Source organism: Coptis chinensis, chromosome 2 (assembly GCF_015680905.1).
Source record: "Coptis chinensis isolate HL-2020 chromosome 2, ASM1568090v1, whole genome shotgun sequence".
In the NCBI taxonomy this organism is placed as follows: domain Eukaryota; kingdom Viridiplantae; phylum Streptophyta; class Magnoliopsida; order Ranunculales; family Ranunculaceae; genus Coptis; species Coptis chinensis.
This window is the reverse complement of record NC_141457.1, coordinates 72836990-72892818: the sequence shown is the minus strand read 5'-3', so window position 1 is coordinate 72892818 and position 55829 is coordinate 72836990. Positions and strand designations below refer to the sequence as shown.

The following is a 55829-nucleotide window of genomic DNA, read 5'->3' as shown; positions in this document are numbered from 1 at the left end:
TATATATTTGATCAAATAAAAAAAAATGTAATTTGTAGAATTTCTTATTACAAATCATACAATTTTAGTGTCTATGATAAAACACCGATTTATTTCAATATATTTTAACACGCATCAAAACATAGTTAAAACAATTATACAAAAAATAACATCACAAAAATATATAATAAAAATGAAAAAAAAATAACGACAAAGCAATAATGACAAATATTTTTAAAATTGCTAAAAAAAAAGGTGATTTGTAAAAGTAATTTTTTATTACAAATCAAACACTTTTAGTGTTCCAATTCTTATATATTTGATCAAATAAAAAAAAATTGCTAAAAATATGTAATTTGTATAAACTAATTCCTTACTACAAATCATATTCCTTGTATCAATTTTAAAAAATGTCTCTAAAACGTGATAAAACACCTAATTTATTTTTCATAATATATCCTTAACATAACCTCAATAATTTGGATTATGATATATTTATTCCAAAAGGGTTTATTTTTCAAGTCTTTCAACGGTCTAAATGATGAACTTTATCGATTAGAAAGACTTGGGAAATGACTTTTGGAAATGAGACTACAAGTTGCTTTCAAGGTTCAATTCAAGTTCGTTGAATACTTGAATGTACCCTCGAAGAGAAAGAACCGAAGAGATTTTCAAATGGCACTTGACTTAAACGCGTACAATTTTCCGCAAGGGTCAATTCAAGTAGGCGTGACTTGTTACCCACAACAGTGAACATTCTTGGCCAACAAGTTTGCAATCACTTATAAGTAATAAGTACTCTCCACATTAAGTTCATCCCACAAGTAGTAGACATGCCAATTGGTAAGAATATGGTCATCAAATCACATCAACAAAAAACAATGGCGCCCGAATGTGCTTATTCTCTTCATAGTTCTTGCCCCATTCTAGATTTTATTTTAGGCTTCTTTGTTCAACTTTGTTCTCCTCATGAATTAGAGCCGAAATCAGATTTTGCGGATTCTGATGAAAATCATTTGGAAATCAAATGCTTGTCAGCTGCACAGAAGCATTTTCAACAAGTTCAACATATCCACATTGCTTGACTATATTTGAGCTTCGGTTATGCGAAAGAAAGTGAATGAGTGGTTCTCTGAAAAACTAATTTTGGAGCTTCTGAATTCTGATGCTGTAGCCTGTAAGACATTGGCTCATAAATTAGCTAAGTGAGGTTGGAATTATGGGTCTGTGGATGCATGTATCTACTGTTGCTTTTTTACCTGGGACTTAATAAAATGAATCGTTATAAAAAAAACTAAAAAATATGTAGGGCTTCTCAATTCCGATCCTGCACTTATCTGATCTGATAACGGAATATTCATAGTTCTACCTTTTGTTTATTTATACTGAAAGCTTCAAATCCAAACTATGCTCATGTTTAATTTGGTTTCACTTGTATTTACGTACATGTTAGGAATAAAAGTCATGCACCTCTGACCTAGTTACCTAAAAGCAAAGCAAGATCAGTTAGAAGACTCCATATATTATTAACCAACTAAATTAAAACTTGTACTAAGGACAAAAGGAAGAAACATTTTGGCAGGTTTCTCAGAGAAGAGACGGAGAAGCAGATTTACAAAAGACGAATTGGGGAATTACAGAGCACTTCCACCCTAATATAGTGTTAATTTTTCACATAAACTGTTTCCACATATTTAAATAGCACACCACTTAAATTCCAAAATGGGTACAAAATCAGGATAACTATAGTTCCACAATTCGAAACCAGCCTTCTGCCAAGCTAGGAAAAAATAGCTGAGGGTCTTGTACCCTTGCAAAAGGAAAGTTATCCTGCAAACTGAACTTCTCCAAAATTAGATGCGCCAAAAGGAGAGCCAACAGTCAACGCTACGTGACAACTTGACATGAGCCAAAATAAGTAAGGAGTATTCATGCAGAGGGGGAAAGGGGTCAAGTACCAGAATTATACACTTCGTACCTGCAACAGAAGGGCACAATTACAATATATTCCCAATTACACGTATTGCATGCACCAGAAAAAAATAGATTAAATGAGTGCACATACCCCATTCAGTCCGATAACTTGCTCCCAGCCCAAGCGAAGAAGCTATCTTGAGATCCGAACTCCTAAAAAACACAATTCAGTACTCCAAATATTAAAAACAGGTCGATAAGCAAATAACATCTGATGACAACTTCAACGTTCAGAGCTGAGAACTATTTTTAAAAGAAAAGGTTATGGTAACATACAAGCTGGCTAAGTCTGAAATCTGGAGGTGTATCAAATTCAATATTTGAAGGATCAAGCTGACCGGTTTTTGCAAACTCCTCTGGATCATGTTTAGGATATTCAGAACCTTGAACATAATCAGTTAGACAAGGTTCGAGTGTTTTTTCCTAGTATCACTTGGAAGATCACTAAGATCCAAGTTTTGGCACTCCTCCAAGTCCTCCTTAAACACTTCCACTCCTCCGATGAGAGAATAATCAGGTAGGTGATGCCTGTTCTTTCTTTCACCATCCGTTTCTTCATTTAAGGGCTGGCTCTGAAGTAGGTCATCGCATAGAGACAAGTCTTCGACAAGTTGCTGAGAATCTAACAGATATTGTGATATTGATTCACCTTCCGACCATTTCAAATTTTCAATACAATCGTCATTATCACCCAGCATGTGATTTTCCAGATCTTCTGATATTGGGTTATTATGATCCTCAAGCACCCCCTCCAATGGTACGTCATCATCTACATTCCCAGTTCCAAGATTCTTGAACTACAAAAGAGGAAGGCAGAATATCAGTATTACATTGAGAATAGAATATAAAAGAATTGGAGTGAATCATCTCTAATAAGAAAAAGACTCAAGACAACAGACAATTCTTGTACCTGAGAAGAGTTTACAATGTCCCCTAGCACACGTTCTTCTCCAGGATCAACATCAGAATGACGCCTTTCAGTACGAGGGGGTTCGGGAATAACAGATTTTGGAGTCAACGGATCTACTTTTGCAATAGTGGATTCTGTGATCTCACAAGAAACATCTTCTTCAACTTTATCACCAGGCTTTGCCTGCTGCTGATAAAATATTTTGGAAACGACATACTCTCCATCTTTTTCATCCTCTCCCGTGCCAAGGTGATACTGGTGCATCACCCAATTAGTTTTCTCAGGTTTCCGACTATTTGTCGTGCTCATGTACAGAACCATAATTTTCTTACATCCTCTTTGAACTCCATCCAATATCACAGGTTTTGTCCTGCCAGTTTTATGCCAACGGACATCACCCAAGTCGTCACCATGTATCTTCCGACGCTTTCGAGTCCCAGTGTTATAAGCCTTGATTGCTCTATGAAAGAAATGGGAAACACTTCCATCTTGCTTAACTCCTACAAGAGCGTACTTACCATTAGTTAATAGAATTATAAAAGCTCATTGGACTATAACAGAAGGAAAAAGAAAACAACCATGACTAGTACCAACCTGGCAGCTTTTGAGGATGGGTATAACAAATTCCATCTTCTTCATTGACTGTGGGAATGAACTCCTCAATAAAAGGATGGGGATTCACATTTCCAAAACCAACTTTAGCAAGTAAATGCCGAATTATCTCTTGGTCAGAAGGATCGAATTTCACACCGCAGGGTAATCCCGGCCAGTCTTGAGTAACCTGAAAAAAGGAAATTTCAAAGTGTTTAGACTCTGATACAATAAACTACATGTTGATGGGGGTAAAACTGTACAATAAATAGTCAAGCTGTGTATCAGAAGTAAAGATCAACTACAAACACCTCAACAATACACTCTAGCCGCTAAAGAGTACCAGATGTTTTCCAACAAACACTTGCAATTCTTTTAGCAGTAAGCATCAACTCACAGCTTTCTAGAAAACCCAAAGCACATGGGAATCTAAATGCTCACAGTACAACAGAATAGCATGTCCTTCTAGATAAGTTTATTCTTTATTGTTTCAAGTGAGAGCAGAAAGGCTTACAGATAGGATATAGCAAACGCTATTATTCTCCCCTTCCAACGATAATCAAATGTACACACTTCTTATTTACATAAACACACAAATGCAGTCTAACCTTATCTCTACAATCACACTTGTTTATATTTAAAATGGTGGATTGAATCTGTTATCCAAAGTCTGGGTTTTTCTCCCCAAACAAAAGTCAGAGCTAATGATTCATCTGATATGATCCAAATCACATGGTATCAAAGCACATTTTCAACAGAATATGTTATAACTTGTATCCATATTGAGGGGGGAAATTCTAATATATATTCTGCTTAAGTTTCAGTATCCATCTATTGAACTAGCTTTGTTGTCTATAAATTACAAACACAAAACAAAATAGGTTTGATACTTTTTTTGCCTAGTTCCTGACAGTAATCAATGAAGTAAATACAGTTTATCAATAAGACTTAGGTATATTCATCAGAGTAAAGGAGTCATACATCACTGTTGTCAATGACATGATTGCACTTGGGGCAAGCTCTTGCTGGGTTGCTCTTCCAGTTGACACATTTGGGATCACATTTTTCAGATGCACTCTTGATTTTTGTTGCAAATCTTTTGCTGTCCACCAGCCATGACGTGCTGCATGTTCGAATAAAACAATTATAATCAAATAGAAAAGAGTTGCATCTAATCACTTAAAATGTAATTCTTTCATAAACAACATTAAGATCAGACCCATGCATTTCATTCGCAAAGGAGGCAACTTATATGCAACCAATAGAGACACAGGATTTAGATATAAAGCTTTATTGATATAATACATTGACATGAACTTCACGTCTACTAGCAAAAACAAAGTATCCAGTGCATATGCATCAATGTCACAAGCTAAACTGAACTGTCAAATACACATCATATTAGTCCACAACATCAATAAAAGAGAAATATGCAACCAGAACTCAAATGCACTGATCAAATCTAGACGCATTAATGCTAGAAACACTTTAACCTTACAGAACAAACTGTGAAACACTCAAAACCAAACAAATCAAAACAACACTCACATCAAAAGTGCTAAAGAATCAATTTTTATTCAAACCCAATATAACTAAAATGCAGAACACACCAAATAACACCAATCAAAACAACACCCAAAGCTGGAAAACCTACTTAAAAAACAAATTTTATCATAATCAAAAGACATTAGTGCTTAAAGAAGACATTTTTATTCAGCCCCAAGTAATCAAAATATACAAAACCACAAAACATCAAGAAGAAAAATAGTACCTTGCCATCTAGAACTTACTAGGGTGCTCTTAAAGATTATTGGATCAAACCCACTTCATCTCTCTAGTAACAATGGTCTTTCTAAACTTCTTTTTTAAGTACTACTTCTTTTTCTCCTTTTATATTATATATATATATTCATATATTCATATTGATAGAACGGAAGATGGCAAGATGGTGGCAAGTCAACCGTAGACTTGTGTGGGCGTGTGGGACCTACTATGTTAACTTTGAAATTATTGGGTCCCGCCAAATAAATTGTTGATGGTGTCTTGATATTTGGTGTGATGAATGGTGTCAGTTTAATGTGCATAAGTGGGAAGTATACGATTATTATTTTGTACTAATTTGTCAGGTTTAATAGATTGCATGATCTTTCGATAGGACTGGAAAACTTAAATTGGATTTTATTTCATAAAAGACGTAAAATACTGTATTTATTATATGGGGGTGGAACATGGGTCGAGTTAGTCCAAGCCCGATGGACTAAAATTCAATTTTTATTGGTCTTAGGCTAACATATCATATCCGTAGTCTGAGCTTGGTTTAGTAACAAATCAAAACCCGACTCGATTTTGAGTCGGCCTTAGCCTCGTGTACATATACTGTTCTAAAAATCGGTCTAGGTGGTCTCTAGGCGCTAGGCGGTGCCTAACCAACTCGGCTAGGCCTAAGTCGTTTAAAAAATCGGTGGGCCGACTAGAGGTGTCTAGGCGGTCCAGTCATTTTTTTTAAATGATTAAATATCAAAAATTAAAAGTCCGTGTAAACTTAAAATTTGAATGAGTTTAAAAGACTAAAATCTAATGTAAATTATATGTTACTATAACAAAGAGTATGTTTTTATATGAAGTCGATATTTTTCAACTATTACGCATTTTTATAATAAGTATATTTGTATGTGTTTATTTTTTGAATTATGGTAAATGATTTTCTTCATTTCTTATAATATAGGTGTGTATTATATATATTAGACAAAAAAAAAAATCGCGCTTATCACTTTAAATTTCATCTAGTGCACTACTATAAGCCTGTAAGCCAGCGATCTCCCACCACTCGACTACCGCCTAGTATTTTTTAGAACACTGATATATATATGTATATATTTCAATCTTTCTATTCTTGTAAAAAATTGAAAATTTCTATTTTATTTTAGAGAGAACAATATAATCAATCATTTTCAAACAATCAAATTTCTTTGATTTTATTATATGATTTCAATTTCGATGTTTTTTACCCTCCTAATCATTAGTCCCAGGCTCGGGTTGAACATTGGAAACTCGAGTAGGGGCGTAGGGCTATTATTACATACGTGCAACGCAAGATAATTTGAAGAAAGTTGAATATATCAGACATGGCGAGATATGTTCGACATTTCAAGATAATTTCGCCTGTAAGCCAAGAACGAATTCTTGTCATTTTTGAGCAACGTAAAAAAGGATGCACAGAAACAGCCACCTGATCCAACAATAGCTTCGTCTGAATCTAATATAATTGAACTTGAGAGATCCTTTTCACACGACGTCACTCATCACTCTGTCAATAATCTCAGGTAACCGAAAAAAAACTCTACTACATCTTTGTTGGGTGTTTTATAGAAAATGAAAAGTTGGCCATTTAGTTAAACACAGAAATAATTATTAGTAAACATGAGTAGGTCATCTTCATTTAATTTAAGACAAGAACTGAATTCTAAGTTTGACCCGAAAGGTTTTAGAAGATGGGCAGTTGCATTTTGTATTATTAGATTTGATCTTGAACAAGGCCAAGTTATAGAAGACTGTTATCCACCTGGTTGTATTACTCAAGAACAAGAGCTTGAGATATCATTTACTTCATTTCCCGATTCCGTTTCGCAACACAAGAATCGCTCTAGTATTCATGATTGTATCTTCTTTTTTCGTTTACCAAACCGCAATGTAGAAACAAGTAGTGGATATAATAGTAATGGTAATGGATATATGTATGGTTATGTATTCAATAGGCAGAGACAAGATGAGAGGTTAAAGAGAGGTGGGGAACAGAAGTCTGTTGTTATATTGTCGCATAGTCCATTCTTGAGTGTGTTTAGACCTTTGTTACAAATATTGGGTCCTTTGTATTTCGACCTTGGGAAGAAAGCGCTTGAGCATATGGCTTTGTTTGTGTCCATGTGGCCTGCACCGGTACATGGTACTTTAGTGGAGCTTCCTATAGGAAATGCTACATTGAAAGTGAATCTCCCACCTGCTCATAGTTTGCCGTTAGAGGGTGGGGTATTGGCGGACGAGTCTGTTTCATCAATGGCACCATTACTTCCTACCAATCAGTCTATTCCGCAGGGTTTGTTTCATGATGCGGATATTTTTGGTACATTCAGAGGGATACTTCTGCAGCTATGGTTGTTGTGGGAGCTTTTGATTATTGGCGAACCTATTCTTATAATTGCACCAACGCCTCCCCAATGTTGTGAAGCTGTTGCTACCCTTGTAAGTTTGGTTGCTCCTCTTCTTTGTAGTGTTGATTTCCGGCCATATTTTACTATTCATGACCCGGATTTTCGCCGTTTAAATTCACTCAGCGAAAAAGATGTTTTTCCTCCAATGGTTCTAGGTGTAACAAACCTGTTTTTCCTCAAGTCCCTTCGGTGCATACCGCACATTGTTTCAGTTGGTAACCCTGCTCCTAATTCAAGCAGGCTCACCTTAACTCCCAAGTCGTCCTTTTCAGGCAAGACCTTTAGTAAGCTAGAGGGTTTTGGATTGCAGCAGTTGTCCTTAAAGAAGTTGTCTCCTTCAAATTTGTTGAATTCTGTAAAGTTGCGGAGAGATGGTCCCCTTTGTCTAATGACGGAACATAGGGAGGCTGTTTGGAGCACATATAGTGCAACAACCAAACCAGACACTGCTATCCTGAACAGGCTTATTGACGCAGGGATGTCCCCAAGGGTTGAGGAGTCAATGTCAGTTGTTAACAATGAGATCCTGCGGAGACATTTCTTGGAGCTAACAACAAACTTCCTTGCACCTTTCGGCCCATACTTGAGAGCTACTACGCCTTCTGAAGGAGCTTCGCCTTTCTTTGATCCTCCTCCTCTGCCTACATTTAATGCTGATGAATTTCTTGAGAGCTTATCAGCCCGGCGCTGGGAAGTTCTTATCTAAAAGGATGAGGGCGAATTGGCTGGACCTATATAGGTAAGACCTGCTAGCTGCTGATGCCTTTCAGTGTTTTGCTATTGTTTTCTTCTTTCTTTCGCATGTACCCTCTACTTAGGATCATTTATTTTGGTATTCTACCTCCCCAATAGCTTTGCATATTATAAGTTTATAACTAGTCTACTCTATATTGTCATTACAGTGACTATGGAACTGAATCACTTATTTGGTATGTCTTGGTCATTTTTATTCTCAGGCGCTTTTTGAAAGGACACAACTTTATGCCATGGTTCCAGAGAAGGCGCACTGTTGCTGAACAAGAACAACATAGACTATGGAGGCAGGCGAGGTTGAGGACTGAGATTCAACAATATCTTTTGAAAATGTCTGAATTGGAAATTGTTGATTCTTTCAATGTAATTGAAAAACATTTACTTGGAGAGATACAGGTAATATATTTTCTGCCTCTTCTGATTACTCTTCTCACTTGTCGACGAGTTTGAGTATTTGATGAAATACATAGTAGATCTGTTTGTAAAAGCCTTTTGAAGTTCTATAGATGGGAAGGCTGGCTTCAGTCAACAGTTTAAACAACACGACCCATTAAATTCTATATCACACAATTTTTTTTTAAAGTAGTACTGGTCTAAGGCATCAGTTTAAATGACACAACCCTTTGCATACTAAATTATAATCTTTTTTCTTAAAACTTTCCAGTTACAGCATTCTGGGCGCAGTAGTGCAGACTCTGTGGTTGCGTGCCAAAAGCTCAAGGGTGATTTGCAAGCAGTGTTCAAGGTGCTTCCCAAGGACATGCAACAGCTTCTACTTTTCAACCCACAAAGGGCATCCCTACTACAAGGTAGTTTGGAAGTGACTAAAGTCCCTGGGCATCCTTCCATTCTAGTTGAGGTTGTTTCTCCCCATTCACCAAGGTAAAGCCAGATAGTGTTACTTTGCCTCTGTTAAAGGCGAGTCCTTCCTCAATGCCAAAAGAAGACAGTACCTTATGACGGGATTGACTGGATTCTTTGATCACGGTGCTTTTGTGTTGGCGAGGTTCAAATGAGTTTGTTCTAATCCCTGTTTGGTCTCAAAGCTTCCATTGCAATTTCAACTAGCTGAGCCTCCTTGTATTCTTTCCCTGACCTTTATGTAGCAGGGAAAGTGAGATAGAAATCACTTTGGCAGAATATCCAATTACATTTCTCAACTTGTACACGAAAATTGTTTATTTATCCTTGCGAATACACTTCTTTATATTTGATTTCTGTCGAAAAGTATCTTGATCATACTTTCTGAGTGTCAGGCAGGGAGCATGATTCAGTATTTGGATAACTATTCTCTTTCTCTTGTTGATTTATGAATTGCTTTCTGGATATCAGTAAAAGCCCAAAACGGAGAGAACATGAAAACGTTCAGGAGTATTGCGTTCAGAATTCAGATAGCATAGTTCTGAACAATATTTTTTATGGAATTTGTTTAGTTCTGGAGAACTATTTTTTATGGAATTTGTTTCAAGCCAGTGTGCAAGTTGTAAATCTGTAACAGTTGTACCGAAAATCATTTATATTTCAATGATAGCAATAGTTTTGAAAGGGAAAGCAGTTTGCAAAAGTAAGCCTTGAGAAACAGGAAGATTATGGACAACAGAAACTCGCATTCACATCATGAATAAGTTGAGTCGTCATAACATGGGCTGAAACTTAATGGGGAATAGTTTACAGCATCGTCTAGGGACATTCCTGATTCCTACTTGCATTCTTTCATGCCAAATTGGCAAGCTAACTGGGAGATTTTCTGGGTCCCTCTATTTCCACAGTTTTTGCGAATTCCATAAAAATAAGTATCATACACATGAGTGGAATTGGTAGAGTGGTAATACGAGATGTAGTTTGACTTTCAAGTTTCAACCAGCTTGACGCTAAATGCAACCAAAGACTAAACCTACCCATACTAGAAATGCTTAAGCACACAAACGTTTTAGTATGTAACTCGTCAGATGGAAACAAATCTTCTACTACTAGATGTCAAGCAAACCTTGTTTAGCCCCTCACAAAGTAGCAATTAGTTGCATCCAAGAGTTATCAAGGAACCAGAATCCACTGCACAAGTGTCGCATGACAAAAAGAAAGCACATTTAATTTGAATTCCGAACTTCACATATTTTTTTGCAAGTGTTCAACACATTAACGATTAGATATTGATTCGATATATGGATCGCTATCAGCACATTGATATACAAAACTGACAAAATGTCACAAAAGAACCACATAGCACAACCGTTTTACCCAAAGCATCACAAAAACTTCCTTTGGCGCTGGTTAGGAAGACAAGCTTAGGGGTTAGATCTGTGATTGTTCCCAAACGGTTGGATCCACAATTTGGGAAACCCATTAGCTTGCAACTTGAATTACAATTTCTTTGTTGTAAATTTGTGGTATATCTACAATGACAAAAGGAGATCAATGCAACATAATACACAATCAAGCCAACTGCACTCTTCCAACTCTTCTAGTGCTTGCTTCAGTTAATTTAGCAAGCAACATATAGGGGTCTTCATTGCAGTTTCAGCAGGGACTGTGTAACACCAGTCTCCTTGCAATATCTGACTGCTTAACTTATGTACGTCAGTTGAAACTCTAATATCTTGCCTCAAAAGTACAGTTTGAAGTATGAATGAACTATACATCGTACACAGGCAAGCGCTCCTCAATAGAGACTCGACAAATAGGGCATTTCTTACACTTCTCAGAGCAGATGCTGCAGATATTCACGACAGAACCAAAGTAAGAAAGAGGAATATTAAAAGAGAATGAACCAACTCACGGGTGCAGTCAGAAGCGTATAACATACCTACAAAGGACGCGATGCCTGCATGGAAGGAGAACTACACTTATCTCTCCCTCAAAGCAAACTCTACACAATACCTTTTCCTGAAGAAGGGATAATAACATGAACGCACAACGGAATAGCTAAAATTCATACAAGGATTTAAAAAAGATGGAACCTAATTCTTTTTTTGTTTCTTTTAAAATTGATTATGAGAGAGGTAACAGTTTGAGCATGGTAGTCTGATAAAAATGGCAGGTGTAGTGCGCATAGCAGTTTATGCCAATCACTAAAATAAATCTCAACATGCACAAGACAGTCCAACAAAGTTGAGACTATTACCGTTTGAAGTCTTTCATATGCTTGCTGGCTATATTTAGTGATTTCTGCTTGTTCACCAAGAGCTGCTTGTAACCTCCACACCTGAGATGGAAGTTCTTATTAAAACAATATTATCAGCTATAGTACCATGAAACTCTAAAAATCTCATCGAGATGATCATTCATTACATGGAACACGATTAACAGTAAAAAAGCAATCGTCAGATCATATGAATGAGAGCCCAACATTTATCCCAAACAATTCAGTAAATGGTAGAAAAGAATGACATGCACCTCTTCAGCGAGATCCTTTTTTGGCATCTTCTTCACAATCTCAGGTGGATAACCACAGAAAGTATTATACCTGTGTTAACATCCAGTCTGACAAAAATCAGGAAACAGAAATAGCTGTGTATATCGGACAATACAAAAGACCACACAGATGTGATCTGGAGTACTTAATTCAAAATTTCAAACCATAAGTTTCACACTTACTACAAAACCATGTAGCACACAGATGCAGATTTCCTAACAACTGTGCCACCAATAGGAGTATAAACATCAATTCCAAAAATAGTGTCTTTTACCCCAAGCTCAGACCGATCAAATTTAAATGTTTCAAAATATATGCAAAACAACTTAATTTGTGCGCAGATAATTCTATTGCTACTTCATAAATAAATGCACTCTGACAAACTATTTTTCTAATACTGAAGAATGTAGACAAAAGTTATTCATAGGTGTTAGGAGTCAACACACAGACAAAACAAGTTGAAAAAAGTGGGATACCTACAAGATTAATTTTAAACCTGTTCTAAATAAATATAACGCAGCACTCACCCCGTAGTCCCAGAGTGGTAAATTCGAGCTTGTTCCTCTCGACTACCTTCATCAATTGACCACCAGCCAAGCAGCCTAACAGCAGTGTAATAACAATTCCAAAAAAACTTACTCAGTTTCTGTATCTGTAGAGGGATCCAAATACTAATATCTCATTTGAACATCAAATCACCTTGAACCATGATGCAAGAACCCAAAGCAATCACGAGCTCTTGAAGAGATTGTGAAGTATCTCCCTGTAAAAGCCCCACTCCGCAGTAATAGAACAATCTTCTCCACCAACCTTGACATTGCAAACAATACTCCAGCACCTTGAAGTAGGAAAAGTGGGGCGAAAAGAAGTGGAAGCGGAATATTTCTAGCACGAGGCGGTGTTCCCTGAAAATTTATAACTATTAGATATGAGTACTATTTATTGCGATAAATGAGAGATTATAACCCATACACGAGGGTCCTTCGTGAGGGGTCTACTATGTGGGTTTCACTAAATTGGTGGAAACAAGATCACCCAGTTAAAGAGGATTGTGCTCTTGACGAGCCACGGTGATGTATTCCCACTTTGTGGAAACCTCTGCGCCATTATTCATGATGTTTTAAAGAGGCGAACATCTTTCACTATCTTTTTTTAAACGAGAAAAGATGTTGAAAGAAAATAGAGATATAGAAAATATAGGGTGTTATTGGAGATGATTTCTTGGCCTGGTTTCACTACAAACGAGGATAGGGTGCCATATAGGGTGTGATTGGAGATGCTATTATCTATGGTAATTAATGTACATGATCTTCACAGAATCTCAGAGTCTAGCATACCTCTAAGCGCATACAGAGCAAAACTTGGAAACCAACAAGTGGAATTTTCATTATGTGACCACCAATGTCCTGCAAGCCACACAATCTCTCCTGGTATGAATCTTCCTCTGAAGAAACTACTAACCCACTGTTCCAATCAAGATATCTGATAGCAGTAGAAGATGAACTAGCTTCTCTATTGTAAGGCTGTCTATGAATAACAGGGTTGGACCATTTTGTACAAACAAGGAATGCAAAACACTCCGCAATTCTGTAGATAAGAACGTAACGAAATCATGAAGTGAAACTGAGATAGTGTTTACAACCAAGAGGCTTCAAGACAAACAGATGAAGCGTACCCAAAATTTATAAATAGATCCCACCATCCGAGAGCACCTACGTCACCTGCAAGATCAGAAAAGAAAAGAATTAAAATTTCAAGTTACTCACAATAGCTACATCTATTTTTTTTTTTTTTTTTGGGGAATACAGATTTATATAATCACATACGTGAAAACACTCTAACTCTAGGAGTGCTATATTTGTACAAGTCCAGATAATGAAGAGGGGCTGTGTCAGGTTGATAGCCAAATTAGATTAATGTAATCCTGAATTTTTAAACTCATTTTTGAGCTCATGCAAGGTCATTCACAAATATTAAGTACTAGATTTCAAACAAGTGTCGTGACAAGTGGGTACACATTTTTACATGCCTTCTGGAAATCCTAGCAAGGATTCATGCACCAAACTTCTGAAGTTTTTTTTGGGTGGAAGGGGGAGAGAAATAAAGAGATTACCAGATAGTTTTAGAAGTGTGAAAGTTGTCGCAGCAACAAAGAAAACCATGGAGATCGCAACCCAGAAATGCTACAAAGATAGACGGGTAGTTAGATATTAGTGAGATTCAAAACATACTTGAACATGGACACAAAAATTTAGATAAAACGTTAAATGTTTACAGTTGAGTACATCTTCAGATTCTACACCTACATTACCAGAATAATTTCAGATTATGATATCCCAGGAAATAAGCATAGGATTTGTTTTGCATTTACGAGGAGAGTTGATTATCATATGTACATAGTTATGCCCCTCTCTTATTCTAACAACTCCTACTTTTGAAAGAAGGGCAGTTTCTAAGTCATGTTCATGTAATTCGCGAGTATCTAAATCCATCAAAAATCACTAAAGATATCATACTGTCTCAGAAGTTATTTTTGCATCAAGACAATTTTAAAACGCTTACAGGGAGTGTCTCCCATATTGCTTCGTCACTCATGCTTTCTTCATCACCGGGCATTAAAGCTCTACACATCCTGCATACAAAAACGTTGCTAAAGGACTACATCATAAACAATCTAGATTTGATTTTTAACAACTTACTTCACCATACTGGTTCATGAACTTTTTAATAAAACAGTAACAGCATATTAATACCGTTTTAATAATCGAACAAACAGACACACATCATATATATGTAGCATCACTAACGAGATAACGAATAAGTGAATATACCTAAAATTGTCAATCAGAATGATAATCTCGAATGCCAACAATGGAAGGAAGACCACCTTCAAGTTTACAGCTGCAAACCCACTAACTGCTCCCACCAAATAATAAGTGTAAAAGGGTTAAAAACATAAGCAATGACCTAGTGCGTAAAGAGAAACTATGACAATGACAGAACCAACGTGTTTAATAAAGTAGGCAAAGGATGATCACTACTTACCGTAGATGTTCTCAAGGTATATGCATAGGAGTAACTCGAATGCAACAAGCAGTGGTGTCGCTACAATAGCGTGACAAGGTGCCCACTGTCCATGAAATGAAAAACAAGCATGATTTATTACCACCACATTTTAACAAAGACAAAAAACAATTTAATTCCCACAATCTGTCAAACAAGAAAAACCACAGAGGTAGAGCATATCATACGTGTCTATCGTGTGGTATTGATGGAGCTGGCAACGAGAATCTGCCTCGTGCAACAACTGCGTGGAATAGCCACAATGGAGCGAAAACCAGCCTAACGATATAAACAAGGAACATTTTACACATATGTTGAACTTATGAACCAATATGACCTTTATTTACACGGAAATCATTAACATTACAGTCATGTCAAATTCTACATGTATGGGGCCGCAAATAATAACTATCAACATAGACTAATTTTACAATTTTTTTTCCAAACAAACCAACATGCATAAAACAGACATGAATTGTACTAATTATAGAAACATTACTGACACACTATAAACAACAATTATTGATAAATGACTAATTAAACTACAAAATGCAAAATTATCAAACAGGGAGTGAAAAAGATTTAATTTTGAGTAGTGGGTATACGAAAAACTAACCACCAAGAATGGAATTTGACACGATCAAGCTTAAAAACCAGTAAAAGCGTGAAGGTAAAAAGTAATCCATGCGCTGCTAACGCTTGTGCTGATTTGCCCACTCTTCTCCAGCTCATCGCTTTCCCTGGCAACATTAACACACAACTCTCTCTCTCTCTCTCTGTGTTTCGTGAGGTTGAAGGTTTGGAAAAGGAATAAAGTTAAGTGGGTTTTTGAGGAAGAAGAATAAAAACTGTTGTAGTCTTTTTAGAGAAAGGAAAACTAGACGGAGTTTCCAGTGGGCGCTGCTACTGCCATTATAGATACGCACTCATAACCATGACTTTTTTTTTACTTCTCCAATTAATCTTTGCCACACTTCGCTTTCACGTCAAACTAAACGGGCCTGTTTTTTCTATTATTTTTTAGTTCAAAGAAGGAACTGTGTCAGCTTCTGAAGTACAGTTGCCACTAGTTGCACCTTGCAACCCTTCAACAGACTTGCCAATAAAAAAAATTTTAAAAAAAGACATTCTTTTCTAGATATGTTAATAACGTGTTACATTGAATTCTCAAGCTAATGATTAATGATTAGAAACTTTTGTTCGGAATTTATAGAAGTAAAGTAGTAAACGACATGAAATTATTTGTGTGGTCTATTATACTTTCAGTTTGTTATCTGCATTTTTGGGTTGTGTGAAGTTTTAATACATGACATTTGTTGCATCAGGGCAACCCTTTGAAAGGATTGCTTGTTGATTCCTCAATTTCAAGTACACTTGGGTGTTTGAGTGCATGTCATCTTAGACTTGGACATAGTCAAGAAGTCAAAACATGTATGTTGATTAGTCTAAACTCTAAAGTCTAAACCACTTAGGCACTTACCAACCCAATATAAACATACTCTACTCTTTTTCTTAACAACAGATTATAATAGTTCGATTTGTAGCAAATTCTTCGTTCTTCGGTACAAATTATTAGTGCGCACCTTCAATCTACGTTCTCATACAACTACACTATCCGCATCTTTTGTGTCTTATTCCTGGTGGATATGTTAACATATTAAATAGAAGGTTATTGTGTCAAACTGTCAATATCCAATACAATATTGCCGCGTTGCTATCAAGGTAGATTAAGTTTGGTGTTGTTGTACGGATATTGGAGCTCATTGATTCTCGAGTATTCTTGAGTGACGGATGAGTTTTGCCATAAAATTTAATTTTGGTAATCGGATGGTGTACAATACCACATACCAACAAGAGCGACTCATGTAACAGTGACCCTCTTGGTACTGAATTTACAGCAAATATGTTTGTAGGGCAATTTATATATTACTAGTATTTGCCTATGGCGTACGATCTATATGGGGAGTGATGACTAATAAGCCCAAAGAATAGAGTTAGACTGTTAGAGGCTCTATAGGCTCCACACTTTCATTCTTTGTTATATAGACTAGTATTTGCCTTCGTCGTACGACACATATACGCTCGGTGTCCCTGACGCGCATCCGCCCCTCCTACTATAGATACGCGCGTCTTGGGCACCCCGATGCGTATTCACCCCTTATATGGTATGATGATATCGCTTCGCCCGGTCTCCCGACGCCAAGAACCACCCCCGTCTCACTCTGATATATGCGACCTTAGGCTCCTCAACGCACATCCGCTTCCCATACGGCATAGATACGCGCGCCTTCGGCGCCCCCAACACACATTTGCCTCTGTACTAAAAAAACTCCAACCAAAGTCCAACTAAAAAAATTCCAATCGAAGCCCATTAGAAGCCCGACAAAAAAACTCAACTGAAGTTCAGTAAAAGTCCAGCCGTATTTGTTGACTTCAAGAATGATGTAACACTTTTGTTCCACACTATTAAACAATCCACACATCATAAGCCCTAGGATTCGCCACCTCATAAGCTAGATTCAAAAGTTAGGAGGTGGTGTTGGATGTCCATCATCATCCTTCTTTGTTATATAGATTTTGAACAACTTTTTAATTTATGTTTATTAACTTTTTAATTACGCTTATATATAACATTATATGGGATGTGCAAGACACTATATAATATGTTTGTAAACCAACTTCGTTTGATAAAGCATGCCTTTTAGATATTGTGCACTTTCCAAAAGAAAAAAAAAATGGAATAAAAAGGAATGGACACTCATTTTGCAACTGCTTCTGGCACATAAATTTTGTTAGTGAAAACATAAATACAAATGGGGGAGATGTGTATGGTGTTTTGGTGGGATTCGCAAAATCGCAAGTGGTCCATCTATCAAAATCTCTATTAAAAAGCTATTACAAAATCTAGTCATCTTCTTTTGGCTTTGGAGAGACTAATGAAAATATAAAATCCAAATCCTTCTTTTCCCACTCCACCATTCATGGTTGCATACTGTGGTTAATTGATTGATTTGGGCCATTGGGGCGTACTTTGACTGTTCAACAAGATCCATCAGCAAACCCATTGCATCATTCTTTACTCGCCATTCAAACTTTCAAACTGAATTTATTTAAAATTAAAATGTGTTATTATCTTTCTTCACGAGTTATATTATCCACGATGGGCTAACCAATAACCATAAGATTCCTCATTCAAAAATATTATACTTCCATTGTTCCAGGTATTTTTCTTAATATAAAACAAGTAAATTGTGAGCTCAATTATGAAGTGCGCGGGATATTAAAAAAAAATTATGAAGTGCGCGCACCTTATCTAAAATATTTATTCCCAATAAAAAGCAAAATATACAGTTAATACTTATAGAACTATATATATCAACTTTCTATTCATTATTCCATTGGTCCTACCGAGCATACCCTACAAGCCAAGATAATTACGATAAGAAGTTAGATTCTTCCATTCCCGTCTAAAGGCTATGAACAACCCGATCGATAGCAAACGCGGGACCCTTTTAGTATTATGTCATTTTCTTGCTTCTTTGCAAGTTCGCATACACATCATGAAAACCAACTTTGTTAGTAATGGAAAAATTGTTGCTTGCAGACATTCATTTGATTTGAATGGATATAACATTTTCACTATTTTTGAAAAGGATGACATATTTATGCGCCTGTGGAGCTGTACCGTTGTCACAAAAGTCGATCATTTCAATTCTGATGCAGAACAAATCATTTTACTAATGTTACAATGGTTACAAACCTTTGGCCTTTGTGTATCAGGAGATAAATTATTCAAGTTCTTTGCGTCAACTGATACGTTTGAAAGTGAAATGAGAATGGATGTATATATATATACGACTATACGTACAAGTATACAAACACAGCAATCTTATAGAGAATCAGGACAAAATAGGTTATGTATATCATCTTTGCTTGCAGAGCTCGCCCGCCGGTCCTGTCCTGTCCTATACAGCTATATTCCCTACTTGAAAGGAATTTGAAGACTGAATTCTTACGCTTGATTGCTTGAGACATATAGTGACAGATTCCAATTACGACGAGGACTAATTGCTGCGGAAAGGAAAGTAGGAAACAACCGAAGCACACACGTGGAGTTGCATTTGAAGCCTTAGACGAGGCCCAATAGAATATGTATCGGCTTAATTTCCGGATATGGGCCCAATGTAATTCGAGCCTCTTGATTAGTAGTAGTCAATGTTCTGAAAAACGCTATCGGTAGTCGGGCGGTGGGAGAGCGCCTAGCACCTAGGTTTTCTAGGTAATGCCTAGACGGGCTAGGCGCTAGGCGGTTTTTTTTTTTTCAAATATATCTTATAATATATATATAGTAATATACACCTATACTATAAGAAATGAAGAAAATCATTTACCATAATTCAAAATAAATACAAACAAATATACTTATTATAAAAATGCATAATAGTTTAAGAAACAAGAAATTAGTCCCAAGGCCCAATTTTGGGGAAAATGAAGTCTAAAGGACACGGATTTTTATGAGCAACTCACAAGGACAAATTTTAGGGAAAAGTAACTCACGAACCCACTATTTCAAAATTAGTAACCCTCAAGGACAAAATAAGTTGGCCCCGCCTTTTTACATTTTTTAAAATGTCAGTTATACCCTTCCGTGAAAATAACCCTCAAGGACAAATGACCCGGATTTAAAATAAATATTTTCCGATTTTACCCTTTCTGTCATTTTACTATGAACAATGAATGTTCATACCTTCTGCTGATGTATGAACAATGATTGTTCATATCAAAATAGGTGAATGTACCTTATACAATATATTGATGTATGAACATTGAATGTTCATACCAAAAGGACTACTATGAACATTCAATGTTCATACCCAAAGGACTAAGGACTATGAACATCGAATGTTTATACCCAAAAGACTATGAACATTGAATGTTCATACCCAATCAATGTTTATACCCAAGGACTATGAACATCGAATGTTCATACCCAAAGGTCTATGAAATTGAATGTTCATACCCAAAGACTATAAACATTGAATGTTCATGTTCATACCCAAGGACTATGAACATTAAATGTTCATACTGAACATTCAATGTTCATACTAAATACACCGGGTCGTTTCGTCTGGGTCGGGACGTTAATTATTTTGCGTCAAGGGTATACTTGACATTTCATCTACCCGATCCATTTTTTATTTCGCGTCAAGGGTATACTTGACCTTTCATCTACCCGGTCCTTGTGAGTTACAAAAATAAAAGGTGTCCTTGGGAGTTACTTTTTTGGCATTTTTGTCCTTGAGAGTTACTCCCTGTTTAAGAAAATCGACTTCATATAAAAACATACTATTTCTTATAGTAGTATATAATTTACATTGAACTTTAGTCTTTTAAACTCATTCAAATCTTAAGCCTACACGTCTACACGGGTCTTTAATTTTCAACATTTAATCATTAAAAAAAATGAAAAAAACTTGACTGGACTACCTAGCCCACCTAATCAGTCCGCCTAGATCCGCCTAATCAGTCTACTAATTTTTTAAACGACTTGGGTCTAGGCGAGTTGGTTGGGCACCGCCTAACGCCTAGAGACCGCCTAGACTGATTTTTAGAATAGTAGTAGTAGTCAAAGACCATGAATACTGAGTAGTTGAGAATACTCCCAGGAACCCACATCAGCCCCTCTTTTTTCTCATAGGTGGACACCTCAGCTTTTCCAATAATTTTGCAGGAAAAAAGGAAATCTACGTCCTCTTTTCCCAATTTCAATTGTTCGCCCGTTCTCGCCCTATTAAAACCAATCAAAAAACAAAAACAGAAAACAAAACTTCCTCATCTTTGTTTAGTGTTACTTCTTGACATTCTACAAAACTAATTTACTTATTTGTTGATCAACATATTTCAAATCTCTCTCTCAAAATCTCTCCAAAGAAGAAGAATATAATGATCTTAAAAATGCCGAAAAAGAAGAAAGGTATGATTTTGTTTCTATTGAGAGAGATTTGGGTACCATTGTTGTTGCTCAATTTCTGTGATGATTGATTAATTTAAGTACCATTGTTCCCCAGTGCAGTGTCGGGAATCCCAAATTGGTCTTGGCAAGATTAGCCCTCAATTATCTTACCTTCAGCACATACCTTCACTCCACCTTCTTGACATTTGAATATCTTAAAATGTTGTGTCTTTGGTTGGCTACAACTGAAGTAGAGTATCTCCTTTTTCCACCGTCTTAGCATATACAATCTATATAGGTGTACTGTTTGGAGTATTTAAGTATGCATATCCATAAAATATATGACATATCCGTCATCTTCTTCTGTGTGCATTCAGTCGACTCTCTTACGTCCATGACCATCTTTGCACCGTCGGTTTCTTGTTTATACGTTTAAATTTTAAACCCGATATTACATGTTTGTTCATTTGATGCTTTTGCTTCTTTACATTTCTTAGTTTCAATATGTTACAAGATTTCATGGCTTTATGTAATGATAGATGATGCAAAAGGATCGGATATCATGTTGGAAGCAAGATTTGTAGAAGCGAGGTAGCACAAAATGTGAAAAGTTTTTTGAGAGAATCTTCTTTATTAGTTCTTATTTTCCTGCATATCTTTAAGCCTCTTAGTTGTTGAACTGGTCGTAGTCTCATTGAAAATGTGGATCCAGTCACCATAACTGCAGGTATAAGGATTTGTTCCCCGATCGATAAACATTGGATTTGTATTATAATTTCTGGATTCTCCAGGCCGATGATTACCATAAGCGGGTAAACATTCTAAAGGTAGAATCATGGACTGTAAGGAAACCAGTTCAACTATTTATGTTTGTCCACTTTAAACTATATTATTTTCAACTGCTTGGCCTGGACATAGACATGGCCGACTCATATTGTTTGCAAAATAAGGAACAAATTCTGAGAATATAGCCATGGTCTGTAGTTGGTGCGATAGGCTGTAATGATTAATTTGAGTACCATTGTTGTTGCTCAAAATTCCATCGCTTTCTTTCTTCAAAGCATAGCCATATGGTACTACTGTACCCAAATTTTTTTGGTAGATATGGCCGACCGGAGAAGCCAATGTATCCTTGGTCAATACAAACATTGAAATAAAAGGGAAAATTAGTGGACATATTTTGGAAATATGAAATATCGGTATTGGGCTACCAGAGCTCGGCGATGTCGCCTATATTTAGGATATTTTCCGCTTGCCTGATATCTGAAACCCTACTGGGATTTGCTATGATTGTCTTATGGTTATAATTATTTATTTTTCAACCTTTTTTGTTTCATATATATTATGTAGTTCCTTTTAGTGGTAAAACATGCATTTCTTTACTTCAGAAAAGATATGATTCTCAGTGAGCAAGTTGCTTAGTTCCGAGGTTGCAACCTTCCCACTAACAGAAGAATTTAGACTTTGGATTACACGACAAGGCTATCCCAAATACAGTTTTGATACCTTAACCTTAGGTTCATCAAAGTTGCTGCTCCCTTAGAGAGGGTGTTTAATAAGATTTTGTGTAGCACTCTAACAAGAAAATTATCTGTAAAAGAAAATTGAAAGTAAGGATGGTATATGTCACAGATTTCTCTAAGGCATTTGTTATATCGCTTCATATTACGTGTATGTATGCCATCATTTTTTGCCTTTGATTTTAGGTGGGCAGTTGCTTTGTATTTTTGGCCCTCACATACTTATGTCGCAATGACTACACTGCTGGAGGGTATGGATTATTTTCAAATTAAACTAACTGCATGCAGTAGACAGATTTGGGATTTGATTCCCTTTTTAGTTAGGAAATGCTTTTGCGCACAGGCTAGTGTGCATGTTTATTTGTTTGTGGGTCGTGGGTGGTTGCAGTTAATTTGTCTACCCTTTAAAAAAATTATATAGTTCCATATTTTAGTGATCAGTAACATATGTGTCTATTGGTTTTGGTTGAATCAGATATAAATATGTTGCCCATACACATTCAATTATTGGCGGGTTATCATGTACTGGTATTTATAATGTTATTAAGGTTTAGAATGTTCTCTCTTACAGATGCTTCTTGATCGGAGAACTGCTTTTGTGGCTTTGAGAAACTCCCTATATCTACTCCCATTGGGGTACGTGGCCTATGACTATGAGTTCTCATCCCAGTATAAACTCTTGACCATCTAAAAAGCCTCTTTACTTTTTACATTCAAGTACTGCATGAAGGCAACTGCAAAAGCCATTTTAATAGCATGAATTCAGATAGTTTGCCCCTTTTCTCTATTTCTTTTTGGATGTATATATGTCCTCTAGATGTTTTACAATCATGCTATAGTAAACTGAAATACACTTGATATAAAACAACTAATGGAGAAAAGAAAAAGTTAGTAGGGGTCATAATTTGAATCCCAAGCCTTTTAGATGTCTTTAATGATTGAAGATGGAGTCCCCACTCCTCAATCATGGCACTTCTCTAATTGTCAAATTTGCAAATTAGTTGGGTCGGGCATATAATTGCCGAATTATAATGTCCGGATCTTTGAAATTCAAAAAAACGGGTCGGGCCTTAGTTGGAACTTGGAACCAAAAATAAATGTGTTAGTAATAGTAATTATAACCAAAAATTTGACATTTGTATTATTTTTTCATGAATAAAATTGTAAAAATAAAAATAAAAACGTTATCTAATATAACAAGGGAGGGAAGTTTTATGACCTACGGCTGGGATTCAATATGAGCGGGTATAAATCGAGGGACACCGTTCCGCCACGTGTTGGAGTTTGATGGTAATTAAGACTTCCCATTAATTTACCAAATCAAATAATAGTAATTAAGACTTCTATTTATTAAATCAATAAATAATGTTAGTTAAAATTTGTTATTAATTAAGCAAATCAATAAATAATGGTTTAATTGGTAATTAAAACTTTTCATTAATTTATTAAATCAATAAATAATGATAGTTAAATTTTTTTTATTAATTTTGCAAATCAATAAATAATGGTTTAATTAGGTAATTAAAAAAATAATTTTCCAATAATATCAAATTAATTAATGCTTTTAGCAATATTTCAAAAATTAAAATAAAGAACTCAGTTCAATCAAAATTTTCATTTTTTTTTTTTTATTATCAAAGTTGATATTTAAGGAATCAAAAATCCTACACATCGATTGTTCCCACATAGTCACCACAGTGTGAGGTTTTTTGACACCGACAACAAGTTTTCAGGAGGCCACCCATCCTATGACTACTCCTATATGAGCAAACTTCACTACATAGTTTCCATGAATCCATAAATCCGGAAAAAAAAATCTCTATGTTGGGATTTGGCGGATGAATTACTTATGTCTCAGATCTCAAACAACTTCATAGATGCTAGAATTCATACATGAGGCGACCCTTGCCCCACGGGCTACGCACCTTTCCAAGTACCTATTTCAACCTCGCTTCACGGGCTAGGCGATGCAGTATATTCCCACACGGGCCGGGGTATTACACTATATGCCAAAGATTTAGACTATCTAAAATACTAAAATAAAATTAGCAAATTATTTAAGGTTTCTACCATTTTTCCAAAAGCAATTTATTAAAAGACAAGTCTACGAAAAAATCAAAATAAAAAATAACAACTTTATTGAGAAGTTCTTATAGAGATGATCAATAGTTCAATGAGGCTTTTTCATGGGTATTTTAATTTCTTAATTGATAGCTTACAAGAATTTAAAAACGGATCGGAAAGTTATGACAAGTATGAATTGGATATTACTATAGAGTTAACTGGTTAAAATATAGGATGAGACATACTCTAAAATAGTTGGATTTCAATCTCAGTCAATAACATGCGAGACGTTAAAATATGAGGACGACAAAACCATTATGCAACACTTTAAAATGGATAGTTGGTTTTACATCGTCTCGATGAACAGTTGGAATTATAGAAAAACTATGAGTTAACGAAAATGAAATAAACAAAAACAATTCAAAACCATAAAATCAATTTATGAAATTTAGGAAAAAGATCACGCCTCCGGTGCATGTAGTCACCGTTTATATATATATATATATATATATATATATATATATATATATATATATATATATATATATATATATATATATATATATATATATATATATGAATTAAGTTTCTTTTGAACTACAAAATTTCATGTTCATCCGTTGAAATATGTTCAAAATAATTTTTGTAGAGTGAATTTGACATAAATCTTTTTCTATTTTTTATTTCATGTCTTATACTTTAAAGTTCTTTGAAGTAAGAGATGAGTCGTGTGCCGTCATGAGTCGAACAAAGAGCAAATTAACATTTGTTGATATACCTTACAATGTGCAAAGGATTGCTCAAAGTGTAGTTAACTAAAATCTTGAAATATTCTCAATTGTATAGTCCGGTTCAATTACGCCCGATAACTTTGGTATATTTGCAATTTGCATAGGTTTTTGTTTACATTTTCAATGTCAACAGTGGTTGTGTTGCTTCAATATCCTAAATTAACAAACACAAAAAGGTTTTGCCAAAATTCTTTGCGACATGGTGTTCATAGGCGTGTAGAGATAGCACCAAAGATAAAAGACGACAACATAATTTGTGCCTTCATGGCTAATAATTTGGGCGTATATCATATTCATATTTTGTAATCATATATATATATATATATATATATATATATATATATATATATATATATATATATATATATATATATATATATTATTATTTTTGTAGTTTATTTTATTTTATTTTATTTTTTAATATCGGAAACTAAATCATTAGGAGGGTGTATATACATGCTAGGGATACATATTGCCAAAACATGTGTGATGTATAAAATTTGTGGACAAGCACGCGTTTAATGTATCATATTAGTCAAAATTGTTTTGGTCGGATGAATTTTTTCACAAGTACTTTTTGTTTTGTTTTATTTCTTGAAATTATGAAAAATACATGAATTAAAATATATATGTTCAAGACAAAAAACTGTACCAAAATCATAAAATAATGAATCAATAATTATTATTTAAATAAGAGAGAGAACAACATATGATGATGTTTGTTAAAACTGTGGCTAGGAGAAAATATTAGTGAATCTAAACAAGAAAAAATAATAATAAAAAAATAAATAATATTAAAAAAATCAATGCAAATCAAGAAATTCAAAAACAATCCGTGCCAAAGGCACGAGCATTACCTAGTCTAATATAACAAGGGAGGGAAGTTTTATGACCTACGGCTGGGATTCAATATGAGCGGGTATAAATCGAGGGACACCGTTCTGCCACGTGTTGGAGTTTGATGGTAATTAAGACTTTCCATTAATTTACCAAATCAAATAATAGTAATTAAGACTTCTATTTATTAAATCAATAAATAATGATAGTTAAAATTTGTTATTAATTAAGCAAATCAATAAATAATGGTTTAATTGGTAATTAAAACTTTTCATTAATTTATTAAATCAATAAATAATGATAGTTAAATTTTTTTTATTAATTTTGCAAATCAATAAATAATGGTTTAATTAGGTAATTAAAAAAATAATTTTCCAATAATATCAAATTAATTAATGATTTTAGCAATATTTCAAAAATTAAAATAAAGAACTCAGTTCAATCAAAATTTTCATTTTTTTTTTTTTATTATCAAAGTTGATATTTAAGGAATCAAAAATCCTACACATCGATTGTTCCCACATAGTTACCACAGTGTGAGGTTTTTTGACACCAACAACAACCCATCCTATGACTACTCTTACATGAGCAAACTTCACTACATAGTTTCCATGAATCCATAAATCCGGAAAAAAAAAATCTCTATATGTTGGGATTTGGCGGATGAATTACTTATGTCTCAGATCTCAAACAACTTCATAGATGCTAGAATTCATACATGAGGCGACCCTTGCCCCACAGGCTACGCACCTTTCCAAGTACCTATTTCAACCTCGCTTCACAGGCTAGGCGATGCAGTATATTCCCACACGGGCCGGGGTATTACACTATATGCCAAAGATTTAGACTATCTAAAATACTAAAATAAAATTAGCAAATTATTTAAGGTTTCTACCATTTTTCCAAAAGCAATTTATTAAAAGACAAGTCTACGAAAAAATCAAAATAAAAAATAACAAGTTTATTGAGAAATTCTTATAGAGATTATCAACAGTTCAATGAGGCTTTTTCATGGGTATTTTAATTTCTTAATTGATAGCTTACAAGAATTTAAAAACGGATTGGAAAGTTATGACAAGTATGAATTGGATATTACTACAGAGTTAACTGGTTAAAATATAGGATGAGACATACTCTAAAATAGTTGGATTTCAATCTCAGTCAATAACATGCAAGACGTTAAAATATGAGGACGATAAAACCATTATGCAACACTTTAAAATGGATAGTTGGTTTACATCGTCTCGATGAACAGTTGGAATTATAGAAAAACTATGAGTTAACGAAAATGAAATAAACAAAAAACAATTCAAAACCATAAAATGAAATCAATTTAGGAAATTTAGGAAAATTATCGCACTCTCCTCCGTCACGTTTATATATATATATATATATATATATATATATATATATATATATATATATATATATATATATATACGGTATATATATTTGAATTAAGTTTCTTTTGAACTACAAAATTTCATGTTCAGTCCGTTGAAGTATGTTCAAAATAATTTTTGTAGAGTGAATTTGACACAAATCTTTTTCTATTTTTTATTTCATGTCTTATACTTTACCGATTACGCTGAAGTAAGAGATGAGTCAGGTGTGCCGTCATGAGTCGAACAAGAGCAAATTAACATTTGTTGATATACCTTACAATGTGCAAAGGATTGCTCAAAGTGTAGTTAACTGTTGCAGTGAATATTCTCAATTGTATAGTATGGTTCAATTATCTGCCCGGTAACTTTGGTATATTTGCAATTTGCATAGGTTTTTTGTTTACATTTTCAATGTCAACAGTGGTTGTGTTGCTTCAATATCCCAAAGTAACAAACACAAAAAGGTTTTGCCAAAATTCTTTTAAGACATGGTGTTCATAGGCGTGTAGAGATAGCACCAAAGATAAAAAGACGACAACATAATTTGTGCCTTCATGGCTAGCTGGAGCGTATATCATATTCATATTTTGTATATATATATATATATATATATATTATTTTTTGTAGTTTATTTTATTTTATTTTATTTTTTAATATCGGAAACTAAATCATTAGGAGGGTGTATATACATGCTAGGGATACATATTGCCAAAACATGTGTGATGTATAAAGTTTGTGGACAAGCACGTTTAATGTATCATATTAGTCAAAATTGTTTCGGTCGGATGAATTTTTCACAAGTATTTTTTGTTTTTGTTTTATTTCTTGAAATTATGAAAAATACATGAATTAAAATATATATGTTCAAGACAAAAAACTGTACCAAAATCATAAAATAATGAATCAATAATTATTATTTAAATAAGAGACGAACATAGAGATGATGATTGTTAAAACTGTGGCTAGGAGAAAATATTAGTGAATCTAAACAAGAAAAAATAATAATAAATAAATAAATAATATTAAAAAAATCAATGCAAATCAAGAAATTCAAAAACAATCCGTGCCAAAGGCATGTGCATTACCTAGTATACTTATATATCAAAGTTTTAAATGTTAAAATATATAGGCGAATTTTAAAGGAATGCATTAGTATTATACCCGTTTAAAACACGTATATTGTATTTTTACCGTTAGCGTTTTATTGGACCGAATATTTAAAAGTATTATTGTTGAAAATTTCGAATCTTAGGCGAATAATTGCCATATCGAATTTTTGCCGTCCACGAATTTACTAGCTATGGTATAGGCTTAAGATTTGCATGAGTTTAAAAGACTAAAGTTCAATGTAAATTATATACCACTATAAAAAAGAGTCTGTTTTTATATGAAGTCGATTTTCTTAAACTATTACGCATTTTTGTAATAAGTACATTTGTTTGTGTTTATTTTGAGTTATGGTAAATGATTTTCTTCATTTATTGTAGTATAGGTGTGTATTACTATATATATTATAAAATATATTTGAAAAAAAAACCTAGCGCCTAGACGGGCCTGGCGCCTAGCCCGTCTAGGCACTAGGCGCTCTCCCACCGCCCCACTACCGCCTAGCGTTTTTAAGAACATTGACTACTATTAATCAGCAGGCTCGAATTACATTGGGCCCATATCCGGAAATTAAGTCGATACATATTCTATTGGGCCTCCTCTAAGGCTTCAACTGCAACTCCACACAAGTATGCAAATCGTGCTACGCACCAAGGTTTTTTTTTTCTTGAAGTCTTGAAACCCGTCATTCGAGATCGATAATTAGCATGATTTTTTTGGATTATAATTATAATTACATAGGGGAGGCACATCTAATTTAATGGGATAATTATGTTATTTAAGTGACATTAGAGATTTTTTTTTATAAATTATTAATAAAAGAGGACTTGTTCTAAATTCAGAGAGAAAAATGGAGAATAGTTATGTAATTTAAGTTACATTAGGGGGCTCTTCTAAATTATTAATAAAGGGGGGTTTCTAATTTTTGTGAGGGCGGTGTTTATAAATTGAGCAAATAGGGAGATTTCAATTTGCCTATTCGATAGTGGAGAGTGGGTTTCTCAAAACCCAGCTATCATATAGTGTAGAGAAGTATACAAATCGTGCTACGCATCGATATTTTTTTTTTCTTGAAGTCTTGAAACCCGTCATTCGAGATCGATAATTAGCATGGTTTTTTTGGATTCTAATTATAATTACATAGGGGAGGCACATCTAATTTAATTGGATAATTATGTTAACTAAGTGACATTAGGGAGTTTTTTTTCTTCTAAATTATTAATAAAAGAGGGCTTGTTCTAAATTCAGGGAGAAAAATAGAGAATAATTAAAATTATAAATTATTAATAAAGGGGGTTTCTAATTTTTGTGAGGGAGGTGTTTATAAATTGAGCAAAAATAGGGAGATTTCAATTTGCCTACTAGATAGTGGAGAGTGGGTTCCTCAAAACCCGACTATCATATAGGGTAGAGAAGTATGCAAACCATGCTACGCATCGATGTTTTTTTTTTCCTCTTGAAGCCTTGAAACCCGTCATTCGAGATCGATAATTAGCATTGTTTTTTTGGGTTCTAATTATAATTACATAGGGGAGGCACATCTAATTTAATGGGATAATTATGTTATTTAAGTGACATTAGGGAGTTATTTTCTAAATTATTAATAAAAGAGGGCTTGTTCTAAATTTAGGGTGAAAAATGGAGAATAATTATATAATTTAAGATACATTAGGGGGTTCTTCTAAATTATTAATAAAGGGTGGGGGGTTTCTAAGTTTTGTGAGGGAGGTGTTTATAAATTGAGCAAATATAGAGATTTCAATTTGCCTACTCGATAGTGGAGAGTGGGTTCCTCAAAACCCGGCTATCATATAGTGTAGAAAAGTATGCAAATCGTGCTACGCATCGAGGTTTTTTTTTTTTTTTCTCTTGAAGTCTTGAAACCCGTCATTCGAGATCGATAATTAGCATGGTTTTTTTGGATTCTAGTTATAATTACATAGGGGAGGCACATCTAATTTAATTGGATAATTATGTTAACTAAGTGACATTAAGGAGTTTTTTTTTTTTTTTTTTTAAATTATTAATAAAAGAGGGCTTGTTCTAAATTTAGGAAGAAAAATGGAGAATAATTATAAATTATTAATAAAGGGGGGGGGGGGTTTCTAATTTTTGTGAGGGAGGTGTTTATAAATTGAGCAAATAGGGAGATTTCAATTTGCCTACTCGATAGTGGAGAGTGGGTTCCTCAAAACCCGGCTATTATATAGTGTAGAGAAGTATGCAAACCATGATACGCATCGATGTTTTTTTTTTCTTGAAGTCTTGAAACCCGTCATTTGAGATCGATAATTAGCATGGTTTTTTTGGATTCTAATTATAATTACATAGGGGAGGCACATATAATTTAATGGGATAATTATGTTATTTAAGTGACATTAGAGAGTTTTTTTTTTCTAAATTATTAATAAAAAGGGCTTGTTCTAAATTCAGGTAGAAAAATGGAGAATAATTATATAATTTAAGTTATATTAGGGGGTTCTTCTAAATTATTAATAAAAGGGGGGGGGGTTCTAATTTTTGTGAGGGATGTGTTTATAAATTGAGCAAATAAAGAGATTTCAATTTGCCTAATCGATAGTGGAGAGTGGGTTCTTCAAAACCCGGCTATCATATATTTCATATTTGACAGGGAAGGGAACATTTGAAAAAATTGAAGGGCAATGGAATTGAGAATTATGCAGAACTTCATGAAGTGGTAGGGAATGATCAAGCAAATGGTTTTAGAGGGACAACTACAACCATGGCTGATGATGACATGCATTCTAATAATGATACGGAAGACAATGTGAACATGGAGGATGCCAATGATAATGCTGGGGATGAGGACACAATGCTGGCCTACTCCTGATTCGTCCAACCAAGTCCTTGCTCAACCAAATGACAAACTAAAGGGTCGTCGGTCTGTGATTGCAGGGGTGTAACGTGAGATGGTTGGAATGCGTAAAGAAATTGGTCGCATTGCAGGTGCTATGGAGTCAACAAATAAAATGAATGATTCTCTCTGGGCTCCTGTGAGGGAAGCTCTAAAAGCCTTTGTTGATGTGGATAGATGAAGACATTAAAATTGAAGTTATGGAGTGGTTTGCTCAAGATGTTGAGAAGCGAAGAATGTTTCTCAATTTGGACAAACATCAACGTCAATGATGGCTCGTTAGGAACTTTAATTACGACCTGATGCCATATCCAACTCAATTTTAATTGGCATTTGGTAGAAACTAAAGAACTACAATTTAGTAGAATAAAGTAGTGTGGAAAACACTTGTTTAACATTTAGGATTTATGGTTTTTAGGTTCGGTAAACTTTTTATTCCTAGCTGGCATTAGGAGATATGGTTACATTGCTTAGGCTAATAAGTAGTTCTTTAATTTATTAAGTCTTTGAAATAATTGATGTACTAATGATGGTTGTTTATTAGTGTTTGTGTTTTGCTTTGCTAAACATTATTTAGTTATATGAAATATTTTTATATATAAATATTTGGTGTTAATACTTATTTAGATAGGTATGCCAACTTTTCTACCACGTCGTCATGTTATGTGGACAACTGAAATGGACTCTGTTTTGGTGGACACATTGAGAGAGCTGGAAGACGACATAAGTAGAAGGGGATTTAGAATTATTTCTTTTCGTATTGCCAATAAAGTGAGTTGCATATGCTGTGTTGATGTCTCAAGTCCCACTATTACAGGTCGGGTTCATCAATGGAAAAAGATCAAATAGGATGTACAAAAATTGATATCAATTGCAGGATTTGCATGGGATGATTAAGCAAATCAGGTACAAGCCGAGGAAGCTATTTGGAGCTCTCTATCAACAATGCCAGTACTAAAAAATTATATATACAAATATTCTTTCTACATGCCATTTTAGTTAATACACATATGATTGATACATTTTGTAAATTTAACAGGAGAGAAGGCACTTGCTACGATATCTTGGAAGATCACTTCCCCTGTACCAACGCTTTGCTGAATTTTTTAACGATCAAAATAATGAATGAGAATGAACCCCCTATTGAAAACCAATTATCTGAGGAGATTGGAGATCAAGTGCAACCTGACGATTGAAGACATACATTTCTATTTTTAAATATTTTTAGTTGATTTTTGAATTTTAGTCATTTTTTTTGAATTTCAATAAGTTTTTATGTAGTTCTGTCTAAAGTACGTAAAAATTCTATGACAGGACATTTGTTTCTTATTTTTATGCTACAACTATTTTTAAATAAATTGATATTCTATAATTTTGACAATGCCCATTTTATATATTAGCTTAAATGAATTAAGATTGACAATGTATAATATGTTGTAATGTATGAAATTTGATCTTCACATTTATATATTGTGTATGACTATTATTTTGGTTTTGTGAAATACTTGAGCAAACAAAAATTAACAAAAATGGTCTGGGAAATTGATGTGAGAATTCTTAACAGCCAAACAACATGTGGGAAATTGACAGTGAGAATTACAGAGAATTCTCACAGTTTGCCAAACAACCATAAGTCTCGCATAATCATGAGAATTGGATTCCATTAGAATTCTAACTCTCACGAGAATTCCATTTCTCGTTTCCAAACGCACCCTAAGTTTTGCAAACACACAAGGATCTTTTTTGTTTTTGTTTTTTGAAAATTAAGTTGGGTAAGGCAAGACCTCACCTGTATATATAACTCAAGCATAAAGCTTACAAGCTCCCTAAAGTGTATAATCTTTAAAGGAATTACATCACAACAACCTAGCAATATATATATATATATATATATATATATAAGTTCAACCAACCTAGCATGCCTAACTCTCTAAACAACTATTAACAACAAATAATAATTCAAAAAAAATATAAAACATACCACAACACAAAGATGTATCGTGGTTCGGCTAATGATGCCTACTTCATTCCACAAGAGCTAATCCTTTTATAACATGGGAAGGAAGATTACAGTCACTCCTCTAAAGTCTCTCCACCTTACTAGATCACTCCTCTCTCTTTACATGCTTTTCTTTCTGCAAAGGTTTTATCTAAATCTTTTTTTTTTGAAGAAGCTAGAGGTTAGGCAGACCTTGACCTGTATTAATATAAATCATGTTCTCAAGTACATTTTCCCTTGTGCATCCTCCTTTACAATATCTGATAGTGCATAGTCTATAGGAGGCAGGAAATACAAAATAGAATCCTCATGTTCCTTACTCAGCTTAGAGAAATAGTCGGCGACTCGATTTGCTTCCTTGAACACATGCTTGAAATATAACTATTCAAACTGATGTTTCAAACAGTCGATAACAGCCACTATGTTAAGGCAGTACCAAGGCGGCTCCTCTGTACCAGTAATAGCTCCTATTGCACCCTTAGAGTTAGAGCATACACTAATTTGTCTCGCTTCTATCTGAAGTGCTCCCTTCATTCCAGCCTCAACTGTCAACAACTACTGGATGATTACCAATCTTTTAGTCGAACTCCCTGTAAAAGCAAGCTTGATGGCACCAAACTCATCTCTGATAGCACCGCCAAATCCATTAGAATCTTCTGATACATACCCATCAATGTTGACTATTAATTCACCTAGCTGCGGCTTAGACCATTTGCACCAGATTGGGGCGCGTGAAGTGAATTGAACTTGAATACCGATCCTATCAAGTAGAACTTTGGCAGCCACTATTTCAGGCACTTCTATCAGCATAGTTTGAAGATATGTCTTCATCTCCTTCTTGATTTTTGCACATACCTGAGCCTCAGAGTGTCTTTTCTACTGGAATCTCCTCAAATTCCTCTCAATCTAGATGGCATATATAGTGGCAAAGGTTACTGCTCTAGTAATTTCATATTCGAGAGAGGCATTTCGACATATCCTTAGGATGCTATACCACTTGGCAGTTGATGGTTTCACCTGAGTGTTCAATCCCAGCCATCCTTTCACCCTCGACCAAACATCTTTTGTATATGAGCAATCAAAGAAGAAGTGTTTGGAATGCTCCCTGGAAGCATTGCAGAAACAACATATCGAGTGGTGAAATCTTAACTAGTCGATCCTAGGTGGGTAAGCAATTCGCAAATAGCTGCCAACTAGTAAAAGAGTGTTTCGGTATAACCAACTTACCCCAAACCACTCGATACCATTTAAGTCTTGGTCTGAGCTGCTTTAGTGCCATGTACGTTGATTTGACCGTGAATCTGCCTGTAGCAGTCGGTGTCCAGATGACTTGGTCCTGCTGAAGCATGTGGTTGATTTCGGTGCCTTCTATCTTCTTTTTCAGAGCACTATCTGGCAGACTAGAGACAAGGTGGTTCCATCTACCATCAGAAATGAGATCGCTGACCAAGGCAGTGTGAGGGACCCATAGCAGTTGAACTGCTTCAGTCCATTTTATGAGAGGAGTTGTAGGAACCGTTATGGTTTCATATAATGATTTACGAATCGCGAAAACCCATGCACAACGGAATAAAGGGTTCTCACGATTTTGTTAGGAATCATACCTTTGATTAGCTGTGATTTCTCTGAGAATCCAAGCTCTACAAATTAGCAACCTCTTGATCTTCTGATGTATTCCTATCTTTAGAATGGACGTTGTGTGGGCAACGATCTTCCAGCCCCTTCTTTCTCACTTGGCCTCTTTCACTCTCTTAGTTCAGAACCGAATTTAGGAACTCACTTTTCTTAAGCAAAACCTGAGTATTTAGGCCAGAGAAAGAGGGGTTTCTTTATATAGGCTACAACAGGGACCATGAAGAGAAATTAAGGTTAGGTCTCCTGACGGGCTTGGGCTCCCATGTTCGCCTAGAACACACGACCCAAGTTCGTCAACAAATGACTTATTCCACTAAAGGCCATTGTTGCACTACCGCCCTAATCCCAAAATTACGTTTATGGGCTCTATATTATATGTTTGTTGATCTCCCCGTGTTTAAGATATCGAATGCCCATTGATTAAGTCAAGTTACTGACAACTACATTAATCAACTTCTTATGTCCTTGAGTAGTACCACTCAACCTCATTGTCATGTCGGATTAAATCCACCTACAGAGTTTACATGACAATCCTTATGAGCTCCTCAAGAGGACATCATCAACCCGACTTCCTGCGGGCCACAGATTCCTTCTATAATCAACAACACACTTTACATACAATGTCATTACCCAATCCATCGAGTTTGTTGATTCACAAATGAATCTCACTCATTGATGATTTAAAGCAATGTACAATGCATGTAAGTGCCCGTTATTATATCTGGATTAAGAGGACAAACATCCATAATAACAAAGGTGTTTGTTCTCTTATATAGTCAGTATAAAGATAAACAACCTCACTTGGTCCTGTTCAATACACACAAAGTGTACTATTATAATAATGTAGTCAAGATAGACTAATACCAGATTATACTACAATCGTACCAATGGTTTGTCCAAATCCATCTAGGTTGTGAACGTTTACTTATACTTTATAAGGTACTGATGATATGATCTTCTATGTGTCACCACACACCATATCATCTACAACATAAAATATTATACGCATGCATATAACTAATAACATATATAAAATGCATAACATTTGCCTATATGATTCTCATTCAAAATATAAAGAATTGGAGTTATTACAAAAGTAATGTTTTTAGTATATAACCCTATCAGGAGTGTCCTGGCACCAAGAGTCATGCCATATATATGTTTGCTCGCCTCTCGCTATCTAGTGCTAAACAAGCTTCTGTGTAGCTTTACAATTCTTTAAGACATTCCTCCAAACCCAAGAACATTCAGCTGGGATTTCCATCATCCAGAAGTGTTGCTTCCTGACATGATGTTCAACTGTCCATTTCACCCATAAAGAGTCCTCGTAGTTGGCAATCTTGAACACAAGGCCACATTAGGCAGCCTTATTCCACATGATGGGTCCACAATTCTCAGTCCTTCCTGTTCTTTATCCATTCTAATGAGTGAGTAGCTAGCATGGTGCATCTTCGGTGTCATGTCTGGTCCTGCCCATAGGAATCGATTACAAATCTTAGCAATATCGGCCTTCAAAGTTTTTTTGGGTAAGATAAACGTTCGAGCCCAGTAAACATGAAAAGAGGATAAGACTTATTGAATCAATTGTAGCCTTCCCGCATGAGTGAGAGCTTTATTCTCTCAATCTTGATTGCTCTCAAAATTGGGTTTCAATTTCGTGACTTTGTGTTGTCGCTCTTTTCCAAAATCTTGTTTTTGGTTTTATATCCCAAAAACCTGATTCGCGGTTACTATAGATGGAAACTGTGAAAAATATACATGGGCGCGGACGTGCTCTCGGCAAGGCCAATTTTGAGCGCGCGTGCCCTCAAGTGCCTATTCCATTTTCCAGTAACAAAGGCGCGGGCAAGCCTTGGGCTAGACTAGTCTGAGCGCGCGTGCGCTCATATCTCTTCACGTAAACAGAACTAATTTCTCTCTTCTTCCTCATTCTCATGTGGGGATAACTCCAACATTCTCTCCCTCCCGAACAGTGAGGTGGTTACCTCCATGCAATTTCCAAATCAACAGGAGGAGTGTGCTACCATTCCGGCGCTAGCACAACAAACATCAAATTTACCTTTTGGTAAGACCTTGGTCATCATATCCGACCCGTTCTTGTCGGTATGGATCTTCTTAATGCACAAATGCTTGTCTTCGAGTACTTCTCTAATCCAATGATAACGCATATGTATGTGCTTGGATCTAAAATGAAAACTCGGATTCGTGCTCAAATGGATGGCGCTCTGACTGTCACATAAAACTACAAACTGTTTCTGCTTTAGCCCTAGTTCATCGAAGAACCTCTTCATCCATATCATCTTTTGCAACACTCTGTGGCTGCAATATACTTGGCTTCTGTAGTAGAGAGAGCAACACACTTTTGCAACTTAGATTGCCAATAAACTGCTCTCCCTGTAAAAGTAAACAGATAATCGGAGGTGGACTTCATCGATCGAGTCAACATCACTTGCCATGTCTACATCAGTGTAGCCTTCCAGTAAGGGCTTACTTCCACCAAAACACAAACACGCTTTGGAACTGCCCTTGAGATATCTCAATATCCACTTAACACCTTCCCAATGCTCCTTACCCAGATTTGACAGAAATCAACTTACAACACCAACGGCGAAAACAATATCTGGTCTTGTACACACCATTGCATACATCAAGCTGCCCATTGCGGATGCATAAGGAATTTTTTCCATCTAACTCTGCTCATGCTCACCCTTTGGACACATCTCTTTGGTCATGTGGAACTGGACACCAAGCAGACAATCGACTGGCTTCGCTTGATCCATGTTGAATCTCTTCAACACCTTCTTAATGTAGCTTTCTTGAGAAAGCCACAACTTCCCACTCTTTCTGTCACGAGTGATCCGTATCCCAAGTATCTGCTTTGCTTTACACAAATCCTTCATCTCAAAGGACTTACTCAAGTCTTTCTTCAGCTTGGATATCTTGTTGATGTTCAGCCAACTATCAATATATCATCTACATATAACAAGAGCACTATGAAATCCCCATCTGAAAATTTCTAAACAAACACACAATGATCGAAAGCAGACTTCCTATATCCTTGTTTCACCATAAATGAATCAAACTTTATGTACCACTGTCTCGGTGTTTACTTCAACCCATACAAATTCTTTATCAGCTTGCATACTAGGTGCTCCTTGCCTTTGACCTTAAACCCCTATGGCTGGTCCATGTAGACATCTTCTTCAAGGTCTCCATGAAGAAAATCTGTCTTGACATCTAGTTGCTCAACCTCTAGGTTCATACTTGTGGTCAGACCCAATACCACCCTGATAGAAGTCATCTTAACTACAGGAGAGAAAATTTCATCAAAGTCAATACCTTTCCTTTGACCGAAACCCTTCACAACAAGGCGAGCTTTGTGCCTTTGGTATGGATTTTTCTCCTCATGCTTGACTTTGTAGATCCACTTATTCTTGAGAATTTTCCTTTCAATTTCTCAACTAACTCATAAGTGTGATTCTTATGCAAAGAATCCATCTCATCATGCATGGCCTTCAACCACTTTTCTTTGTCTGTACCTTCAAGAGTCTCTTGATAGTACATAGGTTCTCCACCATCAGATAGTAAAACATACGTATGTGGTGGATACCTGGTTGAAGTTTGTCTCTCTCTGTCGGACCTCCTTGCCCCATTTTCTTGTGCCTCAGGAGGATGCACTTTTGCTTGCTCAGGTGGTGGTTCATGCACTTCATCTGTATCTTCTATATCAATAGGTTCTATCCCATCATAAACAATAGGATCACCATCATGAGCTTCAAACTCATGGTTCTCTGCATTCTCAATGCCTTCTGTACGTTCCACAGTAGGAACTTCTGGTTCTGAATCAACAAGATCATTAGTGAAGGCTTCTAGCTTCTCCCCATCCTCAAAGTCTGCTATGGTTTGGTCTTCCAAGAACACAACATCTCGACTTTGGATTAACTTCTTGTTAATCGAATCATAGAGTTTGTAGCCAAACTTTTCATCCCTATAATCCAGAAAAATGCACTGCTTGACTTTGTCATCAAGCTTGGATATCTCATCCTTGGGAATATGAACAAATACCCTGCACCAAAATACCCTCAAGTATCCATAATCAACATCTCTGCCTGACCATACTCTCTCTGGATAATCACTATTCAAAGGCTTTGACGGCGATAGGTTGATCACATGCACGGCAGTACGCATTATTGCTTCTACAAAGTAACTTCTAGGTAACTTAGAGTGAGACAACATGCATCTCATCCTCTCTACAATGGTATGATTCATCCTCTCGGCTATACCATTTTGTTGTGGTGTCTTGGGAAAGGTCTGCTCATGATGAATCTTATGACTCTTGCAATACTCTTCAAACGGCTCTATGTACTCACCCCCATTATCTGAGCGAATACACTTCAAAGGCTTCCCTATCTCTCTTTCCACCATGCTATAGAAAATCTTGAACACGACAAATACTTCATCCTTGGTCTTCAGACTATATGCCTATATCTTTCTTGACGCATCATCAATGAAAGTCAACAAGTACAAAGCTCCCCCGTGGGACTTTACTTCCATAGGACCACATAAGTCAGTGTGAACTAGCTCAAAGACATTGTCCTTTCTGTGAGACGAGAATCTTTGGAAAGACACCCTGTGTTGCTTTCCTACCAAACAGTAAGTGCATCTATTTAGATATGTACCTTTGATGTCTGGCAAGGCCTTTTGCTTGGCAAGAACTTTCATGCTTTTTTCTCCTATATGATACAGTCTCTTGTGCCATAGTTCGGAAGAAGCTTCTTCTTCTGCCACATTTACTTCTGCTTTACACAAACTAGCATGTATCTTGTAAAGAGAGCAAGTTTTCTTCCCTTTGGCCGCTACAAGGAACCTCTGCTCAGTTTCCATAACCCGTTACCAAACGAGTTTAGAAAACCATCATCATCTAACTTCTCAGTGGAAATTAGGCTTAGCCGAATGTCAGGGACATGTCTTACATCCTTGAGTGTCAAGATATAGCCGACATTAGTTTCTACATGAACATCACCAATGCCTATAATTTTCGAGACGCCACTGTTACCCATCTGTACCTCACCATATTCACCACAGCTATAGGTAGTGAAGAATCCCCTGTGCGGTGTGACGTGATAGGATGCTCCTGTATATATCACCCACTCTATATCCTGGCATGAGGTACTAAGACATCACATACTACATTCTGACATAATTCCCACTAGACCATCGTCGACTAGTGTGGTAGTATCTCTGCCTGTGTTTATGTTCCTCTTTACCATGCCTTCATGTACACAGTTATTCTTCTCATCCTTCTTTAGTGTTTTGCACTCATACCTAAAGTTACCCTTGGTGGCACAATAATAATATTGTCTCTCTGCCTTAGGAGTTCTAGCTTCACTCCTAGATTTGCTTCTGTCATCACCTCTAGAATGAGATGGTTTTCTCGCTCTTACCTCTCCCCGCTTCTCTGTGACAAGGATCTCTGAGTGAAAGGAGCTGCTTCTTGAACCCCTTCTTGTCTCCTCATTCAACAAAGCCCCGGTAGCCATCTCCATGGAAATAACTTCATTCTTAATGGCTCCGTTAAGATAAACTGCTAACGTCTCCCAATTGTCGGGTAGAGAGTTTAATAGGAACAAAACCTCAACTTTGTCTCCCATATCAATCTTCATCAAGTGTAACTGATTGATGGTATTCTGTACTTCAATAAGATGCTCAGACATTGAAGAACCTTCTTTGTACTTCGTGTTAGCAAACTTCTTAATGAGCAATATTTTGTTTCCGACCGACTTTCTCTCATAGAGATATTCGAGTTTCTTCCACAAGCCAAAAGCAGTAGTCTCTTGGGATACATGGTGGAAGACACTGTCGTCAATCCACTGTATAATATATCATATTGCTTTTCTGTCAAACTTGCTCCACTCAGCCAAAGCAATCGCTTCCGGTTTTACTCTCCCATTCTCAATGGGTTGTGCTAAGTCCTTGCAATAGAGCAAGTATTCCATCTTGGCCTTCCAAATAGTGTAGTTCGCTCTATTCAAACTAGAGATTTCTAAATGAGACAAATTTTTGTGGAGATGTTATCAATGGTTAGTAGATCATATCCACAAATTATTAACATTTAACTCATCTTATAGGGGTTGGGGGGGGTTGTGTGGTATAAACTATGGTATAAAAAGTATGGTAAACGGAACCTGCTTATATATATATATATATATATATATATATATATATATATATATATATATATATATATATATATATATATATATATATATATTTGTCATTAATTATTGGTTTGATGTTATTTATTTACTTTTTTTTTTCCATTTTCTATTATATACTTTGTGATGTTATTTTTTGTATAATTTAATTTTCCACATGTAATTTGTTTTGGTTTGGTATATAATTTATTTAAGCCCAACGTCCACTTTAACTAAATACATAGTTATATAATTTATTTAAGTCAACGTCTGCTTTAACTGAATCTCGTTATTTCGCTAAAATTGGAAATTATAAAATTCATAAATTTAATTGGAATATGTCGTAATTATTGTGTCAGGAATTATGATTTTTGAAATCCTTAACTATGACTAAATATCTAAATCCCATAGTGGAGACACATCAAATTGATCCAATTTTATTTGTTAGGCCCATATATATAGTGCACACAATACAATTTTATTTGTTTTGGGTGTACATTGTTACTTATTTTATGATTAGTAGATTTTTTTCCTTTTTTCCCAGTCATATGTGTGGTTAACAAATGCATAAAATAAATGTTCAAGCAACTCAATTTATTTTTTTTCTTTGTTATTTCATAGTTTCATTGTCATTTTCTAGAAAGAAACTTTGTTATGTTAAACTTCATTTGAGATTAGTGTGGAAACAATTCTTTGTGACGTAAGAGTTTTAGAAAAATCGTTTTTGGTTGAAACTATTGTTTTTAATAATTTAGTTTTTTGTCTCAGTTTTTTCTGTAACTAGCCATTTGGCCCGGCCTATGGCCGGACTTGCTACATAGATAGCTAATGACTCAAAAGCCTAAAGTCCACTTGAATAAATAATATATGTATATTGATAGCTAATTATTTATTGCATACTTTGTTTGAAGGGTTTATGTTTTTCTATTTTTTTTTAAGGGGATTACAAGTTCTCAAACTTTGATCTAGTAAGTGTAATGCGTACATCTTTTCTGGCTGATGCATCAGCAGTAGCGAAAGACAAATCGATGTCAATTTCAAATCTAGATGAGAGTCCTACCTTAGCTTTCTCACCGCTTTGACGAAGTATTTGGACAGACTAACTTGCCGATTGTAGCATCAATCAGCATTCCACAAATAAAAATCAATATAATTACACTTCACAGTCAGAGTAGCAATTAAGACTCATTTGAAAAGGTCAAGCCAACATTGCACTTGGTGAGGTCTCGACTGGCAGTATCAAAGGAGACATCAATATATACCAAGCGCAAAAATAGTAAAAGTGTAAAACCGTTGCCTTCATTCCAAGGCCTAGACTAAGTTACGACAAATTATGGTAGAAACATGTTTTTTGACGTACCACAACTAATTTAAGCCGATTAATCATAATCTCTCAGATAGTTCAATCGATGAGAACTTAACTAAGTACTTGACAATAATATACTAAAAACAAACAATGTATATTTTATCATTAAAGCAAACAATTTAGAACCTAACAATGCAAAGATCTAAGTTTTATAACAATACTACTACTTGATTGAGTATTCAAGAAGAATACATGCCTTAAAATCGTATGCTTATCTTTTTAATGATCCCACAAAAAATATGCTTATCAACTGTCACAGGGATGAGATGGGAAGATGAAGTGTTGTTTGGGTTTTGGAAAGAGGTGTGGTGGGTTTTAGATAGTGTTTTGTTTGCTGTGAATTCTCAAATAAATAAATAAATAAATAAAATAAAAATAATAATAATCTCTGTTAGATGTTGTTTACTGTTTTTTTTTGCCAATTCATTGTTTCATTTTTTTTTATCTTGATTCTCGTGGGTAGTTAAAATTTTATTTCTCCTATTTTCTCGTGACTAATTTTGGGCACTTAAAATTTGCTGATGTAGACAGCCTCAGAAGTCAGGAAAAGGAACTGCTAAAGACTAACTATTTGGCCCAGCCTATGGCCGGACTTGCAATTTTTTAAAATTGACTTTAGGCTAACTATATTTTTCAGTTTATTATTATTATTATTATTATTATTTTATGATTAAGTAGAAATGGATATTATATTAAACATTAAAAAGCATGGATAATATTCCATATATTTATATATATAAAAAAATATATAATATTCCAGATGATATATTGTTGAAAGAGATTATTAAAAACCAATTGTGCGTGGCTGAGAAGTGGAATGAGTAAATGAGTTGTAGGTAGAATTCATGTATCCTCAATCAGAACCTAGGGACAAATAGTATAAAGAAATTGATCAATTTTTTTGTGTATCATAATAAATTACACGATTCCTTCATAAACTGTCAAGTGCATTATTACATTGACTGAGGTTACTCCAAATGGTACACTATTATGCTATTTTTATCTGAACATGAATGACATTTGGTAGGATGGGTTGGAAATTCGACCTAATACTGCCTCGCCAGTGACCTTGAGGGGGAGGGGATGTTATTGCCCTGCTGCTCAAGTCCATACAGAAAGATTTTGGAAGAATAACCACCATTATAATTGTAAGGTGATAACACATAATCATTCAATTTCAATTTCAAAAGTCATGAAGTTCTCAAGCTATTTAATCGAATGAAGCATTTGGGTGTTTCTCCTGATAGAAAGATTTACAATGCTGTCATTTATGCATTAGCAAAAGGTAAGCATGTGAAAGAAGCCTTTGATTTAATGAAGACCATGGAAGAGAAGGGTTTCAAACCAAATGTTGTTACTTACAATTCACTAATCAAGCCTCTTTGTAAGGGTCATCGGGTGGAAGAAGCGAAGGTGGTCTTTGATGAGATGTTGCAAAAGGGTTTCTCCCCGACAATTAGGACTTATCATGCTTTTTGGCATCCTTAAAACTGGGAAAGAGGTATTTGAGCTCTTGGAAAAGATGAAAAATGCTGGATGCCACCCCATTAATGATACTTATATCATGTTGATTAGAAAGTTCTCGGTGGCATCGATTGAAAATGTTTTCAAGCCGTGGGAGCGAGATGAGTGAGAATGGATTGAGCCCTGACCGAGCTCATATATAGTCTTGATACATGGACTCTTTTTTGAATGGAAAGTTGGAGGAGGCCCGGAAGTATTATGAAGAGATGAAGGAGAAAGGATTTTTGCGGAACCAAAAAGCGGAAGAGATGCTTCAAGCTTTAAGCCTCTACCGAGTGACTATCACTGGAACATTGGATTTCAATAATCAAACGGGTTTGGATTCCTTGAAAAAGAACCCCAAAGTTGTCTTGAACACGCCTAGCTATGAAAAGGATTTTCAAACTACCAAACCGAAAGATTACGGGAGAAGGGTTTCTCTTTTTGGAGAAGTAGGATCTAGTAGTATATCTTGAATGGGACTCCTCACGTAGCCTTTGATATTGACTTCCATAAAGGTTTTAATCCGGTGTGCAAGGTATATAATAAACATCATTTTTGTTATTTATAGATGCTTTTTTTCTAGATTTTTCCCAGAACTTGTTATAGTTGTCATTTGCATGAACTCTCCTTGGCGAGTCGGGTTTCAAACAAAGAATGTTTGTTAACAAACTGCCTAATGTTGACAATGAAATAAAGATATGCACAAAAATGTAATGGGTATTAACATCAAGTCATTCTTCAACAGGGTAAAAACCTCAAGCTCTGAGCCATTTGATATCCATCTCAAAGTTTGAATTATATGTTCTCTATAGTCAGTTACTCAGTTATTCCTAGTTCTTATTGCACCAAACAAAATATCAAATGTTATGTTCTTTGTGACTCAACTTTTTGAAGTGCTGTGTGTAGAGTTGGATTGTTAGGAACTGTTGGTATCAGGTTTCAGTAGTATGTAATGATCACACAGTTTCAAAGTAGTGTTAATGCATTTGAAGTTTCTATGACGTCTAGGTTATTTAAGCTATATATATGGTCAAAAAATAAAGGGCAATGTCTCAATTCTGAGTACTGTGCTAAGACAGACCAAGGTTAGTGTTTTGCTTAGAGCAGTTTCAAATGCGCTATTTTGCTATAAAGATTTACTTAAGGCAAATGGAAGCTCATTATGGATTAATGAGAAGCAACCTGCAAGTAGTGGCCAGTGATTGAGTTAGGAAATTTGATTTTGACCCTATCGAGCATTGCTGGTAGTATAACAGATGATGACAGACAAATTTTTATTTTTGTGACACTCTTCACAAAACAAAAAATCTTGGCCCATAAATTACCAACTCGTAATTCAAGATCATGCCTGTGGTCTTGTTAAAAGGATTTGCTACCTCTAGAGTAGATGGAACCTAATTAACGCCAACAAAACATAATATTTATGAAACCACTAACCTCGAAAGTCTTTGGATATCCGTAGAGTATTTGTGATTGTCTCCTCGAGTGAAGCACTACCAACAACACTCCTGTGGAAGCTCATAAAGAAGCTGCACTCAAGGAAATGAATGCATCTCGAACATCCTCCCGGGGAAGGTTGCAAGGCAAAATAGTACCATTTGGTAAATATGTAGGTACATCTTTCATGGAGTGAACAACAATATCAATATCACTATTTAAAAGTGCCTCATCTATTTCTTTCGTAAAAAATCCTTTACCACCTATATCTACAAGGGGCTGATCTAAGATTTTGTCACCAGTTGTTTTTATTATTACAATATCAATGGCCCCTTCTTCAGCCAATTTTGAATGCAAAGCAATGAGCTTTGCTCGTGTTTCGTAAGCCTGCGCAAGTGCAAGTGGGCTGTTCTACATAAGGAACAAAGTGAATTCATCCAAGATGCATATGCAGTGTAAATCGACCAAATGCCCAAAAATAATAAGTAGCTAAAATATTTACAACAATAAGTGTAAATGGACTGACGCCAAAAACAATAATTGCTAGGAAAAAATGAGCACATTCAGTAAAAAAGAAAGGAGTTACACCACTACCTGATAAGTAAAATTACTCAGAAAAACATGAAGACAAAGGTGCTACAATAAAATTCCAGAGTGCTAAAACACATCATAACAAAAATGTGTCGTGTATTCGAATTTGCTAGAAACAACTTAACGTACAACCTTTCCGATTCTTGAGCTTATCATTCCACACCAAAATAACTAAACAAAGAAGTCGTTCGAGTAGAACAAATCCATTACTACAATCACCATCAACCGCAATTGATCTGCCAATCATCCTATTGTATAAAACAACATATTACTTATTTTGAGAGAGAACCGTGTCAACGCTGACTGGCTTTCCATCCTCTAGGAGTACCTCAACTACGGTTCCTGACTGATCAGAGAGTACCGTGTCAACACTGACTGGCTTTCCATCCTCCAGGAGTACCTCAACTACGGTTCCTGACTGATCAGCCTGAAGTAAAAAAAGAAACAAAAAGTAGAGTTACACAACAAAGCCTGTGCATGACATGATTTACAAATTTTCAGTAGAACCACCACTTGTTAAGCAGGAATTTGTTTGTTTTTCTTCAAACTTTAATAAAAATTGACCTTGAAGACTCTTAATTAAAATGTATGACGCAAATACTTTAACTGATCAATATAAGAAAGAAAAAAAAACGGCGGATTCTCAGTAAATACCTTTCTTTAAGAAGTAAACGAATCTAGTAAAATTGCTTTGTTGTTCTTATAATATATCCTAAAGTTCAAACCAAATTAAACTTCAGATGACCCGCTTGCATCATGGAATTATCCATATGATCAAAACCTTTGTCTCCCCGATTCCTAAAAGGTAGGATCAACACCGAGAAGAGTTTCAAATGATAAAAACTAAAAGCAAACCCATCCAACTAAACAGGGTCAAACATTGCACACCTTCGATCTGATCAAATGATTCCTCTCCTCGGGATTCTCGATATCTCAACAACCTCTATTGGCGAGACATAAGTAGTTCCACTCTCTTTAGATCTCCCGAAATTTCCTTATCACTATCGCCAGTTCCATTTAAATTTTCGAACAAAACACCATTGTCATGAGAGGAAGGAAGCCGGTCAAAACAATCTTCTCATGATCCATCATAGCCACATCACCAATAGTAAATATTTAGGAAGCCATTGCACGCTAAAAACAAATGTCACTAATATCAATTGTTCTTCTTATCCACTTCACTCAAATACAACCAAACCCTCGATATGACACAAAAGAAATCAATCACTTCTCAAATATTTGACTCGACAACCCAGTGACAACCTACGCTCCTCTTTTTTAATATCAGTGACAACCTACGCTTCTCAAATATCAAGACTCGACAACCCAGTGACAACTCGCAAGAGAAACTTTTAAAAATAGAGAACGGATTTGAGAGAGTGATTCACAGAGGAAAAAAAGATACATGTTGATCTTGGATTGTCAATAGAAATTAGATTGGTGATGATTGAAGAAACAAAGATGGTTTGCCGTTTTTTTTCCTATAAAAACCCATCCTTTCTCTTGCCTTCACAATTCGTGTAAGATTGCTTCAAGATTCACGTTAAGCCTTTGATCTGAAACACGGTACTAAAATGAAAGAGAACTTGTTGTTTTTTTTTTTTTTTTTTTTTTTTTTTTTTTTTTTTTTCCCCGTGAAGAGTTTTGTTTTTTTATGTTTGTTTGGGTTACGAACAATTGAAATCTGCAAAAAAAGGGCATAGATTTACTTTTTTGAAGAAAAATCTGACGTGTCAGTCCCAGAGAAAAAGGAGAGGCTGACGTGGGTGGTCTTTGATTAGCTATATTGTTTAGAAAAAGTTAGAGACTGTGAAACTCTAGATAGGATTGTTTCTTTATTTATATCCTAATTTTTCATAATTAGTAATAGAGTTAAGAAAAAATTGGAGTTTTTGTGAGTGCTCCAAAAAAAATAGAGGGTCTTGTTATTGACAGACCCCATTTTGTGTCGGGCAGACCCCGACCCAATTTGGGAGCGGGTTAACTTCATTCTCCGTTTCCGTTTGCGTTTCCTCTATCAGCAAACTTCTTTACGTTCTTTACGTTTAAGCAAACATACCTTCTTTACGTTTAAGCAAGAGTTCAAAAGAAACATCCCAACCTTCGTCTCCGTCTCTGTTTCCTCCACTCCACCAAATTGTGTTGAATAAATTTGGTTTTTTAGATTATCTCCTTTCGGGAAATCTTCCACCTTTATATGCCAAAGAAATTTACAAGGATAGCTTCTTGGGAAATCCAGGTTTGTGTGGAGATTTAGTGGGATTGTGTCCAAGAGGACAACATGATAAGACCAAAGTTTCGGTGAGGTTGGTACTGATCTTTGTTCTTGCTTGTGTACTTTTTGTTGTTGGGGTTGGTTGGTTTGTTTTGAAGTATAGGAGTTAAAAGAAGAAGAAGAAGGGTATTGAAAATGCGAAGTGGACATTGACGTCGTTCCACAAATTGGGATTTAGTGAATATGAGATCTTGGATTGTTTAGATGAGGATAATGTAATTGGAAGTGGTGCTTCTGGAAAGGTTTATAAGGCTATACTTAGTAATGGCGAAATAGTCGCAGTTAAGAAGCTCTGGACAGTATCACAGAAAGAAGAAAATGGTGATATTGATGAGAAGGGCCAGTTTAAAGACGATGGGTTCAAACTTCAAAGTAGAGGTTGACAGAAAATTGACATTTCTTGCGATCTTTTGTTCTATGATTGCACTATACGTTTCATAATTTTAACAATTACACTGTGGAAGGTTTCAAACGACCTTTGCATACCGTGAGAATTCACTTCATACGACACCACGAGGTCGTTTGGGGTTAGCTTTTGTGACCCAACCGGGTCGTGTGGGAATTGGATTCAATAACGATTTAGCACGTGTTGTTTGGGCTTTAGCTTCTGCAACCCAGCCGTCGCTACGATCGGTATTTTTTTCAAATTTTAAACCTGTCTTCTAACATCTCTCTTTATAGTATGATTTTTTGAATTCTAGTTATAATCTAAAAAATAATATAAAAACATTAGGAGGGTTTGAATATAATTTGAAATGATTTTTTGGATGAGGTTTTTTTAGGTAAATTATTTTAAATAATATGAAGCTAATTCTAATTTCAATAAAGTTTGTAGAATAGTTTTTTTAAATTATTTAAAAAAGAGGAGCCCATTAGAATAATTAAGGGAGGTGGTTCTAAAATCATAAAAATAGAGATTACAAATACACAATTCGGTTGAGAAATTTTCCTCCTAAAGATCCGGCTATCATATAGTGTAGATAAGTGTTGTTTGGGCTTTAGCTTCTGCAACCCAGCCGGGTCGTTTGGGAATTGGATTCAATAATTGACGGTGTCCCAACGATTTAGCAGTGTCACTCTAGCTTCCTCTGGACGACTTCACTAGGTCGATTGAGCAAACTACATAACGATATTTATGGGCATCTAGATATGTTTGTTTTTGGAAATTCTTGGACTGCAAATTATTTTTTGGATTTTTTTTTGGAAGTGGGGTCTTTTAGGGTAAGGGCAATAAGAGGTTGTAACAAGTTACGTTCGATGTAGGTGAGGGTTGCCCAACACAAATTACGATTTTTTTTGTCAATGACAAATTTGTAAAATAATTTTTTTTTAGGGTCCGCCCAGCACAAAATGGGTTGTGCCCATAGCGAGCATGGCCCAAAATATCGCCGATATATCCGATATCTCGCTGATATATCTCGGTAAATTGGTACATCGATATCGATATTTCCGACATATATCCACCGAATATTGAACCCTCTTTTTTTCCGAGATATATCGGAATTTCCGATATGAAACTTTATATCACCGATATAATCGATATTTCTGATATAATCGATATATATCAGTTGACTTTTTGACCATTTTTAAATCTAAATCCGATATTTCCAATATATTTCCGATATATTTCCGACCTTTGGGTTACCACTAGCCATGAGTTACCAACTTGCATTCTAACACTCACACAAATTTCCAATTTTTTCAAAAAAAACGTAAAAAGCCTTCGAAATGATTGGTTACTGAATTTCTAAACGAATAAACAGTAAAAAATGTAAAAATATCATAATTCACGATTTTTACCAATTTTTTTTGATAATGGGTTTCTTTCTATTAATTTATTTTAATATTTTATTTTCTAAATTGCAAATATTTGTAAGATATCCTAAGATATAACAAGACTTTATATATATTATAGTCACATTGTAAATGAATCCAAGCAAAAACATGGACTTAAAAGTTGAAATAAGGGTTGATTTTTGGTAGATATGATCTCCCCACTATGGAGAACATATTCACAAAAAGTCAACTCATTCAGAGAAGTCTAACATTAGAACATGCTCACAAAATTTTTAGACCATTAGATGAAAAGTTCAAAAATGAACACAAATGAACACTAACTTTTACACGGTTAGACATATTCAAATATTATGATTTTTTGTGAGACTGATCTTCATAATGGGGAGATCATCTCCACAAAAAACTAGGCCTTAATTCATTTGTATATCGAAAATGTGGCTATAATGTGCGCATAATGAATGTTCCGTTTACAACATTTTTTATATAATGTTTTATACAATACTCCCCACCGGACCCTTCAAGATGTTTTAAATTAAGGCTAATTTTTAGTGGATAAGATGTTCTCACTATGGATATGATCTCCACAAAAAATTGGGTCCTTCGAAGATTTCTACGTTTGCCAAAAAAGGGTTACAAAATCGATAGTTCTGGACCGTTGATAAAAATTTATAGGTTGAGTAATTTTTCTCATAGTTAGGAGTTTTCAAATGAGCTGAATTTTTGTGGAGATGATCTCCATGGTGTGAAGATCATATCTACAAGGAATCAAGGCTTAATTCATATTTTCAACGAGTATTGTATAAAATTAATTGTTGTATAAAAAAGTGTTGTAAACTAGTGAACTACCCCATATATATATATATATGAGCAAGTTCCGTTTACCACACTTTTTATACCATAGTTTATATCATACCCTATAACTTTACCTACAACGTGAATTATAATCTAGTTTTTTGTGGATGTGTTCAACTAACCATGAATATCAACTCTATAAAATTTCAACTCATTTGACAATGTTTAACTATGTCAAAAGGTGATTGCAAAATCTAAAAATCTGAGCCTTTTAAAAACAATCAAAATTGAAAACAATTTTTAACTAGGTTAGATATTTCCAAATTAGATGAATTTTTGTGGAGATGTTATCTATGGTTAGTAGATCATATCCACAAATTATTAGCACTTAACTCATTTGGTAAGGAAGTGTGGTATAAACCATGGTATAAAAAGTATGGTAAACGGAAACTGCTCGATATATATATATACAACAATTCTCTAAAGAGTATCTACTTAAGTTAACTTAAAATAAGTACGTACGTAAAACTTCACCTACAAAATGAATTCAAACCTAATTTTTTGTGGTTATGAAGCACTTACCATAATGATTATCTTCCTAAAATTTCAGCTCATTTGGAAACCTCTAATATAGATAAAAATTGTTGTCATCTTTAAAAAGAAATATAACAGTTTAGAAATATTGAATATTTGTAATCGTTTTTTGTCAATATTAGAGGTTTCTAAATGAGCTGAAATTTTGTATATATATACAGTAGTTACTTAAGTTAACTTTAAAATAAGTACGTAAGCAAAACTTCACCTACAAAATGAATTCAAACCTAATTTTTTTTTTTATGGTTATGAAGCACTCACCATAAAGATCATCTCCACAAAATTTCAGCTTATTTGGAAACCTCTAACATAGATAAAAATTGTTGTCATCTTTAAAAATAAATCTAATAGTATAGAAATGTCGAGTTTTTGCAATAATATTTTGTTAATGTTGGAGGTTTCCAAATGAGCTGAAATTTTATGGAGATGATATTTATAATGGGTATATCATATCCACAAAACATTGGGGTTGAATTCATTTTATAGATGAAGTTTTACCTATGTACTTATTTTAAGTTAACTTAAGTAACTACTTTTTAAAGAATAAGGTAGGATTTTAGAAGTACATACTTATTTCAATTCGCCTAGAAAATGAATTCAAACCTAATGTTTTGTGGATATCATCTACTCACCATAAACATCATCTCTACAAAATTTCAACTCCTTTGTAAATCTCTAACTTATGCAAAAGATGATTGCAAAAATACTATTTTCTGAACTGTTAGATTTCTTTTTAAAGATGACAACAACTTTTAGCTAGGTTAGAGGCTTCCAAATGAGCTCAAATTTTGTAGAGATGATCTTTATGGTATGTATGTAATACCTACAAAAAATTAGAGTTGAATTTATTTTCTAGGTGATGTTTTACTTACGTACTTATTTTAACTTTAAAATAAGTATGTACTTCTAAGATCAGGGCCTATATATATATAGTTGCAAATTTTGAATTTGATATATGTTTGAAGTAACCCTGACATTATGCACAATCACAAACTAACGTTGCATACTATTTTTAGTTTTAATTATTTATGATTTTTTCGATTTTCTTAACGAATTTGTACGAATTAACAATTTCATCCTTGCCGCAATTATAGGCACACCATGACCTTGGGACTATTAACATACCACCAGCAGTCCCACAAGGAGCTGCTTGTGTCACTTCTCACCTACCTACGGCCACCACCCCTCAGGATGACATCTTGCCAGATTGTGTCATCCATACCCTCTCCAGACAGAGAAGAGTAGACCATGTCTGTGCCGGCTAGAAATCTATACTAAAAAGAACATAAACCTCCCCTATATAGAGGTTCTTAGATCGTGGGGTCCCAACTGTCCCTTAGAAATCTAACAGTGATAAAAGAACAAAACTCACCCTCTATTTTTTAATATATTACAATACACTCCGCGGAGGTTACAAAGAAGTACCAAAGATGAGTAGAAACTCTATGACAGAACTTACCAGGAAAGAATACAATTAAGCCCTCATCTTTTGGAACTATATCCATGACTGTAGAACTAGGGCGATATAGACCTCGACAATACGTTTGATGAGTTTTTTGGACATCTTCTCCACTAATCTTTGGTACGTGGCTCCAGCATTCTTTAAACCAAATGACATTATGATGAAACAGTATATTCCTCCATTGACCACGAATGCCGTTTTTAACTAATCTAGTACAGCCATTAGAATCTGAAAATATCCTGAATAACCATCACAAAAACTAATCAACTCGAAACCAGCAGTTCGGTCCACCAACTCGTCAATTCGAGGCATAGGATAATGATCCTTTAGACACTTTCTATTTACATCGAGAAAGCGACCACACGATCCTAACTCTACCATCTTTCTTGGGCACGACCACTATATTTGCTACCCATTCAGAATGCTCGACTTCTTTGATGATGTTATTATCTAACATCTTTTGTATCTCTGCTTGCACCGCTTCCTCGTATATTGGTCTCACCTTTCTGTGCTTTTGATGTATTGGAGTTGCATTTTCTTCCATATTTAACTTGTGCGTACAGATATCTGGATCGATACCAGTGAGATCCGACATCGACCATGCAAAAACATCATGATTCTCCTTTAAAAAGACTACCAACTCCTTTCTTATATTTTTATCCATTTCTATACCAATGAACGTATGACGTTCACTTTCTCCTATCTCGATATTAATCCTTTCCACCACTTCTATTGTTTTTCTTTCCCATGGTTGCTCCTCATGTTGTTTCAGCTCTTGAGTGAACTTTACCCGCTCCTCAGATATCTGCATATTGATGTCGGCAGTGAAGTTTTTATCAGAATCGCTATGTAGAGTTTTCCACGACGCCCCCAGTATCTTGGGCTTTACCCTTCATCATTCCCTTTACTGTAACAAAATTATACTTTTCTGATTCTGATTGATCACCCCTAATCTCATATAAACCAGATACCGTTGGGAATCTTAAAACTTGATAAAATGTACTAGGAACAGCACACATTTTATGTATCCATTTCCTTCCTAATATAGCATTATGATCAGACTGGTGCTTGATGACCACAAATTTTGTCATCACCATTTGAGGCCCCGCTCTTACTGGCAATTTTATCTCTCCCGCTGGTCTGGTACACGTTCCATTAAACCCATACAAACTGAACTTCGGGGGCTTTAAATGTGACTCATCGAAACCAATTCCGCTAAACGCCTTCCAAAATAGAATATTAACTGAACTACCATAGTCCACTAATATCTTCTGTACATCATAACCCGAAATACGCAAAGTGATTAGCAGAGCATTATCATGTGGTAACATTACCTTGGACAAATCTTCCGGTACGAACATGATTGCCCCTGGAACACTAGCCGATATCAGTTGCTGGCTCACTGGTACTGGCTCGATATTGACCTCGAGCACTTCTTTGACCGTTGAGATCTTCCTTATCTTATCTCGAATAATCTTTTTCTGAGGAATTTCCCCTCGATAAATCATGTTTATTACCCCTAAAGGCTTCTCTCGTATCATTACCGTCTCTGCTGGCCTGATATCTGCCCGAAACTCTCTCAACTTTCCATCTTTCATTAGCCTGTCTATTTCCTTGACTAACTGGAGACATCTATTTGTCTCATGGTTCTTAACCTTGTGAAACTGACAATACGGCTTCCCCTTTATTTCTCTTAGAATGTATTTCGGCCACACAACAAAATCTTCCTTTTCTATTCTTCGCAAAATATCTTCTGGGGTAGAATTTAGAGCTATAAAGTTACTAGGATGGAGTTCCTCTCTTAAAGTCTTATCATATTTCCGTCTCTGCTGTGGCTGATTATCTCGATTAGAGTAATTGTCTAGAGGTCTCTTATTCTCTGATCTCGAGGAATCCCGTCCTTCATGGCGATCCTTATTATCTTTTTCTTTTTTCCCCGCATCGGTTACTTGTAAAACTGCCTGCGCATTGGCAGTTCTCAACCCCTCTTCTACTAATATATCTCTATCGACCTTGTCATATAACTCCTGCAATGTTTTAACCTGTTTTCGTAGTAAATACTTATGCATAAAAGATCCTGGCATTAATCCTGCTTGAAACGCTATGACAGCCGTCATTTCCGATTCATCTAACCTTTCCACCGACTGTGTCTCAGCCTTGAACCTTGTTAAGAAATCCTTCATAGATTCTTTCTTTGCTTGTTTTAACTGAAACAAAGCCGACACCTGCTTAGGTTTCACCCTCTGGTGACCATAATTAGTTATGAACTTTTCTTCAATTCCTCTAAAGCTTGAGATTGACCCTCTGGAATTGTACAGAACCACTTTAAAGCTTTGCCCTTTAAGCTCGACGAAAAAGATCGACCTAGTATAGTATCCCAATATTCGGTACCCTGATATATTGAAAACTGATGTCGGTAACTAAAAAGATGGTCTATTGGATCCGTAGCTCCTTCATATTGGCTTAATTAATTTTGGATTCTTAAACTTCGGAGGTAACGAAGCCCTCTCTATCTCTTTATTTAATGGATTTCTACCGACATCATCTGCTAGCTTCCTTATCGATGCTAATAATTATTCTAACAATTGATCCCCTAATTGCTTCGACATCATTTCTTGCACCATTTTCTTTGTAACTAGTACTTTTCCTTCTTCCCCTTGGGCTACTGTCGGTGTTGTTCTTGCCACCGATTGTACTTCTCCAATATGACTCCTTCTTCTCTCCTCTAAATAACTTTTTCACACTATTGGAGTTCCTGA

The 55829-nt window shown here is 35.3% G+C and overlaps 3 protein-coding genes and 1 long non-coding RNA gene across 6 annotated transcripts; 1 reads left to right on the top strand and 3 right to left on the bottom strand.

Moving 5' to 3' along the window:
* Positions 1-1481: 1481 nt before the first annotated feature.
* SOG1 (NAC (No Apical Meristem) domain transcriptional regulator superfamily protein) lies at positions 1482-5350 on the bottom strand. Of its 2 annotated transcripts, XM_086589814.1 has the most exons (8): positions 5226-5350; positions 4436-4577; positions 3458-3644; positions 2864-3363; positions 2405-2750; positions 2230-2288; positions 2045-2106; positions 1602-1957 (listed from the first exon to the last, which is right to left on the bottom strand). In XM_086589814.1, exons 1-7 carry the CDS (start codon positions 5231-5233, stop codon positions 2050-2052), a joined length of 1299 nt encoding a protein of 432 aa, XP_086445940.1. In that variant the 5' UTR covers positions 5234-5350; the 3' UTR covers positions 1602-1957; positions 2045-2049. The 2 variants fall into 2 exon arrangements, 1 of the variants encoding a protein (XP_086445940.1); XR_015211529.1 differs by having other exon boundaries at positions 1482-1957; positions 2230-2744.
* Positions 5351-6617: 1267 nt separating this feature from the next.
* Positions 6618-9657, top strand: LOC147517676 (uncharacterized). The gene is given in 4 exon segments (XM_086589811.1): positions 6618-8343; positions 8345-8401; positions 8619-8811; positions 9080-9657. Coding segments are annotated over 4 exon segments (1941 nt in total). The 5' UTR covers positions 6618-6874; the 3' UTR covers positions 9302-9657.
* Positions 9658-10483: 826 nt separating this feature from the next.
* LOC147517675 (uncharacterized) lies at positions 10484-16148 on the bottom strand. 2 transcript variants are annotated; one of them, XM_086589810.1, is made up of 14 exons: positions 15507-16148; positions 15079-15169; positions 14873-14957; positions 14659-14743; positions 14390-14459; positions 13941-14010; positions 13503-13548; positions 13165-13414; positions 12527-12732; positions 12355-12429; positions 11809-11878; positions 11537-11617; positions 11219-11298; positions 10484-11125 (listed from the first exon to the last, which is right to left on the bottom strand). In XM_086589810.1, the coding sequence occupies exons 1-14, from the start codon at positions 15638-15640 to the stop codon at positions 11047-11049; spliced, it is 1422 nt and encodes a 473-aa protein (XP_086445936.1). In that variant the 5' UTR covers positions 15641-16148; the 3' UTR covers positions 10484-11046. The 2 variants fall into 2 exon arrangements, with proteins under 2 accessions (XP_086445936.1, XP_086445935.1); XM_086589809.1 differs by having other exon boundaries at positions 14390-14477; positions 15507-15812.
* Positions 16149-46181: 30033 nt separating this feature from the next.
* LOC147517674 (uncharacterized) lies at positions 46182-49040 on the bottom strand. Its single transcript, XR_015213929.1, has 2 exons — positions 48210-49040; positions 46182-46577 (listed from the first exon to the last, which is right to left on the bottom strand). It is a non-coding gene; the product is annotated as an uncharacterized LOC147517674 (long non-coding RNA).
* Positions 49041-55829: the final 6789 nt, after the last annotated feature.

Coding starts and splice junctions, on each gene's coding strand:
- SOG1 (XM_086589814.1), bottom strand. Junction 3,645..4,435: donor ATGTCATTGACAACAGTGAT/GTATGACTCCTT, acceptor TCCTTTTTTCAG/GTTACTCAAGACTGGCCGGG. Junction 2,289..2,404: donor GGAGGAGTGCCAAAACTTGG/ATCTTAGTGATC, acceptor CAAAAACCGGTC/AGCTTGATCCTTCAAATATT.
- LOC147517675 (XM_086589809.1), bottom strand. CDS start 15,640: ATGTTGCCAGGGAAAGCGATGAGCTGGAGAAGAGTGGGCAAATCAGCA. Junction 14,958..15,078: donor CAATACCACACGATAGACAC/GTATGATATGCT, acceptor TTTCATGGACAG/TGGGCACCTTGTCACGCTAT. Junction 13,549..13,940: donor CACACTTCTAAAACTATCTG/GTAATCTCTTTA, acceptor CTGATCTTGCAG/GTGACGTAGGTGCTCTCGGA.